Source organism: Protopterus annectens, chromosome 16.part0 (assembly GCF_019279795.1).
Source record: "Protopterus annectens isolate FY-2018-M chromosome 16.part0, PAN1.0, whole genome shotgun sequence".
Classification (NCBI taxonomy): domain Eukaryota; kingdom Metazoa; phylum Chordata; order Ceratodontiformes; family Protopteridae; genus Protopterus; species Protopterus annectens.
In genome coordinates, this window is record NC_056750.1 from 186,703,377 (window position 1) to 186,775,465 (window position 72,089).

Below are 72,089 nucleotides of genomic sequence, written 5' to 3' on the forward strand. Positions count from 1 at the left end.
TATCAACTTTCAATTCATCCTAATTTAACTCCATTCTCCACAACATCGATTTATCCATCCTAAAACACCTGCCCCTCAACAATGCTGTAAGCACTTTCAATAGCATCTTCAAGAGTAGTGCAAACTCCTTAGCTCCCTCTAGGAAGATCAGAGTAAAATCAAATCATGCTCCCTGGCTCTCCAAGGAGACTAGGTCCCTAATGAAACAAAGAGATAGTGCTTGGAAAACCTGGACTAAAACTAAACAACCACCTCTTCTTCAAAAATGCAGGCAGCTGAGGAACCTTGCAAAAAACATACAACTAATGACAAACAGTTATACTATAGCTCTGCTCAGCTTAACAACAAATCCAATCCTCAAAAAATGTGGTCAACTCTTAACAACATCCTCTATCTTAGAAAGCCCTCTAATCCCTCCCCATATCCTAACTTTTCCTCTCAGGAAACAGCTACCCTCCTGAATAAACACTTTATCTCTTCCATCCAAAATCTGGTAACCTCTAAGCCAAACTCTACTTTGACACCCACTCCTCCAAGTCCCACTAGCACAACTTTGTTTTCATTTTAGCCAGTTCCCATTACTTACATCAAATCTCTACTACTGAAACTAAAACCTTGTTCTCCTTCCGCTGACAATCTATCTCCTACATTCTTCAAACTTGCTGCTGACTCAATTGCCTATCCTTTATTTATACTAATTAATCAATCTTTTCTGGAATCAACTATCCCCACCCTTTGGAAATCTTTCTTTACTATCCCTCTTCATAAAGGTAGAAACTCCACTGACCCCTCAAACTACCAACCCATTGCCATTCTGTCCCCCCTCTCCAAGATATTAGAAAAATGTATTCACTCGCAGCTTCTCAATCACCTTGTCATGCACCACTTACTTACCCCTACCCAACATGGATTTTGTCCCTACCACAGCACCACCACTGCTCTCCTCTCCTTCACTCATATCATTGCAGAGGCCCTAGACAACAATAAACTCATTTCCTGTCTCTTCCTAGATCTCTCCAAACCTTCGATACTGTCTCTCATCCTCTACTACTATCCAAATGTGCAAATCTCCACCTATCCCCCTAAACACTTTCCTGGTTTAATAGTTACTTATCTGGCAGGGAACAATCTGTTAAATGGCTCTCATCCTCCTCATCTTTCCTTCCCATCTCCACTGGTGTTCCCCAAGGCTCCATCTTGGGACCCCTTTTGTTTAACATCTTCACCATTGATCTTTACATCTCATGCAAAAAATCCTCCCTTATTCAGTATGCTGACAAATCTACACTTATATCCATCTCAAATAACATTCCTGAACTACACTCCCTGGCCCACCAAGCCCTACTATCCACTGAACAATGGCACTCTCACAACCTACTGATCCTAAATCCCAAAAAGACCAAACTTCTACTTTTCCTTCCTTGTTCTCTTTCTCATCACAAAACCTCCTTTTTATTACATCTTCTAACAATACAACTATCCAACCTGACACCCACACAAAGAGAAGTATGACATACTAATACTGGGCATGCTCACATGCAATCATAGGGACGGTAACAGAACAGCAATTCAACAATAGCAATGCTATAGAAAGTGTTATACCAGAGGATTGTCTCCCTGCATTCCATACAGTAAGACCTGTTTATGGAATTACACACCTGCCATTAAGCTGTATATTATGATGGAAACAATGGCAGTATTAAACACATATCACAAGGATGTTATGGAGTAAAGAGCATAATTATCTTGTGAATAGGTAATGTATATGAGCATGGAATGACCTAAAAAACATTTGTATCATGTACTTTCAGAACACGTGCCCGAACAGATATGAGAGAGATGTAGAGCAATCATGGGCACCACAAACATACTCATGACACTCATGTAAGGAAAAACACCCCCAAAGGACATACAGTACTATCATAGCATATAAGGTGTACTGACGACCAGCCTGCTATGATCATGCCTGAAAAAGCTGGCCTGTGAGTGTGTGTAAGTCACTGTAGTCTGACAGACAGACATTACCAGATTCAATCTCCTGCCTGTTATACAAAGCGCTCTCCAGACACTACATTAACTGTATCTGCCACATTATATAGCAATGGAGGCTGTCACAAATAACTGAATTGAATGTATGTGTCAGCATACGAGGTATGCATATTACATGAACAATCAGATTTAGTCAGCATGCCAGAAATGAGCTACGAGTGTTACTGTCCACAGAACACCGAGCAGTACAATATAATTAATTCTTTAACAAAGAAGCTGTTTTCATCATGCAGGGCACACACTGTCCTAGAAGCAAACACCAGTATATCTCTGCAGGTATGCTATAAATGCCAATACTCGGATGAGCCACATGAGCACTAACAGCATGAAAAGCCTCGGATAAACAGTTCAGTGCCATGCAATCACAACCTGTGATGACATAACATTGTCCAACATAAAAATGGATAACAATAACTAGATACAATGTTGTTTATGTAATGGCAGTAAATTCAAATAATCTTGCCCCCCGTCATGAGCTGAACAGTAAGCAATGAGACTCTACTGACTAATGATATCTGGATGAACCACAGTGGAAGTCTCACAACTACTACGACAATCCACCTATGCTAAATTACTATATCATTTGTATGTGTAGTAAACAATCTCTTCATAGGTTCATAGGATGTTACTAGGCTAAATGGCCCTAGAGCCCTTACAAGCCTAGCCATATTTATCCTGAGGTGCCCCAGTTGTCAGTAGTTAGGTGAGTAAAGTTTGCAAAGGTAAGGGGTCTATGGCAGTTAATACCAACTTCTTCTGTCAAAGATGGACATAGGAACTACCCCAGGAGTGAATTTGTGGTCACCCATCTAGGTTGCATTTGAAGAGAGTCAGGAAGGGGCTCTGCTTCTTGTGAACTGGAAGCTTTTCCAGAGAATTGGTGGTCTCTGGGATATGTACCTATCTCTCTAGCATGACCTGCTCATGTCAAAGGCTAGGATAAGATCCTTGGGGTGAGTAACCCTCATGCAATTTGATTTATGAATGTGCAGCATCTCCATCAGGGCTGGGTCAGCGACTCCCCTGTAAGCCAAGCACAGGCACCCCTTAGCAACCTTGTAGGAGACAGAATACAGTTCATAGTTTCATAGTTTCATGGGTGTCTACTAGGCTAATGACCACAAGGGCCTTTTTAAGCCTAGCCATGCATCCCAAATCTATGACAACCGTTTACAGGTTACCTGTGTCCATTAGAGACATAGGTGCCAAACCAGAGGTAAATTTCTGGTTTCCCATCCAATTGTCCAAGTTGCACTTGAATTGGGTTAGGGATGAACTCTGATTCATATGAATGGGGAGCCTGTTCCATAGATGGGGTCATCTCTGGGATAACTGCAGAGTAATAGGTGCAGATACACCACAACAATCGAAGCCAACCAGTCTCAATGAAAGTAGAATAAACACCTTTATTCAGTGAAGAAAGTAGCAAGCACTTTCACGTCTATGCAGGACGCTTCTTCAGACTTAAATAAAACATAAAAACTTCAAGTCATTTAAATATTCAAACCAATAGCTTCATCAGCCAATAAGAACACATTCTAAGACTTAATTGATTCTGAGATCATTCAAGATCATATACAATTCAATGACACATTAACACATATCAATAATTCCTCAAATCTAAAGAATGCATAAAGAGGTTAAGAAGTTTTGTTAAAAAAAAAAAAAAAAAAAAAAAAAAGGAAGAATTAGTGCGGTCTAGTAGAAAGGGTCTAAGACTAACCCTGTCATTTAGACCGTGACCTGTATCAGCTTGTAATCTAATAATCCATTTACTTTCTTCCTTCTCCATAAAATTACCAATGTTCCCCAACCTCATTGTAGGACAGATGAGTTCCAAAGCTGAAAACTCAAAGGTGTGTGTAGTATCATGTAACAATACATGCTTAGCTAAAGCATTAGTATCATTCTCCCTATTTATGGCATATAGGTGTTCTCTTATTCTTTCCCTTAAAGTCCTGTTGGTCTTACCTACGTAAAATCCATTGCATTTATGGCAGACTGCAATATATACCAGATTACGTGTTCTACAATCTGCATAGTGATCAAATGTAATGATCACACCAGTATCTGGATGTCTAAAACTGTTCTTACTTGAAATAAATGGACATTGGTTACAACTACGACAGGGAAAGGTACCTCTCCTAACGATAGGGTTTTTTTCTTCTGGCCATCTCTCATAACAGAGCATTCTCTTTAAAGATTTAGGATTCCTATAGCTAAACCTAGGGCTAGGACTCACTAATGCCTTGAGTCTGTCATCTATCTGTAAAATACTCCAATTCTTCCTGATCACATTCGTGATGGTTCCGTTCCTATTGGATGCATCATGACCATCCTCTTATAATTATTCACCGACCTCTCTTGTTTAAAACGCTCATCCCTTTTCCTCTTGATATAAGGTAGAGCAATTTCACTACATTCTACATGTTGCAGAGCTGAAAGATCTATTCCCTTATACCCTCTGGAACTCAAATCCTTGTGTAGATCAGCTATTGTAGTTTCGAAAGCCAAATCATCACTCACTAAACGAGAGCAATGTGTGGCTTGATTTTTTACTATATTCTTTTGCACATGAGGTGGGTGGATACTATCATGGTGTAGGAAGGCATTCTTCCTGCATGGTTTCCTATATATATCCATATCAAACATCCCATCATGTTTCTTCAGTGTAACATCTAAAAAGTGAATCTGATCATATGATCTCTCTCCTGACAATCTCAAAAATGTTGTGGTACTATTAATGTAGACAAGAAATTCATCTAAAATTTCAGGGTTTCTACTCCAAATTAGAAAGAGATCATTTACAAACCTTTTATAAAATTTAATATGTTCAGAATATACATCATGTGCCAAAATATACGTAGATTTCCAATAAGCTAGTACCAAATTTGCATATGAATTGGCACAAGATGTACCCATGGCAACCCCCATCGTTTGTAAAAAGTATTTGCTATCATATAAAAAGACATTATTCCCAAGTACTAGCTCCATTAACATAGTGATCTTCATAACTGTATTAGTAGTGAAGCCCTTGTTAAGAAGGAATAATCTTAAGAACTCAATTCCTGTGCTATTAGGTATGCTAGTAAATAAAGACTGAACGCCTAAAGTAACCATAATATCAGTATCTATGTATACATTATCTAATGCACTATTTGCTAAAGATTCTAGGAACTGTTGCGTGTCTTTTAAAATAGATGGAGTGGATTCTACAACTGGCCTCAACTGTTTCTCAATGTAAAATGAAATACTTTCAGTGAGCCACCCCCTCCATGAAACAATAGGTCTAAAGGGTGGGGGGGGGGGTTGCAAAGACTTGTGTACTTTCGGAAGACCTCTAATAACAGGCACTAATGTTTTTCATTATCAATTATATTACACATCAGCATATCATAAAGTTCAGCATGTACATTGCTAATAATTGTATTCAACTCAAACATATGTATTGCTTTATAACTATCTGCTTGAGATAGCATATCATTCATTGTTAACTTGTAATAATCACTATCTAGTACCACAATAGCACCACCCTTGTCTGCTGATCTTATTACAATCACTTCATTGTTTTGTAGTGCCTTTAAAGCTGCTGATTCCATAGCATTCAAATTATAGAATTCTGATTTAAACTCACATTTCTTGTATAATTCATAAAAATCATTAATACAAACTTTCTCAAAACTCTCTATGAGATGATGCAACTCTGGAGTATAAGCTGATGGTTTCTTAAAACTAGAAGCAGGGGCTCTTCTATGTGTAGAGCCATTATTAAAATATAAGTCCAAGGCCAGTCCTCTTGTGAAGCCTTTAAGCTCCACTATTAAATCACAGATATCCATGACCTGTGAAGGAACAAATGATAAGCCCCTATTCAAAACTTTCCTTTCAGTGTTTGTTAAAGAATAACAAGACAAATTAATTACCAGTTCATTGAAGTCGTTTTGGAGGGTTTCTTGTAGCCTTCTGGTGCTTCGCTCGACTGCTTGCGTTGCTTCCCTTTGTACTGAGGGCTCCAGCCCTTCTATTTCACCATCTGGTAAGATAAAGGGAATGACAAACGTGTAGCTTCATGATTAGCATGTCCTATTTCTTTCTCACTTGAAAAAATGGTTTTCTTCCTTACTACTGGACCCATATCAGTTGCTGCAGTCTGCACAATGTCATTCGCGTTAGATTCAGTATATTCCTCCTGTCGTAGAGCCACTGTAGATGATGGAACATCACTAATCTTCTCTTTTACTTGAATGTCAAGCATTTCCCTTCGTGAACTAATCCCCATAGGATCTCGCGCACATGAAACGTTAAAAATGGCAGGAAGATTATTGGTGTGACCCTCCTTCCTATCTTCTGCAATAGCAGTGGTAGTAACTGCGAAATTCGTCTGGGTGGATTCCCTAGGCCAAGAAAAAATGTTCCTTCGTGAGAAATCTAAACAATCTCTCTTGAGTTTCTTTTTCTTCTGAAGCAATAATCTATTAGCCAATGTGCTAAGCGTACTGGATAATTCAGAAAAAAAAGGCTGTTAATTGCTCAGAAGTAAGAGAAGAATTCAAATGCTGTTCTATCAATAGAACCTCTTTGTTAAGTTCTTCCTCAGTCAGGGTGTATTGTCTTATAAGCAGTCTCATATAATTGTTGCTTCTCTCTATATTCAATTTCTGCCAATTTGTAAGTAGCTCAGGATAAGCTGTACCAAAGGTGGGCATCTTCAAAATTTGAAGACCTCTGGGAATAAAATTAAAGGAAAGACAAGCTTCCAAGTGCTGTTTCTGCCACTGCACACTCTTAATTTTTGTCATGGCATCTTCAAATTTCCTCATTAGTTGTAATATAGTACAGTCAAATCTCTGTCCTTTATGAGTAACTGCTGTATTTGCTAACTGTGCATAAGAGAATTTCAATAAAGGATTGTCACAGCACAGGAATTGAGTTCTTAAGATTATTCCTTCTTAACAAGGGCTTCACTACTAGTACAGTTATGAAGATCACTATGTTAATGCAGCTAGTACTTGAGAATAATGTCTTTTTATATGATAGCAAATACTTTTTACAAACGATGGGGGTTGCCATGGGTACATCTTGTACCAATTCATATGCAAATTTGGTACTAGCTTATTGGAAATCTACGTATATTTTGGCACATGATGTAAACTCTGAACATATTAAATTTTATAAAAGATTTGTAAATGACCTCTTTTTAATTTGGAGTGGAAACCCTGAAATTTTAGATGAATTTCTTGTCTACATTAATAGTACCACTACATTTTTGAGATTGTCAGGAGAGAGATCATATGATCAGATTCACTTTTTAGATGTTACACTGAAGAAACATGATTGGTTGCTTGATACGGATATATATAGGAAACCATGCAGGAAGAATGCCTTCCTACACCGTGATAGTATGCACCCACGTCATGTGCAAAAGAATATAGTAAAAAATCAAGCCACACTTTGCTCTCGTTTAGAGAGTGATGATTTGGCTTTTGAAACTACAATAGCTGATCTACACAAGGATTTGAGTTCCAGAGGGTATAAGGGAATAGATCTTTCAGCTCTGCAACATGTAGAACATAGTGATATTGCTCTACCTTATATCAAGAGGAAAAGGGATGAGCATTTTAAACAAGAGAGGTCGATGAATAATTATAAGAGGATGGTCATGAAGTATACCAATAGGAACAGAACCATCACGAATGTGATCAGGAAGAATTGGAGTATTTTACAGATAGATGACAGACACAAGGCATTAGTTGGTCCTAGCCCTAGGATTAGCTATAGGAATCCTAAATCTTTAAAGAGAATGCTCTGTTATGAGAGATGGCCAGAAGAAAAAACCCTATCTGTTAGGAGAGGTACCTTTCCCTGTCGTAGTTGTAATCAATGTCCATTTATTTCAAGTAAGAACAGTTTTAGACATCCCGATACTGGTGTGATCATTAAATTTGATCACTATGCAGATTGTAGAACACGTAATCTGGTATATATTGCAGTCTGCCATAAATGCAATGGATTTTACGTAGGTAAGACCAACAGGACTTTAGGGGAAAGAATAAGAGAACACCTATATGCCATAAATAGGGAGAATGATACTAATGCTTTAGCTAAGCATGTATTGTTACATGATACTACACACACCTTTCAGCTTTCAGCTTTGGAACTCATCTGTCCTGCAATGAGGTTGGGGAACATTGGTAATTTTATGGAGAAGGAAGAAAGTAAATGGATTATTAGACTACAAGCTGATACAGGTCATGGTCTAAATGACAGGGTTAGTCTTAGACCCTTTCTACTAGACCGCACTAATTCTTCCTTTTTTTTTTTTTTTTTTTTTTACCAAAACTTCTTAACCTTTTTATTCATTCTTTAGATTTGAGGAATTATTGATATGTGTTAATGTGTCATTGAATTGTATATGATCTTGAATGATCTCAGAATCAATTAAGACGTAGAATGTGTTCTTATTGGCTGATGAAGCTATTGGTTTGAATATTTAAATGACTTGAAGTTTTTATGTTTTATTTAAGTCTGAATAAGCATCCTGTGTAGACGTGAAAGCGCTCACTACTTTCTTCACTGAATAAAGGTGTTTATTCTACTTTCATTGAGACTGGTTGACTTCGATTGTTGTGCTGTACCTGCACGTATTACTCTGCAGTTGAAACTATTTTGGGTTTTTGCAGGTACATTATCCTTAGAGAACTCTTTTTTTGGATCATCTCTGGGATACATAACTATCTCTCCAGCAGGTTCTATTTATATCACAAGCAAGGTGCAAGTCTTTAGAATGGGTGATTCTGGTGCACTTTGTTTTGTGGATATGCAGGAGGTCCATCAGAGTAGGGTCTGACAGTGCCCTGTATGTCAGGCATAGCTCTCCCTTCAAAAGCCTGTAGGAGACAGAATACAGGGATAGGGCCTTGAGGCAGTATGCATAGGACATATTACTTATGCCCTGTATTCTTTTAGTGAGGAAGCTCTGTGGATATTCCAATTGTTGGATATGCCTGGTTAGGTACCTACCAAAGGGGGCATTATACTCAATGATAGGTCAGATGAATGCAGAATACAGTGTAACAATGCCTTCCTTGGACTTAGATGCCATACCTTTGTTTATAAGTTGTGCAACATAGAATGATTTCCTCACCACTGTAGACACATGATGATCAAAGTCTAGATTACTATCTATGTGTGTCTCTAAGTCCCTGACTACTGGGTCAACTCTAAGGGGTGTGTTATCAATATGATAGCTACCAGGGATGGATGACTTCCCAAAGGATACTATTATGCATTTTTTGGCATTTAGTTTTAGTCCATGGCTCTGACACCATTTGCTTTTTCTGTGTCAGCCTTTTCCTGTAGAACATTTGTGTCAGTGTGAGATTCAATTACAGCTCCTAATTTGCAATCATCTGGAAATTTAGTCAGCCAGAGACCACTGACATTGGCCTTGACTTCTGAAAAGCAAATACCAAAAAGGAGCAATCCAAGGACTGATCCCTGAGGGACTTCACTTGTGACTGGCCTCTTTGTAGAGGTGGACTCCCCAATTCTAACTTCTTGGGTCCTGTATGTGAACCAGTTGGCTGTCCACTGGGTGACATACAGGTTTGTACATAACCTCATGAGTTTGTCAACAATGCCCGAGTGGGGGTATTGTGTCAAATGCCTTGTCCAGATCAAGGTAGGCAGTGTGAACAATTTTGCCCTCAACCATTGCTTTGGTGACCTTCTCAAAGAAGTCCACCAGGTTGGGTAGGCATGATCTCTCCTTGACAAATCCAAACTGGGTTGGGCCCAGTGTCTGGAGGTTTACTATATCTGTATCAATCATCTCCATGATAAGTCTTTCCATGGCTTTACATATAAGACTAATGAGACTTATGAGTCTATAGCTTCCAGGGTCTGTAGATGGCCCAACTTTGTGCAGAGGGATGACTGTTGCCTTTCTCCATTCATGAGGCATGAAGCCTATTTGGAAGCTATAGTTAAATAGTAATTCTAAAGGCCCTGATAGGTCATATTTAATACTATTTAGAAGGCTTCCTGGGATATTGTCTGGGACCATTGATGTAGTGTTCTTGGTTTTAGAAACAGCATTATGGACCTATTCTCTAGTGATAGTAGGGGGAGTTATATTTGATGATATTTCCTGAGGGAAGGTTGAGAGGGAGAGAGGAATAAAGTTGGAACTGAATTTAATAGCCAGGAGGTTTGCTATATCTTCTGGCTCAGTATAGGTTGCTCCATTTACAATGAGCTCGGCATACAATTGTGTATTGCCTTTGAGGTTGCGGACATAGATAAAGAATGCTTTGTGGTTGCTCTTGGCCTCAGAAGCTAAAGTTACCTCAAATTTGGGTTTCATAGACTTTATTTGTCTTCTGAGTGACATGGCTTTCAGTCTTTCCATGTAAGACTTGTTTTGAGTGCCCTGTAATTTCTTGGTAAAAAAACTCTGTGGTCTCTTCAATTGTTGCAGGTGTCTGGTGAGGTATATGCAAAAGGGAGAATTGTACTCAGTTACTGGATTTATGAGGGATGAGTATAATGGATTTATAACATCCTTAGATCTAGATGCAATGCCTTTATTTATAAGGTGTGCCACATAGAAGGATTTCCATACTACTGTGGCTACATGGTGGGCAAAGTTCAGATTGCTGTCAACCTGAGTACCCAGATCACATACCACTGGGTCTACACTTAGGGGGAGTGCTATCTATAATGCAACTGACAGAGATGTCAGCTTTCCTAAGGGAATAATAATGCATCTTTTTGCATTTTGCTTTAATCTGTGGCTTTGGCACAAATTATATGTCTGAATTAACCCTGCAGTATATCAACATCATTGGGGGGCTTAATGATTGTTCCCAATTTGCAATTGTCACCAAACATGGTAAGCCACAGGTCGTCCAAGTTTGCCTGAACTTCTGAGAAATAAATTCCAAACAGTAAGAGGCCCAGCACATAACCCTGTGGTACACCACTACTAACTGGTCTTTTGCTAGAGGTGAAGTCACTTACTTTGACAGTATGTGTCCTGTTGGTGAGCCAGTTGGCTACCCATCTGGTTAAGTAGGGGTTAATTCCCAGTTGGAAGTTTCTCTATAATTCCTGAGTGGGAGATTGTGTCAAATGCCTTGGCTAGGTTAAGATAGGTGGTATACACCATCTTTCCCTCATCCAGGGCCATGGTAACTTTCTCAAAGAAGTCAACCGTGTTTAACGGCATGATCAGCCTTTAACAAATTCAAAATGGGGTGGGTCCAGAGTTTGGAGATTACCTGTCATTTTTAATAAGGTCCATAATGATTCTTTCCATGACCTTACAGATAAGCCTAGTGAAGCTTATGGGCCTATAATTCCTAGGGTTGGTTCATGGTCCCCCTTTGTGCAGAGGGATTACTGTTGTTGTTCTCCATTCTACTGGAACATATCCAGTTCTCCAGCTGTGGTTAAACAAGGCTCCAAGTGGGCCTGCTAGGTCATGTTTTAAGTTGTTTAAAAGGCAACCTGGGATGTTGTCTGGTCCCACTGATACTGTGTTTTGGCCTTGGAGAGCACCAAGATGACCTGCTCTCTTGAGATAATATGCTGATGTATGGTAGCAGGTATACTTTGGTAGATGACTTGAGAGGACAGTGGGGTGACATTTTCTCCACAATGTCAGCTAACAGGTTGTCTGCTACTTATGGGTGATGTCATCCACAGCCAGTTCAGTGTATGGCTGGGTATTGCCTTTTAGATTTTGGACATAGTTAAAGAATGCGTTGTGATTATCCTTAGTTAGGGAGATATTTTTACTTTGTAATTGGCTTTGGAATACTTGACAAGATCTCTAATTTCTTTGGTTAAGCTAGAGAGGGATCTATTCCTCTGCTGAGTCAGTTTCCTCTTGTTCTTGGACATTAGTTTCTTTCTCTTGTTGTATACCCTATTTAAACTGGGGTTCTACCAGTGTGGTTTGTTTTTTCAGCAAGACCTGGTTTTAATCTGGTCAGGTACAGCTGATTCTATACAACTGCTTAAGTGGTTATACAGGGCATTGGTGTACACCTTTGCATAGGAGTCTATGTTATCTGCATTCAAGGGGTCTTTGAAACTTAAAATTCTTAAGCATTTTTTTAGCTTGATGGGGTATCTGGTCTTATAATTACATCAAATGAGACTAATTTACTTTAATATCTTATCAGGGAGGACATCACATGGGGGTGTGCAATGCTGTCACATGATAGTGAGTACTATGTCCGGGACATTTGAGCCTCTTATGGGTGTGCTGACTAGCTGTTCCAGAGCATTTCCATTAACAAAGTCAAAGAACCCTAAGCCAGCATGTTTGTGGTTATGTATGTTTCCCAGTCTATGGTAGGATAATTAAAATCACCCATGAGTAAGGTGTTGGGCTGTAGGACAAGTGACTCCAGAACACTATTCACGAAACACATAACTCTCCTAAACAGTGTGCCACTCAACCAAAGCCCCTAGGGCAAAACAGCATGCCCAGCACACTAGTCATAGGTGACTCGGATCCAGTATCTGTCTGCCTGGGATGACATGACTGACAGACCTCGATGCTTTGCCAGAGAGGGCCTGCATCTGTCACCCCTGGACTTCCAGATACTGGCAAAGGCTCTTGCCACCCCTATAGTGCCTTTTTTAGGCAGTGTTCCAAAGACCAAATTACCACTGTAACAGCTACAAACAAACACAATCTGAGGGTCATGCTGCTCAATGCTAGAAGAATAAATCTCAAAATGCACTTGCTCAAAGCACTCCTTAAAATGGAGAATATCGACATTTGTGCTGTAACAGAGACCTGGTTCAAGGCAGCAGAAAGCATCCCTGCACTACTAGGCTATAATTTATTCCACACCTTTTGGTCCCAGAACTTGGACTGAAGCTTCAAAGATGGTGGTGTTTCCATATTCATAAAAGATGTGCACACCTCCAGTCTGGTAGCCCAACATAATGCATCAGAGATACTTCAGGTGCAGCTAACATTGGGTAAAACAGTGATTCAGGTTGTAGCCTGTCATAGGTCCCCAATCATGTCATTCCACATTCCTAGGCACCCTGGAGAATATTAGGGTCCAACCTAACACACTCATACTGGGCGACTTCAACTACCCCTCTATTAACTAGGAACATTACTCATGTACCAATACACTTGCCCAACATTTCCTGGAATTCATTAATTCCAATGCCCTGGACCAGCTAATTCCTACCCCCACTAGAGGTGGCAACATCCGTGATCTGGTCATTACTAACATGGGTGACTGTTGCTCTACACCAATAGTCAACTCCTCCCTGGTTAGATCTGACCACAAACTAATCACCTTGGAAATCCACATCCCTCCCACCACTCCCCCACAAAGGTAATCACCATGAAAAACTCCAAAGCTAACTTTGGGCTCCTAAGAACAGAGGTGGCTAACTTCATGGCACCCATACAAATGGAGGATAGTTGCATGACTGCCGAATCATACACCAATGCACTGTACGAACACATACACAAATGCATAGATCTCGCCATAGCAAATAGAACCAATATGCTCTCCTCCAAAAAAGGAAGCCAATTTGGTGGCCCCCTGCCATAAACAAACTCTACAACAGAAGGAGGAAACTGATGCAGAATAAGGTGAAGTCCCAAGACTGGAAAAACTCCCTTATCAGCCTCAACAAAAAGTTCAGATCCCTCATCAAATCCTCTAAATCTAGCTATGAAAATAGAATTGCAGCAGATAGTAAAGACAACCACAAGGCCTTCTATAGTTATGTAAAGAACCTCCATGGCAATACCAAGATTTTCTCTGAGCTACTGCACAATGGTACCTCCTATACCAAGCCAATAGATATTGCCAATATACTGGCCATCAGATTCAGTGCCAACTTTACCCATCTCCCCCTCCCCCAAAGGACCAATCACAATACCAACAGATTGCCAGGCACCCAGTATTACTGCTGCACAGGTTAAAACAGCACTGTCCAAGGCCAAGAATACAGGTTCTATGGGACCTGACAATATCCTTGGCTGTGTTCTACATGAACTACAGAGTGAACTGGCACCTCATCTGTATGCCCTGTTCAATCAAAGCCTTACCACAAGATTTGTCCCTACCAAATAGTGCACTGCTATAGTCATCCCTCTCCACAAGAAGAAGTGACTACAGACCCTGGGAACTATTGCCCATTAGCCTGACAAGTCTGGTATGGAAAGTTATGGAAAGCATCATCACGAACCTAATAAACAAGGATATAGGGAATCTCCAAACTCTGGATCCCAAGCAGTTTGGTTTTGTGAAGGGTAGATCATGCCTACTCAACTTGGTTGACTTCTTTAAGTCAGTCCCCAGATCTGTGGATAAAGGCAAGGTATTTCATACAGCCTACCTTGATTTGGCCAAGGCCTTTGATACCATACCGTCTCAGGAATCATAGAAAAACTCACTAAGCTAGCCATCAACGCCTATATCACTAGGTGGGTTGTAAACTGGCTCACAGATAGAACCCACAGTGTGAAAGTAGCTGACTTCAATTCAGACTGCCGACCAGTCATGAGTGGAGTCCCACAGGGATCGGTCCTGGGTCCTGTCCTGTTTGGTATCTACTTCTCAGAAGTCCAGTCCAACATGAAGGGACTCTGGCTGACAAAGTCCGCAGACCATTGCAAGTTGAGAGCCATTATTAACTCTCCAAGTGATGCTGACATCCTATAGAAAGGCCTGACTGATACCAATGACTTGTGTCAGAACTATGGCCTTAAGCTCAATGCCAAAAAATGTGTCATCACCCCCTCTGGGAAAAACCCAGTTACCATGAACTACCACATTGATGCTAGTCCACTAAACACAGAAGGTGTTCATAGGTTCATAGGTTCATATGTTCATACTAGGCTATCTGCCCAAGGGCATTTATAAGCCTAGCCCATAGTTATTTGGCTTTCGCCACCCCTTTAGTTTGAATAAAACTATGCCTATTATTTTGCTGTGCCTCTGTCAAGCAGTGACACTGAAGTAATCCCTGGGATATATCTGCGATCCCCATCCATTGGTCAAGATTCCTCTTGAACAAGGCCAGCGAGGTGCTCTGCCTCACATGTACCGGGATTTTGTTCCACAGCATAGGGAGTCTCTGGGTGATGAATCTGCCCCTCCAGCATGTTCTATTAATAACCGTGTCAAGGTTTAAGTCTCCCGCCCTTGTGGTTCTGAGGGATCTAGATTTTTGAGGTGAAGCATTATTCATCAAATCTGGGTTTGACATGGCCTTATATGTCAGGCACAGGTCACCTCTGAGCTAGCGGTATGAGACTGAATAGAGCTGGAGTTCTTTCAGTCGGGCAGCATAAGACATATTTTTGAGACCCTTTATCCTTTTGGTGAGGGAACTTTGGGGCCTTTCCAGCTGCTGCAGGTGTCGGGTCAGATACATTCCGAATGGGGCATTGTACTCAATCATAGGTCTAATGAGTGATGAGTACAGGGGACGATGACCTCCCTTGATCTAGATGTGAATCCCTTCATGATCAGGTGGGTAAAACGTAGAAGGTTTTCAACATTTACCATGGTTAAAGGAATTCCGTAACTGGGTTCCCAATTCCTGAGTGGGAGATTGTGTCAAATGCCTTGGCTAGGTTAAGATAGGTGGTATACACCATCTTTCCCTCATCCAGGGCCATGGTAACTTTCTCAAAGAAGTCAACCGTGTTTAATGGCATGATCAGACTTTAACAAATTCAAAATGGGGTGGGTCCAGAGTTTGGAGATTACCTGTCATTTTTAATAAGGTCCATAATGATTCTTTCCATGACCTTACGATGGGACTAGTGAATCTTATGGGTCAATAATTCCTAGGGTTGGTTGATGGTCCCTGTTTGAGCAGAGGGATTACTGTTGTTGTTCTCCATTCTGCTGGAACATATCCAGTTCTCCAGCTGTGGTTAAACAAGGCTCCAAGTGGGCCTGCTAGGTCATGTTTTAAGTTGTTTAAAAGGCAACCTGGGATGTTGTCTGGTCCCACTGATACTGTGTTTTGGCCTTGGAGAGCACCAAGATGACCTGCTCTCTTGAGATAATATGCTGATATATGGTAGCAGGTATACTTTGGTAGATGACTTGAGAGGACAGTGGGGTGACATTTTCTCCACAATGCCAGCTAACAGGTTGTCTGCTACTTATGGGTGATGTCATCCACAGCCAGTTCAGTGTATGGCTGGGTATTGCCTTTTCGATTTTGGACATAGTTAAAGAATGCGTTGTGATTATCCTTAGTTAGGGAGATATTTTTACTTTGTAATTGGCTTTGGAATACTTGACAAGATCTCTAATTTCTTTGGTTAAGCTAGAGAGGGATCTATTCCTCTGCTGAGTCAGTTTCCTCTTGTTCTTGGACATTAGTTTCTTTTTCTTGTTGTATACCCTATTTAAACTGGGGTTCTACCAGTGTGGTTTGTTTTTTCAGCAATACCTGTTTTTAATCTGGTCAGGTACAGCTGATTCTATACAACTGCTTAAGTGGTTATACAGGGCATTGGTGTACACCTTTGCATAGGAGTCTATGTTATCTGCATTCAAGGGGTCTTTGAAACTTAAAATTCTTAAGCATTTTTTTAGCTTGATGGGGTATCTGGTCTTATAATTACATCAAATGAGACTAATTTACTTTAATATCTTATCAGGGAGGACATCACATGGGGGTGTGCAATGCTGTCACATGATAGTGAGTACTATGTCTGGGACATTTGAGCCTCTTATGGGTGTGCTGACTAGCTGCTCCAGAGCATTTCCATTAACAAAGTCAAAGAACCCTAAGCCAGCATGTTTGTGGTTATGTATGTTTCCCAGTCTATGGTAGGATAATTAAAATCACCCATGAGTAAGGTGTTGGGCTGTAGGACAAGTGACTCCAGAACACTATTCACGAAACACATAACTCTCCTAAACAGTGTGCCACTCAACCAAAGCCCCTAGGGCAAAACAGCATGCCCAGCACACTAGTCATAGGTGACTCGGATCCAATATCTGTCTGCCTGGGATGACATGACTGACAGACCGCGATGCTTTGCCAGAGGGCCTGCATCTGTCACCCCTGGACTTCCAGATACTGGCAAAGGCTCTTGCCACCCCTATAGTGCCTTTTTTAGGCAGTGTTCCAAAGACCAAATTACCACTGTAACAGCTACAAACAAACACAATCTGAGGGTCATGCTGCTCAATGCTAGAAGAATAAATCTCAAAATGCACTTGCTCAAAGCACTCCTTAAAATGGAGAATATCGACATTTGTGCTGCAACAGAGACCTGGTTCAAGGCAGCAGAAAGCATCCCTGCACTACTAGGCTGTAATTTATTCCACACCTTTTGGTCCCAGAACTTGGACTGAAGCTTCAAAGATGGTGGTGTTTCCATATTCATAAAAGATGTGCACACCTCCAGTCTGGTAGCCCAACATAATGCATCAGAGATACTTCAGGTGCAGCTAACATTGGGTAAAACAGTGATTCAGGTTGTAGCCTGTCATAGGTCCCCAATCATGTCACAAGACACTCATTCCACATTCCTAGGCACCCTGGAGAATATTAAGGTCCAACCTAACACACTCATACTGGGCGACTTCAACTACCCCTCCATTAACTAGGAAAATGACTCATGTACCAATACACTTGCCCAACGTTTCCTGGAATTCATTAATTCCAATGCCCTGGACCAGCTCATTCCTACCCCCACTAGAGGTGGCAACATCCTTGATCTGGTCATTACTAACATGGGTGACTGCTGCTCTGCACCAATAGTCAACTCCTCCCTGGTTAGATCTGACCACAAACTAATCACCTTGGAAATCCACATCCCTCCCACCACTCCCCCACAAAGGTAACCACCATGAAAAACTCCAAAGCTAACTTTGGGCTCCTAAAAACAGAGGTGGCTAACTTCATGTCACCCATACAAATGGAGGATAGTTGCATGACTGCCGAATCATACACCAATGCACTGTGCAAACACATACACAAATGCATAGATCTCGCCATAGCAAATAGAACCAATATGCTCTCCTCCAAAAAAGGAAGCCAATTTGGTGGCCCCCTGTCATAAACAAACTCTACAACAGAAGGAGGAAACTGATGCAGAATAAGGTAAAGTCCCAAGACTGGAAAAACTCCCTTATCAGCCTCAACAAAAAGTTCAGATCCCTCATCAAATCCTCTAAATCTAGCTATGAAAATAGAATTGCAGCAGATAGTAAAGACAACCACAAGGCCTTCTATAGTTATGTAAAGAACCTCCATGGCAATACCAAGATTTTCTCTGATCTACTGCACAATGGTACCTCCTATACCAAGCCAACAGATATTGCCAATATACTGGCCGTCAGATTCAGTGCCAACTTTACCCCTCTCCCCCTCCCCCAAAGGACCAATCACAATACCAACAGATTGCCAGGCACCCAGTATTACTGCTGCACAGGTTAAAACAGCACTGTCCAAGGCCAAGAATACAGGTTCTATGGGACCTGACAATATCCTTGGCTGTGTTCTACATGAACTACAGAGTGAACTGGCACCTCATCTGTATGCCCTGTTCAATCAAAGCCTTACCACAAGATTTGTCCCTACCAAATAGTGCACTGCTATAGTCATCCCTCTCCACAAGAAGAAGTGACTACAGACCCTGGGAACTATAGCCCCATTAGCCTGACAAGTCTGGTATGGAAAGTTATGGAAAGCATCATCATGAACCTAATAAACAAGGATATAGGGAATCTCCAAACTCTAGATCCCAAGCAGTTTGGTTTTGTGAAGGGTAGATCATGCCTACTCAACTTGGTTGACTTCTTTAAGTCAGTCCCCAGATCTGTGGATGAAGGCAAGGTATTTCATACAGCCTACCTTGATTTGGCTAAGGCCTTTGATACCATTCCCTCTCAGGAATCATAGAAAAACTCACTAAGCTAGCCATCAACACCTATATCACTAGGTGGGTTGTAAACTGGCTCACAGATAGAACCCACAGTGTGAAAGTAGCTGACTTCAATTCAGACTGCCGATCAGTCATGAGTGGAGTCCCACAGGGATCGGTCCTGGGTCCTGTCCTGTTTGGTGTCTACTTCTCAGAAGTCCAGTCCAACATGAAGGGACTCTGGCTGACAAAGTTCGCAGACCATTGCAAGTTGAGAGCCATTATTAACTCTCCAAGTGATGTTGACATCCTATAGAAAGGCCTGACTGATACCAACGACTGGTGTCAGAACTATGGCCTTAAGCTCAATGCCAAAAAATGTGTCATCACCCCCTCTGGGAAAAACCCAGTTACCATGAACTACCACATTGATGCTAGTCCACTAAACACAGAAGGTGTTATAAGAGATCTGGGAACACAGGTTGACAGCAACCTCTCTTTTGAACACCACACTGCCACTGAAGTCCTTCTGTGTGGCACATCTCATTACTAAGGGTTTTGTATCCAGGAAGAAAGAGGTCATTGTCTCCCTCTACTCTTCCCTCATTAGGCCAATCATCAAGTACACTGCCCTATTTGGCATGTACCTCACTAGACACCTGCAACAACTGGAGAGGCCACAAAAGTACCTCAGAAAGAGGATCCTAGGCCTTAAACACTTGTCCTATATGGACAGACTAAAAACACTCCAACTATTCTCTGTCTCATATCACCTACTTAGATGTGATCTCTGCTTGACTTACAAAGCCATGTCTGACTCAGCTCTGTTAGAAGTGCTACATCTAAAGAAATCCCAATCCCTCCACACCACATGCTCCAGAGACCTCAACCCCATTACTACAATCAGCAGAACATGAAGGAGGGCAGGTTCATAACCCAGAGACGGCCCATGCTATGGAATAGACTTCCCATACATGTCAAACAGAGCACCTCACTGACCCTCTTCAAGAGAAATCTTGATGAGTGGATGAGAAATAGAAAATTCACCCCGGGGATCACTCCAGTGGCTCTATTCAACAGAGGCACTGGAAACTAAGGGCGGGTAGCATGATGCCAGGGTAATCCTATGGGATAGGCTTGTAAAAGCTCCAGGACCATTTGCCTAGTACACACTTATGAACCTATGAACCTATGTAATAGCTCAAGACAGTCATATTGTTTGACCAGTGTCAAGGTATACTTATCCTTAATAAAGATAGATACACCTCTTCTTTTAGTTCTTTCACACGCAGGTGATTTCCATGCCTTTGAACCATGTCTCACTGACTGCACTGATATAAGCATCTTGCAAAGTGAAGAGTGCTTCCAGGGAGTGCAGTTTCTTGTTTAGACTCCTAGCTTTAAGCATCAGTACCTTGAGTTTATCTAGAGAGGATTTTGTTATGTTGGGAAGTTGGATATTTTGACACTTCCTAAAAAGGCACAATAGAGGTGGATAATGCCTTTGCCAGTATCTAAAATCCTCTATGAGACAGGTGCTGACCATCTCTGGTGAAGCAGTGTGTCCTGTCAACTATGTCTTCCAGGCTGACAGATACTGGATCCTCTTGTATTGTCACCAGAACCTAAGCCAAGTGTTAAAGTCAATCCTTTTCTGCTTGTATTGTGGCATCATCCTTGGAGAAGATAGAATGCTGCTGAAGGCTAGGGCTGCCTGTGACACATAATCTGAGAGCTCATTTATGTTTCTCTTCATATAATCCAGTGAGGTACATCTGAAGTCATTCACCTCCACACAAACTATGAGAGAGTCATACTGGTACTTGTGGTTGAGTGACTTGAGTGCTTGAGTGACTTCATGGATGCTGGCACCTGATAGGAGGCTAACTGTAACCTGCTTTTTATCCAGCCTGGTGAGGGGAACATCCGTGTGTCTCACAATAGAGTCACCTATGACCCACACATTATGTCTTGTGGTGTTACACCTTATGGGTTTATTTGTTGAAACACTGATGTGTGAGTGTGTGTGTGTGTGTGTGTGTGTGTGTGTGTGTGTGTGTGTGTGTGTGTGTGTGTGTGTGTGTGTGTGTGTGTGTGTGTGTTTGTGTGTGTGTGTGTGTGTGTGTGTGTGTGTGTGTGTGTGTGTGTGTGTGTGTGTGTGTGTGTGTGTGTGTGTGTTATTATGTGTTGTGGTTGTTTTTTGCATTGTTATGCGTGTAAGTGGTTTCCGTTTGGAAGGCCTCTGAACTTTTCATAAATTACTAGTGAGTACCTATGCATATATTGCTTATGTGTTCTGTCTTTATTAAGTGTGAAAAGTGTGCGTGTTTTGGCAACCTGCCTGGCATTCAATTTGTCCTTATGTGAGAGTCTTGCCTCCAATTTCATAGTGTAACTATGACTGTCGCATAAAATATTTGTTTCAGGAGGAAATGGTTGTCAGTATATAAGAGACAATTGCTACATTGCCTCAGGATGCCCATGTCTATCAGACTGGCCAGAGAAATAGTGAAAAACTGTCTGTCCATGAAAGCAGGCTTTTACTGTATGTTTTACTGGGGAAGGGACTGGATTAATTTGATAGGACTGGGCTGGTAGTGATGAAATTAGTAGACAGACCTATACTTTGTGTAGGCTAAGGATGATCAATAAGGCAATGCTGCTCAGTGCACAAGTGAGTTGCTCTTAGAGCAGCAGAAAAACTTGGAAGGGTTTCACTGACAGCTGTTTAGGGAAAAACTGAGCTTCTAGGCTTTTGCATCTATAAAAGGGTACTGTTGGCTGCCCCTGCATGAAGAGCAGCACCATGCAAATGCAAGGCTTAAATATGTGCAAAGAGAAACAAGTTTTGAGCTAACTACCAATCAAGAAAGCACATAATAAGCCTTCCACCAGCAATCCCCAACTAAGACAGGTTAGATCAGCACACTTTTGACAGAAGGGTGCCATATAACACCTTATTCATGTAGTTTGGTTTGAGCCCTCATGTAACAAGACTACACAAGCTACCTACAACAGTCCTACATGTAATACAGTGCAATTAACTGCTTAAGGAAGCAGCAGACAATGCAGTTGTTTTAATCTGTTAAGGTAGAGTCACAATATATAAGAGAAGTGAAAAAAAGATACTTAGAGTCCCTTTGTATGTTTCTCTGCTCAGATAAACCAGGTAAAGCACCTATTACCACTAAATAAATAATTCTAGTCCTCTAATGTAAAAGCACAATAAATGAGTGTCTTGAGTAAAATACTGCCACAACAAACTTAAAAGATACAAAATGTTACCACAAACAAACTTGAAGTTACAGATACAGTAGAGTATTTTAAATAGATTATGAAAGTGTGATTATTTACTAAAAGTCTTTTGCTTTGTATAAATGAGCCAAGAGCCACTCAAGTGTGCAAAATTTATAAAGGCACTACAAAGAAGATAAGCTTAATAAGTCCTCCAGCCAATAAAAATATATGCAGAAGTCTCAAGTGTTTCCCCAACCTAAACATACCAGTCTACCTCTGAGTGCACTAGATGGAAAAGCCACTGACCTCCAACAGTAGTGTAAACATACACAACTATATCCAGCAGCAAGCTAGAAAATGAATTTAGAGCAAGTAAATCAGTTGAGCAGACAATGAGAGACAAAATGCACTTTTTCAATATAAGTGCAAGGAAAGGCAAATAATTCAAGATATCAACAGCAATGTAGAAAGGAAGGAGCTTATTAAGCTAAATTTACAGTAGGGGTAAGTAGCTTAACATCACCAGCTTTAAAAACTGATCAGCCAATGGGAGAGAAAGACAAGCAGGAAATCACCAGCAGTGTTTTAATTTATGCAGGCTTAAAAAATGTCAGCAAAATACAAACACCCAGAAATTCACTTTGCATTTAAATATCACTCAAATAATTTAACCAATGAAAAAAAACATATGAAATGAGTTGTCTAGCTAATTTAAATGTCTATCTGTCACAAAAAACAAAAACTCCAGGCCAAGCAGAATTCTTAAAACAGAAAATAAAATGGAGTAGGTAAAACAGAAAGCAGCTTTATCAACTCACAGACATCAAAATATAGGTTTACTTTCTTCACCTGGCAGGTAATCACCAGCAGTGCTTTAGTTTATGCAGGCTTTAATTTTTTTCAGCAAAAGTCAAAGGTCCAGAAATTCACTGTGTATTTAAGTAACACTAAAACAATTTAACCAATGAAAAGCATATGAAATGTGCAGCCTAGCTAATTTAAGTATATATCTCTCACACAGAACAAAAACATCAGGCCAAGTAGGTTTCTTAAAATAAGAAAACAAAATGGAGAATGTAAAACAAAACAAAACAGCTTTGTCAACTCTCAGACAAGAAAATATTGGTTTACTTTCCTCACCAAGCAAGGAATCACTGTCACTGAGATTGTGGAGGTCTATCACAGTGTCAGCAGATACATTGTCACCTTGGTTCATGTTAGTCATGCATAACAGTATAAGGCCCAACAATGCTAACAGGCAATGAGTTTGGACATTGAACACATGAGCATCTGCTAGCAGACAATTCATGGATATTTTCTAGGATGACTGCACTATGGTAGAAATGTCACAACAAGTGTGATATGTGTGGTTGTGTGAATGCATTGCATCATTTTTTTCTGCAAGGGATATATATGTGTGCCTGTGATTGCTGTAGTGCATCAAAAATAGACAGCATGTTGTCTAATTTCCCCATGCCAGAGGATAACAGTTCCTCCATATGTTATATCACAAACATCAAATTCAAAGTCAAAGTGAACTTTATTGTCATTTAGACCCACACTTCAGTGCAGGCTAAATGAAGTTTCATTGTTTAGAGCTGTATGCTCAGATAATGCATATAAATACAAAATATATAATATGAAAGAAAAAACATTTGTAACATTTGACATGACACTAGGACACAATCACATTTTTGTATCTCTAACTATTACTAGCACTTAGTATTGCACAGATATATCTATATATATATATATATATATATATTGCACAGTTGAGACTTGAGCAAAAATACCAGAACATTTTCAGTTGCATGGAATATAACTTGTTTTACGAGTTATTGCATAAAAAGTAAGAAGCTTATAATGAGCTATTGATTGAACTTTAAGAAATGAAATTCCCTTCAGACTATGTGGCCACTGACTAGCTAACCTGTTGGCTTGCATTGCTATTCAAGTTTAGTAGTCTGATAGCCTGAGAAAAGAAGCTCTTTCTGTATCTAGTCATTTTGCAATGTATACTTCTGCAGCGTAATATCAAAGCAACTGTCATAATTTCTCTGAATAAAAACATTGCTATATGGCAAATTGGCATTACATTTAGTAGGAAGAATCAACATCTGTATGTGTATAAAGCCAATATGCATGACAGCAGTGTTAGTGACATATGCAGTCACAATAACAGTGACACAATGTACTTTGAGCAGTAATGGATGGATTTCAAATAACTACCCAATATCACAAGCTAAACATCATTGCTTGAATCGCAAGCTCCACATGACTATGTAGAGGTACAGCTGAGACAGAGCACAGTTAAATGGATGACATCACCACTGTTTATAAGCTGAATGCTTATGTTAAAATATGCTCAAAGTGCACAGTAACACTGAACAGCTACACATCATGCATGTCTTTGCAGAATAGTATAAACAGTATAAGAGTGAAGGACACATTCACAGCCAGAATCAAGCATCCTACATATGTAGTTACACAGTGTATATAGCACACTATCAAAGTCACTCAACACAGAAGAATGCATACTCCAAATGTGACAAACTGTAGGTATGTTAGCAGTATGCAATCATTGTGTGGGCAACATGTCATTTTCCCAGGTGATAGTAGGATTTGTTAGTGTCATAGTGTCACTGTAACTGTATCCCATAATTAGAAGTACACATAAAGGTGGTTTTGAGATGGCCAAGGGTATATGACAGTAATATATTGCACATTATTGAAGCAGTGATGGAACTAAACCACCTACCTATCCACTTGCACTATCTATGCAGCACATTATGACTTGCCAGCACAATGGGAGAATAGTGAATACAATTTAGACATATAGCATCTGTGAATGGATGACATCAACTGTATATTGCCAATGAGATTTATCTGGGAAAATTAGTTTTACAGCCAATCAGAGCTTGTGAAAGTTGCCACCACATATGTGATATATAAAGAATAATGACTCAGTTGTAAGTCACATTTGCAGAAATAAAGTAATGCTGTGGTTGAACATCCTACTTAACAATTTACACATTAATGAGAATTGTGACAGACATGCAGGCACTACAGTAGACATCTGACATTTAAATAGCTTTAGTTCACTTGCAAAACAATGACCTCATCAGTGTGTTGGGCCACGGGTGTAGGCAGACAAAATAATCTTATACTCGTGTGCTCTTATTAATGCCACATAAAAAAAATGCTATTTGAAGAATGGAAACATCCCCCCATAATAAATGTTTGCTTTACTTCTCTTCTAAAAACATTAAATGATGATCTTTCATCCCATGACACTGTTATTTTAAGCATTAATGTACAAATTTGTGGACACTGTTCTGCCTAAAGAAGTAAAGTTTCCTTTACATAATGCATAGAAAATTGTAATCATCGCATTTCAAACAGTATGCATAGCTAAACAACAGCACTGTGTAGCAATAACGTTGTGGATGTGAAAGGTAGCCTAAGGGTATGGTGTAGTCATCTTTGAGTTTAAAAAAATATATCCAGAATATAGGTTTAATGAGTGCATACTTACTTAACAATAAACAACTTCATACACATAGACTCACATACAATACACATTGGGTATTGAACTTCTTATCTTTCTAGTTACACAATCTAGAGAGCACTGTATTACATGTAAAAGCTACAAGAGAAGTCTGACTGTCAGCAGAGAGATTACACTTTTGTCAGAATGACATCATCAGTGTGCATCATGCAGGATGTGTCCATAAAAGTTGTTAGCAGGGAGTTGTATACACATTTAAATACATCCTCTCCAAAGGAAATGGAAATAGCAACAAGCATTATACACACACATACATGTTTTCCATGAGGGGTATTGAATCTACTACCTCTTAAATTTACACAATCTAGAGAGCACTGTAATACTTGCACATTCCATAGAAGAAATCTGACATCTATGGGAAAGATTGCACTTTTGTCAGGATGACCTCATCAGTGTGCATCAGAGAGTGGAGTCAGTCTTGGCTAAGCTATTCAAAGCCTCAGCCTTAAACTGAGACCTGGTATAATCTCCCTACACCAGAGTATGGCTGAAGCACTTCACAAGGAGTGCCACAAATGTGCTGCACTCTTCAACACCACACCTTTGTGCTTTAAATTTAGCACCACCCTCTCCCTTGCCAGCCATGTCAGTAACATCAAGCTTACAAATTATGTCTGAATGGGTGCCTAATTCAGATCTTGTGTGTTACTGGTATTGTGCAAACATGCACAGCCTTGCCAACTGAATTTGCATGATTGTAAGCAGATGTACCCCTTGGCAAACACATTAGCACTACTTACAAAAATGGCAGTAAAGGTGTGAAACATGTCTTTGAGCTGTGTCTTGTGTGATGCTGCACCTGTTATCACAGGTTCCATTGTTCAGCAATGGACTGCTTACAGACATGGCTTTTGAGGATTGCACTTTGGAAGTTGAAAAATGTCTGAATTCTGACATGTCAGTTTGGGGCTTACCTAATGTTAAAATATTATTGTAACAGTTGGGAATCAAACCCATGGGATAAAGAAGGCGAAAACTGCAACTTAATGCGCTAGCCAATATTGCTATAGGAGTCCTAAATTTACTCCATGACAATTTAACATTTAATGATATCTGAATGAATAGCAATACATTTCAGAGATGCCTATATGTGTGCATTTGTAATCCTGTCTTGGAATGCATTCCTTTGTAAAAGTCATTCTTACTGCAAGTAGTTATGGTTCACATGGATGCAGCTGAATGATCAAGACTAGATGGTTAATGTTATATACATACTTCAGGAGATACAAGGTTCTTAAACATATAGTTAGAATATGTGATTAGTCGCAATGATTACAACAAACGTATTATGCCCATTATACATATGCATGATATTTTTATATGAAATATATTTGTTGTTATGTCTAGGAAGGTGAAAATACATTAGGATGTGTATAGATGTGAAACATTAGTCATATATGATAAAAAAGTACATTTTCATTATGCAAGGCTTACTGATACCTTGTTTGCAAGGAATAGGCTTAATATTATCAATTTTATTTATAGTTACAGTCCTATTCAAAATTTCTGAGAAATCTTCTTCTTAACTCATTCCCTCCAGTACAGCTTTTTTGAGTGTGTACCTTTAACTCCGAGTGGGTGTGGCTTGAACCTTTAAAAAATGAAGTTATTACCTTACAGTTCTAACACATATTCATTGACAGAGGTCAAATATCAATACAATTGTGTTTGCCATCATGTATACTTCAAGATACAATCTTCTGATACCTTGTATGTAGTATGGTTTTGGAATTATTAATGGAAATGTGAACAAGCAGTATTTGATGCCTACAGGCATTAGTAGGAGGTAACTGCAGATGTACCTGGAGGTGTCACTCAGATGTAATGAGTTAAATCCTTTTTAAAAAGTATCTTGTAGTTGGGTTTGACTCCTTAACAGGCTGTATTATTTATCACCTTGTGCCATAGAGATAGCTCAATGAAACATTGAATTTTCCTCTCAGTACTGTCCAGAGTGCTGAAGACAACATGTGGCTGAGCTACCTAAGGCTGCCTGAACCAAATGTTTCACTTTTTTCCATAGCTAATGCACCCTACTTGCACACTGCCAAGTAAAGAGCAAATACACCTTAAAATGTAGGTAAATAAAAAAATACATATTATAATAAACTGCAATGTGATCTCAGGATTCAAGCAATGCTTCATGTGTCTTATTTCTCTTGATTCACTTTGGTTACACCTTGTAGGCTAGAATTTGACATCTTTCAAGTGCATTTACTGAAGTAAGAACTCTCTCTGTTGCCGGGGACTGCATAACATTGATAAGCATGTTTGTGCTACCTAAGGCAGCTTAAATAAAATTTTCAATTTATTCCTTAGGCAGTGCAATCTGTTTTCACACTGCCAAGCAGAGAGCAAATGTACCTTATCATGGATTACAAATGAAAATTAAATATTGTGAATTACACCAAGGTGTTCTGTAAACAGGATTCAAACAAGGTTTCATGTACCTTATTTCTGTCAATTCACCTCAGTTACACCTTGTATGACAGCAAAAGTTACCTGCAGGTGTATTTTCTTGAATGATTACTATCTGGAGTGCTGCAACTGTGCAAAACCATGAAGTGTTTTTGAGTAAACAAAGGCAGCCTAAAATGATTTTTCACTTTTTTCTCAATTATTGAAATGTGCATGATAAGAGAGGAAATGGAAAAGACATTAAATGGGTAATATATGCTAGGGAAATTACAGATAATGAATTAAATGCAGTGCATGGGTATATGTAGCAATGCCTACTGCAAGAAGTGCATTCAAGGGAACAATTATTTGTCACATCTCACAACATCAGACATGTACTTTGTGGAGCACATTATCGGAATTGTAGTAAATGACATATTCGGTTAAAGAGGACAGAATAATGATTGCATGTTAGAAATAGTGACAACAGCTGAATTTTAAACAAGACAATGGTATCACAAAATGTGATAAAATGTATATTCAGACAATCCTCTGTAGAAGTATCAAGTGAGTAGATTTGAATCTTGCAAAAGATATACTTCATTAATAAGCTCACTGTACTTACACCTTGTGCCACACAAACGTGAATTTCCAAATGTATTTTCTTTCCAGAGTACTATCCAGAGTGCTGATTTCTGTGCAATGCCACCTGTCTTGTTTGTGCTACCAATGGCAGAATAAAATAGATTTTTTACCTTTTTCCTTAAGTTGTTAAATTTATTTTCACACTGCCAAGTGGTGTGCAGATGATACAAGAAAAAAAAAATATATATATATATATATATATATATATATATATATATATATATATATATATATATATATATATAAAGCATTGCAAATAATTAAATTCACATGTTGGACCAAATGTGTTATGTTACAATACAATGCAAAGCTCATTTCACTGCACTTCACAGATTTGCCACATACAAAAACATATATTACTAAGGTGATAGAGGGTTTAGATGTGATAATAATGTTACATTGTATGAAGTCACATTGAAAGTGCAACAGAATCAAGTTATAAATGTTGTCCTTTCATGTTTGACTGCAAAGGTCTGCATGATTGGGATACTGCAAACAGCATAGGCATGCACTCACATGATATTAAATGAAGACTATAATCACTGCTAGTATATCCCTTTCTTTCTCTCTGGTATGCCCTTTGATTATCTGTCCTTTTGTAATAACAACTCTACCTCCATTTTCATACCATCTGTCATCTTTAACAATGGTTATAGTACTTCATTTAATTTGAACAACCTTTACTACTGATGCCCAGTAACTGGAGTCATGTAAGTGATCATTTGAATGCTAGGACTGTCATTTCCCCTCATCAGTCAATGTAATTGCAGCCATTTCTAGGTCTCTTCTCCCTGACACACGCTTAGTAGGTGTATAGCAAAGAGGGGAGTATGTGAAGGCTGATTGCTCCTTTAGTCAGGGTAGTCAAATACACCCACAAGCCATTAACAGTAAGCACTACTCAATGTTGGTCCTTGCATTGCTAGGGTATGTGCATGTAATTGTGTAGGTCCTTATACCATGTTTTCATTCTTTACACTTAATGCTGTTTTAGGTATACACATATGATAATGATTTGACACCACATTTGCCTAATCACAGTGCTCATAGGGCTGACTCCACACTATATATTAAGGTAATGATGTAGCTAATGTCCTTATATTCTACTGGGGAGAGTGGCTAGTGGCTTGAAACAGAGCTCGATACAGCTAGTAAACTACGACTTTGAAAAATTTACCTTTTTTCTACAATGCTGTATTGTCAAGGTATGTTTTTATTTCTTTAGTAGTGCTTTTATTTAACATTAAATGATGAAGTGCATTGACCGCTGAAAAGCATTTTATAGTTTTAGCTTTATTTACTTCTCTCCCTTCCTTTTGCCATAGCCATGTCTGCATTAATACAGTTATGCTATAAAATACTACATGACCAATTTATTATTTTATTTTGTATGTCATGTTTTCACAATTATTGTAGATTTTGTATTGTAAGTATACAGTAAGGTGTTTTTTGTGTTAGCAAGGAAAGAAAAAGTGTGTTGCTTTTGTATTTCTACTAAATTTAACTCCACAGCAGTAGATATGGCAGTTGTAACATGTTGGTGTTATTTTTTCTAATGCTGCATTTATCTTATTAATGCAGCAAAGTTTTACAAATTTTACATGTGTGTTATATCCAGTGCAGGCGTGTTATAAGATCTGTATCGATATTTGATTTTTAAGTATACTTTTTTTGTTGGGGGGTTGGGAATGGGGGATTAATGGGGATAGATAGGGTATGGGGTATGGGGGGATTAGATAGGGCTTGTTGGTGGGGTTGAGTAGAGAGGAATTAGAGTTGATTGTCAGAGTTGCTGGGGGGTGTTTGGGTGGATTGGGGGGCTGGGGGCCTAAATGTGTGTGCGTGTGTGTGTGTGTGTGTGTGTGTGTGTGTGTGTCTGTGTGTGTGTGTGTGTGTGTGTGTATAGCCATGAGTGAGCACTCAACATGCAGAAATTTGTAGTGTGCATATTGGTTGCATACAGTCACACTGAAATGATCAGATGGTCATTCTGTATGTTCATTATATATGGAATTATGTGTGTCTGTTTTCTGCTTCTTCTCATACATGGATATGACACCCAAGAAGACAATATACCCCATAAGCCACCTTATGGTGATGCTGAAAATGAAGTAATTATCCAGGCCTTACATCACCATGGAGCTTTTCTATTAGGGAGAGGTAGAGCTGACCAATCTGACCAAGACAGGGCAGCAGGTTGTTGATGACCTTAAAGCAGGCAGAAGCCTTGGGAGATCCTACTCCCAGGTAAGACACTAGGTAAATGACATGATAACCTCTGCCACTGCAGATACACTGCAATTGCCTGAGAAGAGGTGGCTATGGGGAGGGGTGGTCCTATTACTGAGCCACCAATAACTGAAACTGAGGAGTTCCTGCCCACTCTCAGAGATCAAGACAGCTAATCAGAGGGCTTCACCTGAATTATTGATGCTGGTGCAGATGCAGACAACAGACCCACAGTGCCACAAGATGACCTTCCATGTATACAAGAAGCAAAAAGTGCCACTGTTATATCTTTATATGCATATATCTCAGATGCTTATGTTGATATATGCATATAGTAACCACAATCACTAATCAAAGACAATAAACTGCAACAACATTCTTACGGTTGAAAGAACACTATGAACACAAATATAATCGATGAGCGCTTTTGTTTGTTTGAACTGCTATAGCGGACCTTCATCAGATAAAATGATGTATCCTGGTTCACCTTTTATATATAAAATGAACCAGTCACTACACTTTATTAATAAAACACTCACTTCAATTTAAAGGCACAGTGAATAAACATGCATAATACAAATATATGTATTTAATACCATTTACTTAAATCTTGTTATAAAATATTATATTCAAAACATATAACAGTAACAATAACACAAAGCACTGGTGACAAATATAAAAACTAAATAAAAGTATGTTAAAACTTTGGGCCGGATTTACGAAGGCTTGCATGGAGTGTAAGAACAGTGTAAGACTGCAGACAGGCAATATGTCTGCCGAGCGATTCAGCAATAGCCAGTAGGGGCATGCATGAGAGCTTCTAAACCTACTCTTGCACGGACGGTGGTATGCAAATTACCTAATTTGCTGCTGAAAGCTATGCAAATGAGGTAAAGTTGCAATCCAGGAACCACTAACCTGTCCGTGCAAGAGTAGTGTTATCTGCAAAAATGTACTCCGTTGGTAACGGAGTACTGTTCTGCAAATAGCTAAACGGAGCAATGACAGCTCCAAATAAAGGATGCATCCAGTTGAGGAAGCATGCCAATGGCCAAATATAAGGCCATTGGCATTTATATGTGTTGCAAAATAATAAAAAATAATAATTTTTCCCCCGATCTCCAATGTTTAAGCATAGTGCAGCGCCGCGCAAACGTGCGGCGCTCTAAAAACCAGAAAAAAAATTAAAGTGAAAAATAGGCATTTTATTACAAATATCCATCTGCCGTGCAAGTGAATGGCAGGCTGAAGACAACATGGCTACTGAGTAGTGGTTGCTAAGTGGGGAAGCTCAGTGTGAGAGATGTAACCAAGCATTAGTAGGCAATCCTATGCAAATGAGTATAAGGATAGTGAATCCCAATTTTCCCTGCCATGTGAACCATGTCCCTAGAGTGTAAGAGTAGGATTAGGGGAGTAACAGAGTAGAAGATAGGTGGCATCATGACGGGGATATGTATCAAAGACTGTAATCTTAATGGAGCAGAGTGGCATGTGTTTGCTGTGAGTTACTGAGGACTGGAAGAGGCGTGTCTCTAGTTGTCTGAACTGAAACCCAGAAACCGAATGCGTATGCTGTGGCTACCATCAAAGTTTCTTGCAAAGATGCTTACACTGTGTGAGCACGTGTGCACACCTGTAAACCCGTCTAAGCCTGTGTGTGCCTGTGTAAGCCTGTGTAAGACTGTCTAAGCCTGTGTGTGCATATGTGCGCCCGCGTAAGCCTGCGTAAGACTGTCTAAGCCTGTATGCGCAGATGTGCACCCGCCTAAGCCTGTGTAAGCCTGTGTAAGGCTGTGTGCGCACATGTGTGCTTGTATGCACATGTTTGTGCTTGTTTACATGGTGCTGCCCTCTGTGGAAACAGAAAGGGAAAAGGAAGGAAAAGTAGTAGTAGGGAGTTAACCAAGGAGAACTAGCAGAGCTGCCAGGTGAAATCAATCAGAATCAGCCAATTACACAGGCAGTACACTGGCCCAACCCAGCCCAGCACTTAAAACACTGCAAACAACATTCCCCCATGTTTTACTCAGAAACACTGCAACACTGCAGTATACAAAGAGAAGTGAAAACTTAAAAAGCTTAACTGAGACAAAAAATGTTAGGGGCTGCCATTGCTATTATAAGGCAACATGTGCAAGATGCTGAGGGTGGTGCCATTGTGAATGTTGCTGAGCAACTCACAGTGAGGAGACAGAGAAGAGTGTACAGACACAGGGTAACCTACCAGGGGCTACATGAGCTGGAGATAGTGGAGTGCTATAGAGTGGACAGAGAGCTCCTGCAGCAAATTGTTGAGCTGTGCAGGCCACATCTCACACACAGAACCAAAAGAGGGGAACCCATCCCAGTGGAAACCAAGGTATGTGTTGGCCTAAGAATACTAGCAACAGGTACCTTCCAGAGACCAACTGGTGATATGATGGGGATTTCACAGGCATCAGCATCCAGGGTACTGCACCAGTTCCTGAATGCCATGTCAGCACATGTCAGTGATCATGTATACTTCCCCAATTTCCGTGAGGTATTGGCCAGCAATATGCATCTCTTCCAGCGAATAGCAGAATACCCTGAGGTAGTGGGTGCAATTGATTGCACGCACATACACATAAAATCACCAGCCGGTGAGAGGGGTAGGGCCTTCATCAACCGCAAGGACTTCCACTCCATCAACTGCCAGATCATGTGCGATGCCCAGGGCATAAATCTGAATGTGTGTGTTGGCTGCCCTGGAAGCTACCATGACTCCCATATCTGGCATCTGACGCAGCTGTACCAGACATTTGCCAATGGGGGCATCCCTGATGGTCACCTAGTGGGGGATGCTGGATACGCACTGGAGCCGTGGCTGATAACACCCATCAGAAATGCACACACACCTGTTTAAGAACTCCATAATGAGGCACACGCACAAACACGAAATGTAATCGAGCGTGTCTTTGGGATGCTCAAGTCACAGTTCCGGTGCCTGGACACATCTGGTGGAGCCTTGCAGTACTCACCAACTACATGTACCCAAATTGTCATGGTATGTGCCATGCTACACAATATGATCCTGCGAAAACAGCTGCAGCAGGAACAGCATGGGGCAGGGTCAAACAACCCCCCACCATTGCCAAGGCCTGCACAGGCACAGCGTGACTCGGAGGAGGAACAACCTGAGCCTGCCCCAATAGGCAAAAGGAGGTGTGCCCAGTATGCCTTGGCCTTGGCAAAGAGGCAATGCATAGCACATACACTGGCTCAGTAGGAACACTGGAAATTATACCTCTCTCTGACTCGCACATAAAATAAAAGGGATGCCTAACTTGACACTACCTGTTTCCAAACATGTATAGGAAGTGTAGTATGTGCATCCAACATAGGCAGCCCTGCAGCACCACCAGAGGCATGATTGCCATGTTCTAAGCAATATAAAGCAGTGCTAAGCAGCATTTACCAATATTTAGTATATGTAAACAAAATTGGATGTGCCAACTAGCGCAATGTTGGGCAACGTTGAGCAATGTTGGGCAAGGTCGGGCAAAGTCGTGCAAAGTTAAGCAAAGACAGGTAAACATGCTCATATCAGCTTTACTGTCCCTTAAGCAGTCTGTTCTCCCCAGCATGAAAGTAAAAAGCAGTGACAGGGCTCAAACCCAGGATACTGTGCACTATAGTCACAGTACTGAACCACTAACCCATGATAGCATTTCAGTAGCACAGACACAGCAGGACAATTGTACAGTAATGCAAACACAAAGAAATGCTGTAACATGCCCCTAAAGATGCATATGGGTAACCTCTCCCACAGGCTTTTGCAGACAGAGAACATCAGGCCAGGCGGTGTGATGTGGGTTGTGTAGGCTATGAAGTTGCAATCTAATATATGTGGCATTGGACGCTAAGAAGTGTAGTACAGTAGTATGCCTCAAGCCAGTACGATAGGCAAAAGTACACACTGAAATGGTGTACTGTACATAGCAGTGCAGGCATAGCACATGTGTATAAGTGTCAGGTGAACCCCTCATCATATGTACACCCACAGTAACAATCAAGTGTGCCCCTGGGTAGAAATGTACAAAGAATAGCTCTCCCCGCGTATGTAGAAATGTTGATAAGTCTATGCAAAGTGTCTCATGGAAGCCCTGCAGACACAGCATGATCCCTGTTGATCTATGACACAAAGGTGAGGCCTGCTGTAAAAATACAACTTGATTTTCCATACACATATAGTATAAATGTCTATACTGGGTGTGCTCACACACTTCAGCAAATGTAGTGGATTTCATTCAGCATCACACTAAAAGGTCATACTGGGCATGCTCACACACTTACAAAACGAAGCAAATGTCAGGCAACAACATACTGAAAGGTCATACTGGGCAGGCTCACACACTTATGACAAATATGGAGGTGATAATAAGGGATCTATGGACAAAGGTGGATAGATATCTCTACTTCCAGAAACACATTCACGAAGTTGTCAGAAAATCATGCTATGTGTTCACACAAACTGCCAAGGTCTGTGCATGTAGGTCAAAGGAGTTTCCCAGTACTCATCAGTCATCAGACCCATCAGAGAGTACCACAACACACTTGCGATGAATCTGACTAGGCACGTTCAGCAGCCAGAAAGACCACTGAACTACCCTAACAAGAGGATTACTGGCCTCAAACAGTTGCCCCATGCAACAAGACTGAATGTAACCCAATCTGTACTCTGTTGCATACTGTCTACTCAGGAGATCTCTGCCCAACAGACAGGTCCATGTCATGGCTACACTCAGATCTGTTCTGAGTTACAGCTCAATGGCACTAAATATACAGACCCAACTGATATTGCCAACATCCTGGCAGATAGGATCAGTGTTTACTGTACCCCCCTCTCAGCCATGAAAGAGCACATCTCTATAATGGAAGACTGCAAAGTTGCGGTCATCACAGCTGCACAGGTAAAAAACACTGTCCAAAGCCAGTATCACAGCAGCCATGGGACCAGATAACTTCACAGGCTGTGTTCCACACAAACCACAGAACGAAAAGGCACCACACTGACGTACCATGTGCAGCCATAGCCTCACCTCATGCTTTGTGCCTGTTGAATGGTGCACAGTGATGGTTACCCCACTACACAAGGGTGGAGACACCACGGACCCCAGGAACTAGTGCCCCATTAGCCTGACGAGCCCGTTCTTCAAGGCTATGGAATGTATCATCATACAACATATAAAAAATTACATTTGTAATCCCCAAACCCTGGACCACAACCATGTTGGGTTTGTAAAATGCAGATCATGTCACATAAACCTGATAGATAACATTGAAGCAGTCAACAGAACCGTTGACAAGGGTAAGGTGGTTCACACAGCCTGTGTTGATCCTGCCACGGCTTACAACACCACCACACACTCTGGAAATATAGGTAAACCCACTAAACTAGGTATAAATTGCTATGTCACAAGATGTGCTGCCAACAGGCTTATTGACAGAACACACACTGTGAAAGTAGCAGACTCCAAGTATGACTTTGGACCTGTGATGAGTGCAGTACCACAAGGTCCATTCCCGTGTCTTGCCCTGTTTAGTATCTACTTCCCTGAAGTAAACATTAACATGGAAGGTCTGTGGCTACTGAAGTTTCCAGAGGACTGCAAACTAGGAGCCATAATTGTAAACACTAAAGATGTGGATATCCTACAAAAGGGCCTCACTGAGACAGACAGATGGCTGTTGTCAAAGCCATGGACTCCAGCTCAATGCCAAAAGGTGCATTGTCATCCCCTTTGTTAAAAACTCCATAGCCAAGAACGACAACATAGGCGGTAGTATACTTAACACTGAAAGTGTGACAAGAGACCTTGGGTCACAGGTGGACACTGGACACAATGGTGATAATCACATCCCCACAGTAGTCAGGAAACCCTGCTATGTGGCACACCTCATTGCAAAATGTGTCTAATGCAGAATAGAAGAGGACATTGCTCCCCACTACTCATCACTCACTAGAACTATAATAGAGTACAATGCCACTTTTGCTATGTACCTCACAAGCCAACTACAACAACTGGAAAGCCTGCAGCAATACCTCACAAAGAGCATTAGTGACCTGAAATACATGCCATACACAGACCATCTCAAAATGCTCCATCAGTACTCCCTTGCATATCGCCTACTGAGATGTGTTCACTGCCTAACATACAAAGCTATGTCAAACGCAGATCTGTTAGACATGTTCCACATAAAACACTCACAATCCCTCTGACCTTCGGATTCAAAACCACAAGTGAAATACAAAAGGAAGGGGTGTACACATTTACCACATGGATGCCCACACCTTCAGGTTAGTGGCACAGCATGAGGCCTTGGAGACCATGCAAGTGCAACTAAGATTGGGCAAAGCTGCTCATCAGATTGTAGCCTGCTACAGATCACCTACCTTGTCACAGGAACCTCACTCAGTATTCCTGAGAACAGTGGAAAATATCAAGGTCCTATCAAACACCATTATATGAGGTGATTACAACTACTCAGACATTGAGTGGGAGAATTACTTGTGTACAATGTCCTTTGTCCAATGTTTCCTAGAGTTTAAAAGCTCTAACACCCTGGAACAGCTGGTCACCATGGCCACTAGAGGTGACACCACACTGGACATGATCATCACCAACATGGGGTACCAGTGTTCCACAACAGAGATAAAACCCTTGCTGGTAATATCAGATCATAAAGTACTCACACTGGACATCCACATCCCGCCCCCACACCCAGTCAATGAAACCACCGTGAAGACATTTTCAAAAGCAAACTGCACACGTCCCAAGACAAAAGTGGAAAGTTCCAAAGACCTCTTGCTATAGCAGAATGGTATACGATCTGCCAAATCAGTTACAAGTGCATCCTATGAGCATCTACAGGGATGCATGGATCGAGACATCACAAATAAAACTAAGATGCACTCCTCCAAAAATAAGAAAACAACCTGGTGGTCATTGCCCATAAATAAACTAGACAACAAAAGGAGGAAACTAACACCCAATAGAGCCAACTTCACTAATGGAAAGGCATCACTGATAATTATTAGGAAGATGCAATGATCGCTCATAAAATAATTCAAGGACACTGTCAAAAGACAAATTGCCAAGGACTGTAAGAATAACAACCACAAAGCCTGCGGTAGCTATACCAGACATGTAGGTGTTGACTTCCAAATATGCTGTCAGCTACTGACAAATGGCAAGGAATACACTGAACCAACTTTCATTGGCCACATCCTGGGGGACAAGTTCAGTGTAAACTTCCCCCCATCACACCCAAAAGGGCCTGCATCCATCACAGAAGGATTGCAGAGCCCAGATATCATGGACATGCAGGTAAAGACAGCCCTCTCCAAAGTCAAGAACACAGCATCAATGGGACTGGATGGTGTCCCAGGCTGCATCTTACACTAGGCCCAAAAGGAACTACACCCTCACCTACATTCTCTGCCCAGACTCAATCGTACCACAAGGTATGTACACAAAGAATGGCATACACTAACAGTAATCCAGCTCCACAAAGGGGGTGCCACAACAAAACCTGGAAACCATTGCCCTATATGTCTACTCAGCCTGGTCTACAAAGCTATTGAGCAAATTGTCATGGAACCCATGAACAGAGAAATTGGGGACCTCCAGACACTGGACTCTACACAACCTCACCTTGTTAAAGGCAGATCCTGCCTGCTAAACATAGCTGTATTACTTCAAACAGTCACCAAGGACATAGATGGAGGTGAAAGTAGTCCACACAGCCCACCTGGACCTCACTAAGGACTTTTCACACCATTCCCCACTCTGTCATCATGGACACGCTTACCAGCCTGAACATCAACAGTTATGTCACAGGATGTGTGGCCTAGTGGCTCTCAGATCAAGCACACATGTTCAGAGTAGCGGATGCCATGTCCGACTCTAAGACAGTCACAAATGGCATCCCACAGATCTTGGTCCTGGGATCCAACCTGTTCAGTAGACACTTCTCAGAGGTACAGGCAAGCATGGGAGGAGTATGGCTGAACAGGTTTGCAGATGACTGCTAACTGTGGTCTATAATCGACTCTATGGCTGACACACACATCCTCCAGAAGGGGCTTACAGAGACAGATACCTGGTGTCAAAACAATGCCCCAACAAGAATTCCAAAGAATACATAGTCATCCCCTTTGGCTAAAACAAATTGCAAACAAATTACCACATAGGTGGTACTCCAGTATGTATGGAGAAAGTTATGAAGGCCCTGGGGACACAGTTACATAGTGAACTCTCCTTTGATGATCACATGGCCAAAGTGTTTAGACATTGCTTCTATGTAGCCCACCCAATGTCACCTAATGTAACCCACCTTGTCTAGTCTGATGATGTCACCATCCTACAAATATACCTGTGGAAAAGTGAGCTCACAGTAATGTGTATAGCGCGTCATGTAAATGCATACTCGTGTAGTAACATAAAGCAGTTAGGTAGGGGTTTGATTCCTGCACTTGACAAGTGTGTGTGTGTGTGTGTGTGTGTGTGTGTGTGTGTGCGTGACACTGTTGGTCAATGGGTTGTGGGTTTTGCGTTTACTACTGTATGACATATCAGTATGACACCAGTATGTGCATTGCACATGTGAGGTAGCTGTGTGGCAAATACATATACGTACATGTGACCTCAATTATTGCATGTGTGGGAACCCTGCTTTCTCCAAGAACACATCTGTCATCTTTTCAAGAGTGTGCTGCTGCTTTCCAGACCTCAGTTCACATCTGTATGCTTGTGACAATGCCAGCCACTGCAGTGATCCCTGGTCTAGGTCAACTGTGTCACACACACTCATTACAGTTTCTATAGAATTGTGTGAATGAGGGTTTATGGCCGAGGTAGATGTCAGACCTGTTCAAACGCAGCAGGGTCTATCAACGATGGCTATTCACTATAGGTGTACAACAACCTTTGTGGATATGCATGCAGACCCCTTATTGCATATGTGATCCACCAAGGGATTTAAACATACCTTTGGAAATGTGATTATCAAAAAAGAGATGACGTACCACTTGGTTGCATGTACACATCGGTACCTGTTCTTCATGTCGGTGGCTACTAACTATGTGGTACTGTGGGGATACTATGTTCCGTAAAGGTGGATGACTATGCTTTGGTTGGCTTATAGATTTACAGCATGGGTTTGACAACAGGGATCTGTCTGTGTGATACCCTTGTGGAGGATGTGTGTGTCATCTGGAGAATGCATTATAAGCCACAGTATGCATTACCACATGTGGACGGACATATCCCTACTGTGATTGTTTGTACCTAAGAGAGTTAGATGCCAAACAGTAATGGGTGCAGATGAATACCACTGGTTACTGGCATAGTATAGTACCTGAAGTGTCCAAATGTTACTGTGTGTCCTACATCTGTGTGTCAGTTGTCAAGACATCATCTAACAATTGGTTATGGTCAGGCTGTTGAAGTTGTGTATACTACTAGAATGCAAAACAATTAAAGATAGTAACAGTATCACCCACAGCACAGTGTCAAACCATGTCATACACACATGCGTAGTAAAGTTCTGAAATGTGTGTAGTACAATGCATACTGGCCACCAATCGAGACTATGGAGTGTTACTGTGTAATACAGGGCATGTCACCCTGCCGATGTGTCCACTATGCACGTACATACAGACAGTGCACCTCCACCATGTTCACAAATCTACACCTGCAAATCTGTGCCACACACATCCCACACATACTGTCCACTCTCTAACACATGCTGCCAATACTACACACATCGGACAAGTGGCACCTGGGTGGACAATACACTGCTGTAACTAACACTGGTGTAAACATTACTACATTGACAATCATAGCTTACATGCATCATGCCAGCTCAGCTACACCTTCAAGCATATCATTACACTCTACTGCTGACAACATGCTAACATTGCTATACTGCTATAAAGTCACCCTCTGCATCAGCACCATGGTAGCCTGTTCCTGCATCAATGTCACAGATGACAGAAGGTGGCACAGGATTCATCCTATGCACAGCGTGTGTTGTTGTTTTGCCAGAGGTCTACAGTGAGCCATACAATCGACATGTATGTGTGTGTGTGTGTGTGTGTGTGTGTGTGTGTGTGTGTGTGTGTGTGTGTGTGTGTGTGTGTGGGTGTTTGTGTGTGTGTGAGGGCCAAAAGTACTGCTATGGGCCAATGTTGATGCAATGTGTGTGTGTATGTGGTAGCCCTAGGTGTCTTGTTTATGTGTATGTGTGTGTGTGTGTGTGTGTGTGTGTGTGTGTGTGTGTGTGTGTGTGTGTGTGTCTGCATGTACACAGTTCCACCATGTGGCTGCCATATACGGGTATTTGTGGGACAGCCACAGACTGTGCCTGCCAGGCTTTACAGATGGCCGTCTCTGGCCATGGAAACGGTACCTGTACCTGGCAGCGGTGCTACTGACACTATCAGGTACTAAGCCTGACTGGGTACTATCCTCAGAGTTAGATGGATGTACACTGGACCCAGGTCCCTGCTGGGACTGTCCAGAGCCATGTGCACATGGTCTTCTAGGATGGTCTATGGACAGCCCACCCCCAACATTGCTGGGGCTGGTACTGGCACTACGGGAGCGGCTGTGACTTGAGGGACTTCCGTGGCAACTGCCAGCTGCTGATGTTGCTGGCATACGTCGACGTCTCACCCGTTCCGCACTGTCCTTACACATGGACATGACATTGTGGAGGACATCTAATGTCTCACCCCAACGTCTATCCATGACCTCAGTGTAACTACGGATGGCACCTGCGAGGTCATGGATACTGTCATTTAAAGTGGTGTTATGTGCCCTCTGTGCCCTTAGTCCCTGTCTGGTGTACCGTTCCATACGTACCTGTGCCTCCATGACAGCCTGGAACATGCATGAGGTTGTAAGACCTGTGGCACATCTGCCAGTGGCATGATGGCTAGCAGTGCTCCAACGAGAACCCCTGGACATCTGCCTATATGGTACCCTTCCAGACATCTGGGTATGGCTGCTGTGTTGGGATGCATGTGCCATAGATACCACACTGTCTTGGCCAATGCCAGCTGTACACTGTCCCTCAGCTAAGGGCATTGGTGATGGATTTATTGGCAGTACAACTGTGTGCATGGATGGGGTGGACACTTGTGTACTGTCGATTGTTGGCTCAATGACAGACCCTGGCAAACATGCCTGTGCCTCACCACACCTATGATCCTTATCACTATCATGCTGAGTGACATCAGTTTCCCTGCTGCAGTGAACCAGCCCAAAATCAGCACCTGTGAGAGGGAGACAGGAAACACACTTTACGACTTGTACATGATGTCTGCACACATCCACACATGCACACATGCACACATGAACACATGCATGCATGAACACATGCACACATGCACACATGCACACATGAACACATGCACACATGCACACATGCACACATGAACACATGCACACATGAACACATGAATGCATGCACACAAATACACTCCTCACTACAACAGACACACACACACACACACACACACACACACACACACACACACACACCACCAGCAATCCAAAACATACTCAATAGCGTGTGATGGTGGGGTACAGTATCACAAGCTAAACATTTATAACAAATGTGACAGCATGCAGGACGTGTGTTGCTCAACAGCATGCAGTGTGAGTGTGGACAGCCCTTGCTAATAATAGTATACATGGCTTTGATGCATGTGTATTTTGTTCAGTGATTCGGCTCACCCTGGAATGCAATGTGTACATGGACACAACATTGCTGTGCAAGTATTAACAGCTCTGCAATGTCCTGTGCACCATCACTCACAGGTATACATACCATGGCTGGATGTGTATCAGTGTGTCACATAGATATCCATTTCTGATTAGAGCATCTGTGTCTTTAGCAGATAATTGTGGACACAGGTTTAGTACATGCATGCTATGTATACACACAGGATGAGTGTTGCATGTATACCTGATGGAATACCATTGCTCAACATAGCCATTGTACAGTGGTTATGGCGAGTGAAGGACATATTGTGGACATGCCAGTTCCAGCCATGACATAGTATGCTACCACACAACTGCAACATTAAACAGCACACATACACAATGTGTGTCATGTGACCTATACACTCAATAGTATTACAAGACATGTGTGTCACTTTGTACAAATGGTGATTGCTATGCATATTGTGTATTGGTGCATATGTTTGCACACACACAACATTGAGGTGCATAGCAATTAATGATATGTGTAGTACTGTGGCCACTGTAACTGGATTTGGTGTAGTACCATGTGACATTATCATGCAGCATCATGTGGTCACTCAAGGCTACTAATGTGTGCCAGACCGGCACATAGCATGCTGTACCTGAACTGCAGTACCATGGCTACATTCACCATTTCACGGCCAGTTGTTACATGGGTTTGTAAGGTGCCCAATAAGGGGCATTGCCTAACATGAATGTGTTATGTGTTGAAGAGTGTCGCACAGCCACATGAGAGGACTCTACCCCTCAGTTATATTATGTGTGCTGTGTGGATGACATTTGGGATACTGAAGTGTGACCTTACAGCGTGTGTCTGAATATGCCATGTGTAGCATGTTAACGGGTACTGCGTATGACACAGTTGTGTGTGTTGTGTGCATGTGTATCGACTCTGCCTATCCAACATCCACTACAGTGTTGCCACAATTGTATGGGATGCTCTGTGTATTGAATGTGTTTGAGTCAGCTACTCATGTTACTGAGATGTGCATAGTCTCACAGCAAACATGCACAGCATGCATTATGCGCTGGTGTGTGACGTGTACATAGCCTACACCTCACCTATGACATGCACATTTAATTAGCAATATTAAATGTAGAACACACTCACCAGCATTGGACTGCTGCCTTGCTGTCACACCACAGGGACCTACAAGGATATGAGACAATTTGTCAGTGGCAACGACTGTGGCATTGTTACTGTGTGTTTGCAATCTTACAGCAGTACGACTGTTGACAGTCACAGGCCTGCATATTATATTCTGAATTATTTTTATTGCACAACACTAGGCACCACATCTTGTAACTACACACTACACATCTCACATAAGCATGATCTACCAATAGAGGTAACAGTAGTGTACAGCTATGTCATGTTACCTGCATGCTCCATGTCAACTTGCTGGGTGACTCCGGTCTCTATGATGATGCATGTTAGTTGTTGTTGCTGTTGCTGGCCAAGAGCCACCTGGCTCAGGAGCAGCTCCTCCACTCTGGTGAGGGGGGATGGATGGCTACCCCACCACCTGTGGCAAGCTGTTGTCTATGGATATCAGACGCATGCTGCCGGACATGTCTAATTAAATCACTGCAGTGATGGCGTACCTGCTCATATGTCCGGTTATGCATGCCTATCTCATTTACCCTACGGACAAGATCTTGCCACAGTGCAGTCCGCTCATGCTGGTCCTGGCTGGTTCTTGAGAACAGCATGGCGTAATGCTGAACCATGGTGTCTGTTATAACTTCATCCTCTGCTGGGCTGTATGAGGGATTACGATGGTGGGCCATGACCCTGGAAGACAATGAAACAATATGTGTGAGCAAGTCAAGTGGCACACTTAATATTCTAAAGTACAGATATCATTTAACTGCCATATATAGCAACCTATTGGCTGTCAAAGGATACACACTTTCAATACCACATATCACTGCTCAACCCACAACTGCCTGACAGTGCCTGGCACACTCTATATATCAAACCATGTTTTGCATAGCAACAAAGATAAACCTGTATGTAAGACTATACAACAGTACATGGCACACTGTATGTGACACAATGCACCACCTAGCCATAGGTGGTATATATCAAGCTAACGTATAACGTAACATGTAATCCATTGCAATGATTGTAAAGTCCAGGCACAGTATTACCAGTATACCACACTAGTCATTGATGGCAAACCCCTGCCTAACATATGTGCTCATTCATCAATATAGGTGGCATACCGCTGTACTACACTATACATGTTGCTAGATATGCACCTATATCCTGTAACACAGATATGACCAAGGCCATGGTACAGGCATACACACACACACACACACACATCAGACATACATACCAGACACAAAGATATGGCAACACACATGACCTTTACCTGTGTACCATATAGTACTGTGTGTCAGTCGTTACAAGACCTTATGCCTATGTCATCTGGAGGACTATGGGGAACAAACAAAACAGTGGTTTCAGGACATGTGTACATACACCATACTGTGCTGTTTAGGCATACAGCTTCAGGTAGTACTACAGTTCATTCAGGGGTTGGATTCACCAGCAGTGACACTCAATAAGCATACATGTACTGCTGTAGCCTACAATGGGACACCGCAGTCGACACCAACAGACTACGTCAGACCATCTGGCATACTGCTTTTTGTGCCTAGCAATAGCATGCACATCTTTTTCTGGGATCACAGCTAGGACACTAAATACCATAACAGAAACAGTTTCCCACTTAGCTATCACACATATATAGAACTCTGACACATTCACCAACACATTCACCATCACACTCAGTCAACCTCACAAAGCAATTATTGCAACAAGTGCATGTGGTTGTGTATCGGTTCATAGGTAGGTTATAGGCTATTGGCCCTAGGACCTATAGATGTCTAGCCATATGTTACCCTGGCCTTTGACACTCAGGTAATTTCATTTCAAGTGGCCCTGTCAAGCAGAGCCACAGAGGTGATTCCCAGGGTGTATTTCCTATCTCACATACAATCATCAGGTTTATATATGAAGACTGCTAATTAGGACCTTTGTTTGCTATTGATAGGTGATTTGTTCCAGAGTATGGGATGTCTCTGAGATAGGGATCTATCCCTCCAGCATGTGCTGTTTATTGAGGTGACGTGGTTTAGGTCCCTAGAGCATGCAGCTCATAGAGACTGTGAACTGATTACGTGGAGCATGTCCAACAGCTCTGGGTTTCACATAGCTTTGCATGTTAGGCAGAGGTCACCTCTGGGTAGACAGTATGCAACACAGTCTAGCTGTAGTTTTGTGGTACAGTCTGCATAGGGTATCTGTTTGAGGACGGTATTACTCTTTGTGAGGTATGTCTGTGTCCTTTCCAATTGCTGTAGATGTCTTCTGAGGTACATACCACATGGGGCATTGTACTCTATAATGGCTTTTATGCGTGTGGAGTAGAGGGGAACACTGACCTATACTTCCCTGGATGACACACCTTTTGTGATTACGTGTGCCACGTAGACAGATTACATGACTAGTGTGGCACTGTGACAATCAAAGGGGAGACTACTGTCCACCTGTGTCCCATGGTCTCTTATCACACCTTCAGTGTTAAGTAGACTACCACCTATGTGGTAGTTAATGGGTACTGAGTTTTTGCAAGAAGGGATGCCAATGCAGTGTCAACATTGAGCTTGAGTCCATGGCTTTGTCACCAGGCATCTGTTGCAGTAAATATGACCATGTCTCTCTCTCTCTCTCTACATATATATATATATATATATATATATATATATATATATGTATATATACACACATACATATAAACATCCATTGGTGTACATATTGATATACATATAGGCACCTTTCATGGTGGGAATATTGAGTATGGGAAGGTTGTGAGGTATACAGTTATGTCATAATATTGCACAGTGTTGTGCGGAATGCATTGAAGGTGTTCTCAGCCCATGTAGCTTTAGCAGGCCTCACTCGCTGCAACACTGCAAACCCGACGAATCATACCCACAGCATTAAACCACCACATGTCATATACCAGCACTGTATGCTGTCTGGTTTGCCACACACTACATTCTATATAGAAATATGCATATAACAACCTTCAACGACATATATATATCCACCTTTCACAAACAGTTGCAGTATGTCCCTTGCTATATGCACATGTACAGATGCTAATATATCTGACACAGACAGATCTCTCCGTATGTGTGTGCCATGCACACACAAGGACCACATTGTTGTAAGTCCATGTACCTCATGGCTGACCTGTTGGGCCTTGCTGCAACATGAACAGGTGTCACATGTGAGCACACAGTAATATTAGAGGGTGTATATATAGCTGCAAATGCTAAATTACCATACTAGCCTGGTACAGCTGTTGCCAATGCTAAGCTACACGTTGATATGACTATCATGCATTTGTTATTCTGTCACATCCATGGTTATATAGCTGTATGTGTTACTCCCCCAAACAGACATTGTCCACACTACTGTACAGAACACAGATAACATGGTTCAGATCTTTGACATTTAATGCTGAGCTACATATATCACAGTTATGTCCCACTGCACACAGCTACACACTGATTTGTCCATGGCAGTAGTTATGCAGGGCATCTGTGCATAGATACATACTGCTGCCACATATTGATGTTTCAAAGTATGTAGAGTGGTCTTCAAATACATCTACTACATGCCAGTAAATACATATCTGTTACATACCTTTCCTTTGTATGAGTTCATAGTTTTCAGTTAGCAGTATCTTTGGCTTAATGTAATTATTTTTTTTTATGTTTTATTTTTTTTTTATTATTTTATTATTTTTTTTCCACTGGTGTGGGTGGGGGGGGTGAGTCTCTCTCTCTCTCTCTCTCTCTCTGTCTCTGTCTCTGTGTGTGTCTCTCTCTCTCACCGTCTGCAATGGGATGATTGCATGTGTGTCCAGCAGGTACAGCCTGCTTTTATAGGTATCTGCACATGTGCATGTGATGGCCTCTGCACCAATTGGTGGCCACCATTTGGTAATTGCATGCAGCCTGCTGTGTGGTAATTGCAGTACTCACTGTCATAGCAACCCAATGCTATAAATTGCTATGTCAGGTAGGCGTATCCCTTTCAGCTTTCCAGAGTGGGGCCCATGCTTGTTTGCTGTGGACACTGTTGTGTAAGTCAGAAGGTTGGTATAGTTCTTATATCTGAAGCTAGGGGTGTAGCCAGTGATATAATTGTTGTACTCAGACCTGAATATTGCCACTTCCACTACACAGTTGTCAGTATAGAATTGTACTCACCCCTACATATGCTTACACAAGATACATGTGAGTATGTTGTATCTTTTCTACTTCTACAATTTACTGCCATACAAAAGTAGTTATTGAAATGTATTCATTTGGCACATGAACTGTTTGTGAACTGCTATACTGTGAATATTTATTCACTCACTTTTGAACAGTTTGTGCTTTTTTAGTGTTGACATTAGCACAGGCTGCTCAAGAAAACTGTACAAATTTCTGTACTGAGTATGCCTACCTACATCCTTGGTAGACCCTGAATACACAGGTTTATTGTACATTTGGGTAAGGGTGCGGTAGGACAGAGAGCATTATGTATTAATGTGTGAACTTTATCTTGATGAACTTAAATGGTTGCTGTGTACCTGTTAGTTTACCAAGGCAAGTAGTCTGCCTGCATAGCTCCCAACTGTGGACCTATCCAGATGGTAGCCAGAGGTTAGCCTGCTATTCTTTGTACACCACACCAGTCTTTTCAGCACTGGAACAATGGCATTGTCACAGTTGGTTGCTACCAGTACATGGCTACATCCCTTGGTATTTCACTGTTGCACTCCTACATAAGGGTATGCTTCTGGAACTCCTTCAAAGCTATTTGCACAGTGTGTAACAGCAGAATAGCTGATATGCCTGTGTGTTTCTGCCTCTGCCAGGCCTCTCAAACACTCAGGTATATATTTGAACAGACTCAGGGTAAAGTAGGTCGAAGTGAGGTACACCTTTACAATATTAGAAACATTAGGTTAAGACTTTGAGAGAACCAGAGCATATGGATTAATACACATTTCCTGAAGTATAAGTGGTGTCTAGCTCTTACTTTTTGTCATTATTCATTAAGTGTAATTCACCACCTTTCTGCCTAACTTCAGTAGCTTTCAGTGGAATTCAGAGGAACACAGCTAAAACCTGTCTCAGAATCAGGGACATGCCTGAAAATTAGTCACAGCTGGTAAGTATGGCCTCTGCCCTAATCAGATATGCTAGTGTTTGTCCTGCTATAATACTGTGTGGGGGTGTTGTAAAGTGCTGCTGTAACATTATTTCCTGCTAGAATGGCTGGTTCTCTTTTCACAGTCATGTAATGCAATTCCACAAGAACTGCTGGTAAAGATCCAAAGAACAGGATTTGTGTTATGGCATTCCTATTTGTCCTTTATATTCACTCATTGTGATGCATGATATATTGATTTCTGCACAAATTTGTTGTATGTTTACCATGGCTCAGTGGTACTTCATGCAGTCTTGTTTGTACAAGGTCCGGGGTCAAGACTGACAGAGGTATTTTATTTTGCTGCTGAGCAGAACAAGGGCCCTGACAGAGTGACTAAGGCACTTTTAAGCAGTTGTAAGTGGGTTTGCGTGGTTTTGTGTGATGCTTAGCTAAGCACACACAAGCGCACACACTCAAGCATAACCCACTAACTACTGCTTAAAAGTGCTTACTCCCGCTAACCCCCGTGCTCATTTCTTTGAAAGAAAAGAAAATGGGGAGATAGGAAAGTGGTGAAAAAAGGGGCACAAGGATGGAAAGACAGTAAGGAAAACAGCTCGGGATGTGCAGGACGGGTGTAGGGAAGGTCCATAGCTGCCCATTTCTTTAACAGCAACAGCTGTGCATATACTGGTAATTTGAAGGGAAATTTGAAACCTTCCACACCTGAGAGAGGGTTGAGGACAACAAAGTATGTTGTACTGCCAATTAAATTTCAGTTTATGTGTCCAGTGGACATGTGTGTGAAAGGGGCAGCTATGTATGGGGCATAATTTGTTGCGGGAGCAGATTGCCCTTTTTTTTTTTTTCAGGTGAGAGTGGAATGTGAGGTAGGGGAAGTCGGTATATTTTGGGAGGTAGGTTGGGGAGGTAAACAGACAAGACAAACAAGACACATACAGGGGTGGAGTATGACACATGGGGAGGGTGAACACCATTGACGGGAAAGGGTGTTTGGAAATCGCAAGCCCATAAGCCCACAGATAGCAAAAGTGGAACTGAGATCTCCACCCATGGGCAGTCACCACTGCACCTTCACAGCCCGGAGGGTGGCTGTGCTGGGGGCTGAGTAGGAGGGGCAGGCTCACCCATGAGTCGCACCACTCTTGCCTCAAGCTGGCATAGAGGATCAGCGACTGAACGCTCGATCTCCCTACACACCACAACCTGGACCGTTCGGAGGATGATAGGTGGCCCTGCTCCGGCCATGCTTGCATGGGGGAGACGAGCCCCATCCCCTGCAGCACTTCCACCCAAAGGTGGCACAGGACCAATGGAGGAGGAGGTCCCGGGCTGGGCACCGGAACTGCTGGTGCCATGTGCCATCGCCAGCTGAGGTGGGACAGGTGGGTCCGCTGGGTCCGGCCTTCCCATACGTTCTATGTTTACGAGGAATAATGACAATATGGGTTAGTAATAGCCAACAGCATTCAAATTTAGTTGTAACAGCATACAGTAGTATTCCCATTAACCCAACACACCAGAGTTCCAACAGTTGAAGAGCAAGCATAACACATGCATATATAGAGCAACAGTGGACATTCCAACAGCATGCAGGATTGATTGGTGGCAACAGGCCACCAAGATTGTGGTATGTGAACAGGGCACATGCATCAAAGTAAATGCATGTATTTATAAACCAATAGGACATGTGTCCCAACAAATGTTATGAGATTACACATACCCACTGTGGTGTGGAATTGCATTGTTTATGCACATACAGTAGGGTGTAAAAAGATACCTCCATTAATAACTTATATATACTTATAGTTTACACTACATTCCTATTGACTGCAATTAAATATCCCCTACATGTATTATTATACTAGGCAATGTCCGTTAAATTGTGAAATGGGTTTTGCTAGTTCTTGATATACCTGACCTGAATCTGACATACAAACTGTCCTGGATGCAGATGTTACTGCTACATATTTATATTTTTCTTTTATTGTATCTACATATCTGGATGTGTTCAGGTGACATTATCAGGTCTGTGTTAACAGACCCCTACATTTCTAGCAGCATACTGACATTTCTGGGGAACACAATAACAATCTACTCATGTGCCAGATTAACCTGTACATGCCGGCCATTAACCGACAGTTGAGGACTGTATACATGCTTAGCAGCTACTGGCACTCCCTTCATCCGCTTTATATGGGCCTACCCATGTGTGGATTGACTGCACTTAATACAACAGTACTATTTCTATAATGCAAGGGTACAACAACATATCGGAGAAAGTGACACGGACACACTCCAGGAATTATACCATTATTAATTACATTACATACTTTTCTAGTGGCTCTCTCATTTATTTGTTATATCACTGCATGCAGATGTCTTTTATTCAAGACATTTTATACCTTTATTAATGGGTTACAACACCTTTTCATGCTGTCTCACTTATTTTATATAACAGTACATGCAGAGAAGTTATTCCACACTTTTTATACCTTTATTAATGGGTTACAACACTCTTTTTCAGGCTCTCTCACTTCTTTTATATGACCAAACATGCAGAATAATTACTAACCTGCCTGGTGGCGCAGCCTTAGCAGCCTATCTGCATAGGCTTGCTGATTCGCAGCATGGACACCTGCAGCTGTGAAGTAAATGAAGGGATATTGAGACATACCTATCCATAATATAGACTAACATAGCAATTCTTACATACTTCATTCCATGGCTACATACTCAGTAGTGGGGCATTTTCCATTCCATGGGCCTCCTGTATCCACTGGTTCAGTCGGTCCTCCTTGCATCTCTTCAGGTCTGCGTAGTGGTGTCTGACCTGCTCACCAGTCCGTGGGATGCCTGTGGCACTGGTGAGATCATGTGCTAAATGGTTCCAGGCTTCCGCTTTGTACTCAGTGCCCTGAAACTGGCCCTGCAGGAGTCTTGCATCATGATGATGGACGAGGAGCCAAACCATAAATTTTGACTCCTCAATGCCCCACTGTTGCACTCTAAAATGAGAGCCCTCTCCAACACCGGTCATACTGTCTGCAGATGGGAGCTACAACCAGTTATGGCAATTATTCCCACCTATGGAGCTTAAATATGCCTCATTTCCCACACTTATTTGTGATTGGCCGGTTTTGAAAAATCTCAGCTAAGAGCAAACCTGCTTAGCAATGGGTAAACTTCCATTGATATATATATATATGAGTGTGTTGGAAATGCATCCATATTTAAAGCAGTCATGGCTTAGTGGTTTAGTACTGTGATTATGGTGCACAGTATCCCGGGTTCGAGGCCTGTCATTGCTTTTTATTTTACTACTGGCCAGACCGGATATGAGGTGTGACTGCATTTAGCCAACTTTGCTTAGCTTTGCCCAATGTTGCTTGATGTTGCTCTACGCTGCCCGACGTTGCCCAATGTTGCGCTAGTTAGCGCGGTCCGCAGCTCCACGCAAACATGTTGTGTTTGCGCTAGTTGGCGTGATGCGCAGCTCCACGCAAAACTATTGCGCTAGTTAAAGCACTGCTAAGCTATGAGCAATTATACTTCACTGTGCTTAATACTAGTGGACTTTGCTTAGCAGTGCTTCACATTGCTTAAGATATGTTACTTATGCATTTATCAGTATGCATGACCATTCCACCTTCTTATATATATATGTAAAATATCGTTCACTACCACATAGGCCATTTCAATGCATTGTACTGGGATTTAAAAGGTAAATGTCAGGAGTTCTTTTTATGCACACATTTCCTACAGAAAATAGGGAGGGGAGTGGCGGGACTTGAACCGGGAATGCCTCCTCTTTGTTCAAGGGCTGTACCACTACGCTATTGCTATTTGGCTTCATTTGCATATCAGTAGTTTATTATCCTCATCAATGTCTACACTGCTAACTGCAGCTAAGCAATGGGCAAACCCGCACATACACGCGCAAATACGGGCAGCTATATCAGGAATAATAAAAAAAAGGCAAGCTTTAGATTTTTAACTTGTACAGTGATTTTGAATGTGGGGGAGTGTAGTGTTGGGTATGTAGACATTTGAGCGGACTCGCTCATTTCAGTTAACATTTGCAGTTTAGGCACTTGCAGGGGCATGGATATTTGGACTGCTCAGCAGTCTGACACGCCCCCTGCACTCGTGCATGCTCCGTGTTAGCCTTAGAGTTGAGTCAGTGCACCCTCATGAATATGCATGATGGGCTGACATCATACTCTTAGACTGCAGTTTCCGTGTAAGACTTAATTAGTCTTACACGGAGGATTAGTGAATCTCGGCCTTTGATTTCATCATTTATCTACTATTAATACTAATAAACCTTTAATACCACCTGCCAAAAGGTCTCACTGTATTCTAAAAATGCAGACTAGTTCCCTCCTCTATCATTCCTAGCAAAATTTTCCAACACCCAAAATACAAACCTTTTAAAATTACTATATTTCATTGTGTGTCTATACAAGGCATTGGAAGTATCTTTCTTTCTAATGGCATATACATGCTGATATATCCTTTAACTAATCTGGTTCTCAGTCTTACCTATGTAAAAGGCAGTGCAGGATACACAAAAAGCCATATACGCAACTCACTTTATATTGAAATTAAAATTACCTAACACTGAGACAGCTTTATTATACTGCCCGAAAAAAATATTGTTGGTCTCATACATATATCTGCATTCCCTACAAGCACCGCATTTAGAGATTCTCTCCCTATAGCTATTGGAACTATCTAAATTTTGACTTTTTCAAAAATGTTCTTTATGTTGTTTCCCCTCCTGAACACTATTCTGGGCACTTGGCCCAACTTATCTGTCAACTCAAATGCACCAAACACTCCACTCCAATTCTTTTCAATAATACGTCTAACATCAGAAGAAAACTGAGCAAAAGCTAGTATAAAATTATATTATTATAACTCCTAACTTGACTCTTATTAACATTAAAAGAGTCAACTAGGTGCCTTATTAATGGAGCATACATGAGTAATTTATCCTTCAAAACCAAGGTTTCTATATCTTCTAATACTACTGGTGGATATTTTCTTTACTTGAACATATTTTTCAGAATCATAAATTCTTTATGTAAACATATGTCCTCAGAAATAAGCCTCAAAATTCTCACCATCTGGCCTTTCACTAAATTCTTCTTCTGCTGGTATGAGTGGTTACTTTCAAAATTTATAAAGCTGTTTGAATGTGTGGGTTTTCTATGCATAGAAATTGTATAACTTTGGAATTCGTTATTTTTATATAGATGAATATCCAAATAATTATGACTATCAATATCAATTCCATGAGTAAATGACAGAAAAGTAGTGGTAGAATTAATATAGTCTATAAATTCTGGAATTTTTCGGATGTCATTGTCCCCCATAATTAAAATATCATCCAGAAATCTATAGTATCAACTTCAATGTTAACGACCTCACTTATATAAATGGATTAGTTGTGGGAGGGGTTATGTTCTGATGAAGTCCTATTGTAATGTTGTGGGTGAAAGAGGTTAACATTTCATTTTATTTGTATTAAAAAGAGTTTAGTTTTATTGGGGTTCACACTCTAATTGTGACTTCTTGCCATGTTGCATGTTTCACTGGTTATTTAGTTTATTTTATATATGCTTGTGCCTTAATTTGGTTATTAAGTAGTCAGTCTGGCTTAACTTGATTTCTGTTAAACTGAATATAAGAGGCTTGGAACAGGCATTGACAAAGCAAAACTAAAATACAAGGCTGGTGAGTATAAGGAAGACGGATGACAAATGCAATTGGAAAAGGAATACAAAAATCAAAGTGTAAAAACAAACAATGAAAGAGATTAATCAAGAGAAAAGCTGCATAGAAATTTGCACTTTACAGATTATAGTTGAGAAATGAAAGTGGCATAAGATGTTTTATTGGACAAATGACATTACATCACAAAAATTCATTGCATACAAGTTACAGGACTGAGTGTTAAAAATGACAATATCAGCATGGAAGAGTAGTAATGGCACAGTAGCCACAGACCCGGTGTGTAAAAAGTATGCATTAGCAAAGCATTATGGGGAACAATGTAGGGTAGATGTGGTTAGGATGGAGGAATTGAAAAATATGATTAGTCCTCTATGTCCCTTTAATTTTTCAACAAGAAAAGCTGAAAACTCAATGAGAGAAGCAGTGAAGAAGGAGATAATAGCAATAATTCAGTTGTTAACTCGGGGCAAAATACCTGGTTTGGCAGGGGTTCACAGCAATATTTTTCAATGAGTATAAGCAGGAATTGGTAGCTCATTAATGAAATGTTACTTAGAATGCGAAAGGAGAGGCTGCTTTCTGGGGGACAGCAATGTAGCCAATATCATTGTTACAATCTGATGTAAGGATAAAAGCTAATGTTTATCAAATAGAAAATTAAGCATTTTACCAAGTCTGGTATCACAACAGCAGCAAAGGTTTATCTAACACAGACAAGGTAGTTCAGACCTTGTTAGAATATGGATGAATGTATAGAAGTCATATACCTTAAATGATTTAAATGCAGCTGTAGTGTTAATAGAGTTCAAAAATACTTTTTTTACTTGATTAAGTTTGTTGATTAAATGGTTTGATATGGTATTTATTGAAAGCAATGAACTTTCATCCAAAATTTATACCACTATGTCAACTACTATACAGAAGTTTCAGTAACGGTTTCTACTAATTGAGAATACTCACATACAATAGCCCTGACTCACAATTTTTACCCATGTCAAGACATCCAAAGAGGGAAATAAAAGAAAAGACGGTAGTACTATTTTCATATTCAGTGTTAAGCATGACATATGAGGCTTCTGTGTTAGGAGAAATGAATGCTAGACCGCTTTATTAAAGTTTGAGGGATAAGATCTAGGACTAGAGAAACAGAAAATCCGCCCCCCTTTCTTTTACAAAGGTGCAAATAATTAAAATGTATATATTCTGCGCTGTTATTTTTTGTTAAAATATATTGCACATTTCTATAAATCAGGCTACTTGAATACATTCCCAATGTTGGCATTTGATTTATTGTGAGATAGAAGACATCTAAGCATACAGATGAGGAAGCTAAGTATATCATCAAAATATGGGGTTGGTCCCCCAGAATTCAAAAAGTATCATGAAGCAGTTGCTAAGTGTCAAAATTTCAGAAGAAGATTAAACTCCAGACCACTGTGTCTGTTGTTGTAAAATATTATATTGAAAGAAGTATGAAGTCATAGTATGGAATCAAAAGACACCAAGGTGTGGGACCTGGATGCTAGGAGAAGTAGGTCAAAACTACGGTATGAAACTAGAAGCAAACTGAAATGGAAGGTATTGGAAACAGATTTATGACACTTCAAATGTCCAAATAAAAAGGTGCACTGTTTATTTATTTATTTATTTATGTATTTATTTATTTATCTATTTATCTATTTATTTATTTATTTATGTATGCATGTATGTATGTAAGTATGTATTTATTTATTTGTTGTGTAGATGGAATGTGGTTTATAATGGACAAGTGGGACTTTAAAATTAATATGATGCTGAGTTATAATGAACTAAATTCTGATAATCAAAACAATGGGTTCTAATGGTGGCAATACCCATAGATGAGGAACCACTACAGGTTTGTAAAATACAAGATAAGGTTTAAATTGATCAGCTACATTATTAGGGTCTATATCATATATTCGAAATTCCAAAATATCGAACACCATATGTTCGAATTTGGAATTTTTAATATTGATAACATAGAAAGCTCAGAATAGCAATTTTTTTCCCAGGGGAAAAACATTGCTGTTCCAAGAAACATACACATAACACAAGCACACCAAAATAAATAAACCACACACATACAGTTAAAAAAACCCAACCTCACACTAAACCATACATACATTACTAACTATCCACTTAACTTAACCCGCACCCTAGCCCTAAAGTCCGAAACTATCGCACACATACCCTACGAAACTATACACAAACAAAGCAATTAATTTTATAGAATATATAGGCCTGTATAGAACATGAATTTTTCTTGAAAAGAATATCAGTAATAGGATGAGACACTAAATTGCATACTACGATATCTCTATAGCATACAAGTCTCTACCTAATATTGCTGCTCCTAACAGAGCAGTAATCATATTCATTTCATCTTACATCTTTATTCTGTTTTATTATATTTACTACTACCTGTCTATATATTATATAACACTTTGTACTGCTGGTTATCATGTACAAATTTTTGATTTATATACATATATTTATATTACATTTTTATATGTCACATTTTTAGTATTTCTGTATTAACTTATTTTTCCATATTCCAATATTTATGTTCAACAACAATTCTTTTTAGATGAGTATATACAGATATATTATTTAATGTAATGAAATATTATTGTGGTTTAATTGTGAGTATAAAAAACAAGAAGGTGGATTGGTCTATAGACTTTGTAAAGACGTGGATAGTATATTGAGATTATTTAGTTACTATAAGTATGTATGAAATGTACACCATATGCAACATTGGTTATTTGTATAATATATTTTTTAAGGTAATTCTTACATTTGTTTGAGATGAAATTTTACCATTCATGGTAGTTCTTTTACTAAATAATATCAGGAAATGAAAAACAAAATGCAAATTTTATGTGCTAAGCAAGTGTTTTTACTATGAATGTATGTCAATTGTATATATATATACCAGCACATCTTGGTTTGTTTTGTTTTGATCTAGGCAGATGTGCTGTAGCTGTAAGGAATATATCTTTTACCTTTAAGGTGTATCCTGACTTTAAGATCCTAATTGATTCATTTAGGATCAATTAACCAATTAAAGGATATGGTTGAATGATATATAAGTCAGCAGTATTTTAGAGTGTTTTAAACTTGTCTGAAGAAGCGTGCACTTGGCAGCACGCGAAAGCGCTCACATCCTGGATTTCTTTATATGAATTAAAGTTTTTGCATCAATCGTGGTGTTGGTCTACTTCTTCCTTACTACTATTATTTATGTATGTATGTATGTATGTAAGTATGTATTTATTTATTTGTTGTGTAGATGGAATGTGGTTTATAATGGACAAGTGGGACTTTAAAATTAATATGATGCTGAGTTATAATGAACTAAATTCTGATAATCAAAACAATGGGTTCTAATGGTGGCAATACCCATAGATGAGGAACCACTACAGGTTTGTAAAATACAAGATAAGGTTTAAATTGATCAGCTACATTATTAGGGTCTATATCATATATTCGAAATTCCAAAATATCGAACACCATATGTTCGAATTTGGAATTTTTAATATTGATAACATAGAAAGCTCAGAATAGCAATTTTTTTCCCAGGGAAAAAAAAATTGCTGTTCCAAGAAACATACACATAACACAAGCACACCAAAATAAATAAACCACACACATACAGTTAACAAAACCCAACCTCACACTAAACCATACATACATTACTAACTATCCACTTAACTTAACCCGCACCCTAGCCCTAAAGTCCGAAACTATCGCACACATACCCTACGAAACTATACACAAACAAAGCAATTAATACACACACATACAGTTAACAAAACCCAACCCTACACTACACCATACATACATTACTAACTATCCACTTACCTTAACCTGCACCCTAACTCTAAGGTCTGTAACTATCGCACCACAGTGGAGGAAATAGTGAAGCCATGGAACGGCCCACCGAAATCTTGCCCTAGGTAAGATTTCGATGTTCCGGGGCTTCACTATTTTCATCGTTCGATGTTGTGGGTTCGATGTTTTAACGTTCGACGTTTTACTTCTTTGAAGTTTTGATATAGACCCCATTATTATATGAATATGTGGTCATTCAATTAGGAGGGTCACAGAGGTTTGCTGAAGGTAAGACTTTTCGATAAGGAAATGAACATTACTCAGGATAAGTATTTCTACATGATATCAGCAAATTAGAATAAGGTGCTGCAAACATCCAGACAACAACGTGGCATAGGATAATGATCCTACCTTCGCCCAAGATATCTCCAGATATACTGTAATTCACAATGTTTAAATTAATTCAAATGTGGTGGCATTTCCCACCTAAGGCTATTTAAACAGGGATAGTCCATCATATCTATGTGTTGGCACAGTCTGATTACAGAGGCAGATTTATAGGCTTATGATGTGTAGTTACACTTCCCCTAGGTATATGTGAGAGTTAGAAATAAAGCCATACACTAGCTGACCAGAAGTCAGTTACCAAATAGGGTGGACTCTAGAGTTTGGATATCAGGAATACCTCCACTCCCATCCCCACTTACACAATTTCTAACAGATGGGATACACTGACTTGAATAACAGTGAAGTGTCTGCCACTGTTAAGTTTTGCATACAGAATATGAAAAGTTGCCCAGGGACTGTGATACACCTAGTTTATACAGTCCTTCTCCAGGAGTATAAAATAGATGTCAACAGGAGGTGATCAGCAAGATGGATGGAACACTAGAAATTCTTTCTTACAGCAGTGCAAGTACCATTTTTTTTACAAAAAGGATTAAAGTAAGGTGTATAGGTTCATTGCCCAAATTAAGGAAGGGATCACTCACTCTCACCAACTGTCTGGTATAGGTTTGGGAGGAGTTCTTCATGGTTAGACTTATTGGTGCTGTATTGGCCACTGGGCATTGGAATGGAGTTAGGGTCAGCCACAAATTGCTAGTCATGAAAATGTCTATAAATCAGTTGGTTTGATACATCACTAGCATGTGTGTATTTTAGAATGAATAGCTAAAATAGATATGTGTTTAGAATGTTATTACTAATGCCAAAAGATATTTGATTGTACTTTCAAAGGCAGTTATTACTTCTGTTTGAGTTTATCAGAAAGTTATACATGGCAATGATGTATTGAGTATTGGAGGGGTTATACTATTTGATGGTGGAATGTGTTTCAGTTGTTTTTAGGATGTTTTTGTCATTTTGTTTTTGTTAAAACATACAGGATATATAAGACATTGCCATTTTGTAAGAATTTGCTTTAAATATTCAGTAAAGGCATACTGTGCAAATTTGAAACAATTTGTAGCTGTGAGCTTCACTGTGCAAATTTGAGACAATTTGTAGCTGTGAACTTCAGTGGAGTGGTTTTCAATGATATACCTCTCCAGATGTTGAAAATGGGATTATGGCCATTGAATAAGCTATTCATTTCTCTCTCCACTTGAGTATATAAAAAAAGCAAAGTTAGGACTAGAATAAACAAAATACTTATCCCATATTCAGTCTTTGGGCTTTCCTTTTCTGAAGTATAAAATACCTTACAGATAATTACAAACTCCTCCTTCTACCACAAAAATAGCAGGTGAGATTCTCCTCCATGTTTGCACCCAAACCTTTCACTTCTCCATTATATCTGTTAGAAAAACTAAATCTGTCTGGCCTTTAGTGCCAAATTTAGCAAGCTACATTCTACACTTCTTAGGATGGCAGCTGAAAAATTGTTAAGATGCTTACCCACATATTCAGTCTGTTTATCACTTCAGGTTTAGTCCCTCCTGCATTCAAATATTCCATTATGCATTATCTACAAATATTTCTTCTCCCACACACCTCATGAATTGCAGACCAATTTCAAATCTGTGTCTGTTTGCAAAGTTATTTGAAACTCTGCTGTATAAACAAGTATCTAAACACATAAATAACTATGGCTTGCTTTGTGACCAACAGCATGAATTTTGTAATTCATTCAGAACATTATCAGCTGTACTTACAACTGTTGATTCTATCTCTCACAATATAAATGAATGACTTTGTGACTTCCCTACTCTGAACCAGTAATCAAGGAGCCTCTATCCTCACCACTGACACTGGAGAGGGGCATTCACTTTGAATAAAAATGGATACACTCAATATTTTCAGTTGCAGACCTCTCTCCATCAAGAATAATTTCCCTTAAAAGCACACAGGAAACACACTCAGCCCAAGGTCTGGAATTCTCTGTTTCCCTTGAAACATGTGCTTTGTGTTCCTGCTCCAATTAACTGACACACCCAGTCTTTGATATGTAATTTTCACAGACACACTCCTTGGAAAGGCTAGCACAGATTACCTGCTCTACAAACATTGCCCAGACTATAAGGTAATTTCACTGCTACCAGTCAGTTACTATAAGGTTCTTAAAAGGGTACCCAATTATACTGAGTGAAGTTAATATTAATACAAATGGTAATGTTGACCAAACAACAAGGCTTTCAGGAGTGTCCAGAGTTATCACCAAATAAATATATGCAAATACTCTCAAAACTTTATTTTTTTTTACTAAAAGGACCAGCCACACCGAGAAGTTTAAATATATGTAATAATAAATAATAAAAGAACATGAAAATACTAAATATCTATTTACAGTTAACACCAGAGTTTCAGTCACAGGGACTATTGAAAATAACACAGATGGAAAGTTTCACACAATTATAGAAAGGCAGTATTTAGTTAGTCTCACTATCTATCCCTGATTGACTAAAATCATTAGTGCTCCTACTTACTGAATAGAGCAAGACAAGATGGGTGAGTGGTTCTTGTTGTCAGATCCAAGACAGAATACAGAATGCTACTGAGACTTCAGTCTCTTCTAATATTAAAACATTATTTCTGAACAGAATGACATCACATACATCTGGTCATCTGAATCTACTTCATGCACTGTCCCCCACACTAGAAGATACCAGGGTTTAGCACATGTGTGCTACAATACACATAGATATAGCTTTGCTCAGATGTGGTGCGGCTGCTGAAAGTCATAAAACCACAAAACCATTTCATTCTTCCTACAGGAGCTACTGACTATTCTGTAGCACAGACATTGTGTCTCTGGCTCCATTCAAAACTGTGGGATAACATCTTTATGGCTTAACCCATAAAGTAAGTTAATTTCAAGAATATTTTGTAAAGTCAGGTGGATTAAGATTAACCTCTTCACTTCTAGTATATGCTGTTACAATGTATGCATTTAAACAGTTACAATAATGCATGTACATCAGTTTTCCTTCCAGCAGAGCACACTGTTGATGCATGTTAACACAAGCAAACTTCACAAATACATTTTTGGCACAATCATCTGTGAAAATCAGTTTGATATACAAATGATATGTATTTACAAAATTCTAGCTAACTGTGCTGGCACATGCACAAATCCATGGACCCACTTTTCTTGGCATGCCTGGCAGTACCAGTATACAGGCTTATTGAAGTGTTCATTGATATGACTAGGGCATTTGAGACAGTTAATCACAACCATCTCCTCAACTAACTTGGCAAACTTAATTTTGGAAACAACATAATTCTGTGGTTCCAAAATTACCTAACACACAGAACAGATATATGCTAATAATTCCTTCTCAGATAGTTATTCTCAGTGCTAGCATCCCACAAAGTTCAGTGGTATATTCCCTATTATTCTTACATTTTATCAATGATCTCTCTCACTTTGGACCTCCCCTCTCTGAATCTTGCAATGTATACTGATGATATATTACTTCTGGACTCTGTCAAAACATATGATACCTTTCAGCCAAAACTACAAACTAACTTTTTGGAACTCTGCACATAGTTATCTACCAAAATATTATTAGTTACCCCAAGAAAGTTAATGTCATGGTGCTCTCCACACCTCAGAAAATAACTTCTCTACAATGTCTTCTGCATAATGACAATAACAGCAATGTCATCCTTCACGTCACAGAACAAAAGTATCTTGGTCTCACTCTTGATCTTTCCCTAATCTTTACGACACATACAGACAAAATCAATTATAAACTGCAGTATAAGCTAAAAGAGTGTTACAGAATTTCACATCTCTTATGTCCAGCTGCATGTGCATCCATCACAACAGTGTGGCTTTCCACAACGTCTGTACTTAGCCTACAATATCCAGAAGGTGCAGTTTGTTGATAACAAAATATATGGAACTGTTCTCTTAGCAGATCCACAAAAACATCATTACAATGCATTAAAAGACTTTAATTGACTACTTCTGATAAATAGAGCTAGACCCCTACTAAGTATTTTGCATTTCAAAATATTAAAGCTAGGATATTGCCCCCCATTAAAGGTAAACTACTTCTTATAGAACAAAGTTGTTCCATAAGAAACAGTAAAGAGGAAAAACTTAAACTAACTTGGCCATGGTTCAAGGCTACTAGAGGAAAAACAGCTTTCTGCAAACTGAACCCTGTCACTTGGAATTAAGCTTGTAATAAAGTTGAAAATCAGTTCAACTTGGTGGATTTTAAAAAAATTAAAAGAACACCTCCAGAATGATGTCATCTGTACCTCCTTTCATGATACCGGTTAAATTAGCCAGTCAACACACTATTACTTTATATTGGTATACGCCAACTGTATGCCTTATACTTTCTGCCAAATGAAATGAAAAGAGGTCTATAGATTTGAAAATATTGTAAGATGCATGTAGTTTCAGCTTTCACTTTGTTAAGAATAGTATATAGCACATTTCTGTTATGTACTTGTTTTATAACCTTATCATCAAAGTGTGCTTCCATTTTGGCTTGAATAGGCCATGGTGGTGCTGCGGTTAGCATTGTCACCTCACAGCAAGAGGTTCTCTAGTTCGATTCTCAGCTGGAGCACCTTCTGTGTGATGTCTGCTTGTGCTCTCCGCTGTTGAGTGAATTTAAAAGACATGCAGGTAGGTGCATGGGTGTGCATTCTTTGAAGGTTGGGTTCCGGGCTGGCAACTTGACACTGTAAAAATTCAGTACCAGTCACTAGCGGACCAGAATTCCGCTGTGCCGACCCTTAACCAGGAAAAGCCAAAAGGCAGTTTTTTATTCCTCTTGCACATATTTCCTGTACTACTGTACATTTAATGTTTTTTACTGCATTCAGATTCCAGGCCATGACTGAAAATTGTGGAGAGATTAGATCATCTGCCTGGAAACAAATAGTACATTAAAAATAAATAAATAATAAATACATAAATGCCATCTTGCTCTGACGGTAAATTTTCCTAGCAAAGTTTAACCATGTTCCTCATTTTTGCTTAAGCTTTGCTAATTTGCTATCTGTAAATCAAAATATAGATGAACATTTAGTAATGTACCGAGCTGATGGTACACTGGTATTTATGATATGGAAGAGATGATAAGTATCTGTACATTTCGTTTTGAATGCCATAAAGTATGGGATATTTGAAAAATAATGCACACAGGCAAATGAAAATATAGAATATACATCCAAAAATATCATCTCATTACAGGTGTAGCAGAGAACAAGTATAGGGAAAGCATATTGTAGGAAAGGCAGGATAGCACTTTACCATGGCTACCATTGTTGTTGTTATAGAATGTTGATCTTGCCAGCAACAGATTTCTTTAACTGCATATGATGTATATTAAATTCGAAGGGGGTTGATGCTACCTTGTTAGACCTCTGAAAAAAACCCAGTAAGCACCATTTATTCCCAAATTAAAGCTTTTTAAAAATATCCCCACTGTATATGCACTCCAAATAACAGAAATATAAAAGCAAAGCATTTGCCATGGTACCACATAAAAAGTTAGGAAACAAAATAGACAGACTTAGACTGGATGGTATGTAAAAAGAATAAGACAAATGGTGCATAAACATAGGACAAAGGGGATTATAATAAATGGAGGGAAATAGGAGGAAGAAATGGTAATCTGTGAGGAAGCAATGAGGGAAGGCCAGACCTGGATCATTTAACTGCCTTATAGCTTATGTTTAAGAATATTTGGAAGAAAACAATATTTTCTACTATTAAATATGTCATGCAGCTTTGTTAGAAAAGATTCTATAAAATGAAGAAACTGAAATTCAGTGGAAAATGCAGAACTTTGAATATGAGAAGCAGACACTCAATAAATAGTAACACAGAGGAAGGGATTTTAACAGCAGAAAAACAGGCAAGGAGCTTGACATAGTCATGCTGGTAAGTACGCAGGCCATAATAAAGCAGATGAAATCCTGGGATACCCAGTAAGTTGCCTCTCTAGTTTAAAATCAGATATCATTACCATTTCTTCATCAGCTGATAAGGTCCCATCTGGAGTAATCTATTTATCAATTTCATGCGTAAGAGAGAGAGGCACTTTAAATTATTATAGTAGAAATGTGTGCATTCTTTATTGCAAGCTGCTGAACGACAAAAAGGGGTTAACATCTATATGCCAGAGGAAAGTAGACACAAAAAGGTATGACAAAAAACTTAAAGTATTTCAAGATAATCAATAGAATGCAGATGAGTATCATATTTCACAAAAAATGAATGCACAAGTCTGAGTCCTGACTACCTGAAATTATTAAGAAGGATTATAAAGTATTTTAAATTCAATTCATCTGATGCCAAACTTGTATCTGACTGGAAGAACATGCTCAAATATTTTAAAGGTCAAAGTTTTGCATAATAACTTCTAGTCATAAAAAATGGTCTTACTATCACACTTCTAATCACAGTATATCATCTTTTTTTCTAACCATTGTCGAATACTTTTTATAAATACAACTTGTGAGGGTTTGATTATTAATTTTAAATTTGCTAAGACAGACACCTTTTCACATAGATGAGCTTTAAGTTTTACATGTGTGTTTCTCTTGTTAAAACTATATAAAGAATGCTTCATGGTTGTTCCATACTTCCTGTATAAAAATGATTTAACCTTCAATACACACACACACACACACACACACACACACACACACACACACATATATATATATATATATATATATATATATATAGATAAAGGCGTCTATATCACGTCATCAAAAGTTTACTTAATCGAATCAATAAAGGTCAAACTTTATTGATCGATTAAGTAAAACATCAAATAACGTTAAAAAAAAAACAAATAAAAAAAAAACTAAATGGCGTAGGCAGAGGGACAAACCCCCCTGCACCCACTATGTGGGGTGCTGCACCCCCCCTACCTAAATATACCAACTCCGAGACCACACTACATTGAGGTAAATGGAAATCTCCCCTTACAGAGATTTCCATTTACTTGCACAATGTTCTTCACTTTCGATATTGTCGTGCCGACAATATCAGACTTGATATTGTCAGCTTACGACAATGTGAATTAGACCCAGATAAAAACAGATATAAAGAAGAAGAAGAAGGACTGTGAAACTACAGCTTCTCTCTCGGTGTGGAAGTGTGAATGGATATGATCAAATCTGCAAGCCTTTTCTTCAGCAAAACAGACATCTCAGCAATGTTTAGAGGGGTTAGGGACTTAAATCATTAAATATCTCAGCCGTCCAAGAATGATGACCATACTCACACACATCTGCAACACATGACAAAAAGGAATACTCTGACTGATTGTCATCTCTTGGGAGAATAAATGGACTAATAGGATAACTGGAGAGGAATCTTAGAAACTAAGCAAAAATAAAGTAAAACAGGACAACAATCAGACACAAGATGAGCATGCAATGGTGACAGCTCAAGGGAGATAATAGGAAGTACTTCTTTTCAGGAAGGATGGTAAATGACTGGAACGGAGATTCTAAAATGCCGCCGAATCAAAAGCTACAAAATGTTTGTCACTAAATTCCTTAAAGTTTAACAAGGTAAATGTCTAATTTCAGGAATGTAAGACACAGGATATATATGTGTATATAAAATATCTATCTAACTATGTTTCTCTCTCTCTCTCTCTCTATATATATATATATATATATATATATATATATATATATATATATTTGGGCCTATTTTAAAATGCTGAAATGCACTATATCAGTCTTTCAATATAGTGAACAGGAACATCGAATGGCTTAAACCTTCAAAATATAAACGAAAACAGTGTTTTTACAAGATGACGAGCCCCCCTCCCCCACACTACCACACACCCTACTGCTTATAGATACTAACCCTGAGATCACATAACAGTGGGGGAAAAGGAAAAACTCCTTACCCCACTGTTACCCTTCTCACATCAAGCAGCATAAAGTCATCCCCTGAATAAAATTTCTACATACACAAGCACAGACACACACACATGCATGTATTCACACAAATACATACACTGACATAGATACAAAGATATTTAAACATGCTTACACACTGCCTATTTTTAGTGGATTCTACATACATTGCCCAAATAAGTTGGAGGGAATGCAGAATTCATTAAAAATTAGCAATCTCTCTAATGATCAAATGAGCAGCACCATATAGATAGATAGATAGATAGATAGATAGATAGATAGACAGACAGATAGATAGGGTTTAGTTCAGCTGACAATGCTGAGAGGCCATCCTGAAATTTGCAGGACAAGTGACTCACTAAAAATTCTGTGAGATTTTCTGTCACTGAATTCCTTAAAGTTTAGCAAGGTAAAACAAAATGTGCCTCATAGATGGCCTCTCACTACCCTCCAAAATGCTTGTCCCCAAAAATAAATTAAGAATGAAAGAGAAAAACTTACAATGTCATCTTAGCATACTAATTTTAATTGTACATTTTATGTGACAAGGCCCAATGACGGGTTCCATTTTCATGTGCAGCTTAAGACAAGACTCCTTGTGGAGCTGTGGGTCTGTTCTTCAGTGGATATCTACTGGCACTTCATAACTGCTAATTATAAGACCACTGTTGAGCAAGGATGAACAAGAAAATTCCAAGAACTGAAGACTCATAAAATGTGGATGAAGTGAATTATGTGGCTGTTGCACTTTGCCTATACTTGATTGCTTTTCTCTATGGCAATATTAACTCCTGTTTGAATGAATATTCTTAAAATACATGTTAAGTCTATTGATTTAAGGATAGTTTATTGAGGAGGCAGGTTTCTATGGACTAGAAAGTTACTCATCCATTAAAGCAAATGCTGCACTGTTCTGTCTGTCCTCTGCTGGACATTTTATTGATATGCATACAAACACGATTTATTTTTACATGAAACCAGTTATGTGCATCACATATTCTCATAGGTGTACCTTGCTAACTTTAATTTTAGTAAATAGTGATTTGTGCCACCAGAGTTGTAACAAGGGTGAAACAAATGCTGAGTTTTCCCAGATGCCAACGGAAACAGTTTCAGAATTTGTAAGCTCTCTAACTGATAAACTGTCCACTTTTTAGGCAGATGAACTATCTTTATAAACACAGATCAGATAAACAGTTTACAAACTGTCTGTAAGCAATCTCAGTTTTGATCACTTAATAACAGTGTGTGAAGTGTTTGATAGTTTACAAGTTGTCATAGCAATCACCTATACACAGCAAGGGCCATCAAACAGGTGTGGGCTTCCTAGACCACCCAATTCTGTTGATACTCATCTGCTGCCACTCCCAAGCCCCAACATGATATTGTATATTGATAGTAATACCATGTTTTTGCGGGTTCCTATTACCTGATCGAACATTTAGGTTAGCGAATACCTAAACATCGATCTGGTAATAGCAAAAGCAAAAAACTGTGAAAGGCCGATTTAACACAGGGAAATAATTCCCTTGCCCATTATGCGGATTTTGCCCCTTTCCCCACTATAGAGCGATCTCGAAGTTAGTATATTTAGTTGGGGAGCGGGAAGTGTGGTGGTTGAAGCCCCCCTACTTCATTTTGGTTTGATTTTTTTTAATTTTTTTTGTGGCTGAGAGAATTCATTCCCTACGTTAAATTGGCCATTCGCTGTTTTAATTTTTCGATATTACCAGATCGACATTTAAGTATTCACTAACCTAAATGTTGAATCAGGTAATATAGATGCTGTTTTTGCTATTAAACACTGACCTCCAGATCTGTCAGGTCACCCCCCCACCACACACACACACACACACACACACACACACACACACACACACACACACACACACACATATGCCACTTTCATGCCTCACTGCTACCTGAGTGTGAACTTCTCTATTAGATGCATGCTCTCTGTTGAAGGAGCATTCCTACACTTACAGCATAATGGGTTTAACTGCAGACATGCAGTCTGTATGGGAACAACTGGGTCCTTCACAACAAAATAATGTTACTTGCATAAAGCGTAGGAAGGAAATTGGTCATATTATGCATGTTCTTTTATATTTTTGCTAGTCTACTGTGCAACCAGTATTTCAGGTAATTCTGCAGCTCCACCATGGAGAAGTCTAAAACAGTACCTCTAATTACACCATCCAAGAGATCAAAGAAATGGTCATTATCCCCTCAGGTAAATAAATAAATGTCCCCCTTTTTTGAGATCCACATAGTATAATCTGTCTGAGCAATGGTTCTTGGATATGTGAAGCTGTACTCTAAGGTCAGTGTGGAAGAAGAATCTAAACATTCTCTGAAGGTGGCCACAACCAACTTATAAAATGAACAAAAACCTCACCAAACAAACAACTGTAACCTTTGAAAACAAAATAAGGAGACACTGTAAGTCAAATACGCAAAGGTATGGCTCCAGATTAGATATTTGTAAGCAGGTAAAATTATAGTTAAGCAAGGAAACAGGCATATATATCCAAAGAGAAGGATCCAGAAAACTCCTTTTCAACTCAGCTTTAATTACACAAGCGCTTTCGCATATAGCTTCATCAGGTTTATTAAACCAACTAATTAAAACACCTTTATATATATAGATTCAAAACCATGTGACAAAAGTCAGGTAAAAATTTTTTTAAAGTGAAAGATACATAGAATTATTATACTTATATAAAAATATATATAAAGGCTCTTCAAGTCTACTAAAAAACATAATAACAAAAAATATATAGTACAAAAAAACATAAAATATCAAACACATGAACTCATTTCTTGTGTAGAGGTCTTCTTTGAAGAATTGGTTTAATAGATACATGGTCATTCAGACCATGCCCATGGTTAGCTCTTAATCTAACAATCCAGTTAGCCTCAAGTTTTTCTGTTCTATGTCTAATATTACCTTGCCTCACATTCTCATAAGTTATACTTTATTAAATTTGGTGCTACATAATAATATTTTTGTATATAATCAAAAAATATATTGGCAAAAGAATGGAGTTGCCATGGGGAGCTCTTGTTCAAATAGTTACGCGAATGCAGTGATGAGTACATGGGAGATACAATATCTAATACATGGTCCATTTAAAAATTATGTCTCTTTTTATAAAAGATTTGTGGACGATCTTGTCTTGGTATTGAATGGTACAGAACTACAATTAATGCAATTTGTGGATTACATAAATGCATCATCTGATTTCTTAAAAATTTACATTGAATTTTTCTGCTGTTGGTATAAATTGTTTGGATGTATTTATCAGTAAAGATGTTAATGGTTGTCTAAATAGTAAGTTGTATAGAAAAGAGTGTCAAGCTAATCAATTACTAAATAGACAAAGTATGCATCCAAATTTTGTGTTCAGGAATGTAGCCAGGAATCAGTTTTTCAGGGCCTCCAGGCTTAATATTAAGGACGAAGATTATCAATATTACAAATCAATAACTGAAATGGAGTTGGTTGCAAGGAGATATGAACGTGGAATGGTGAAAAGGAATTCAGAAGCAGTAGAATCAATGAGAAATACTACAGCAAAACCTTATTTCTTAGGGAATTATAATAGAATGAAAAGATCCACTAATAACAAACTTAGATTGTCCCTACATTATACTAGGGATGTAAGTACTTACACAGAAATTATTAACAATCATTGGGATATTTTAATGACTGATGAACATATAAAGGCTTTGGTAGGTACAAAACCACAATTTTCTTTTAAAAATAAGAAGTCACTTAGAAATAGATTATGTAATAATTCCTACAAGAAGAGCTCAACAATTGAACCAGGTACCCACCCTTGTGGTAATTGTAATTATTGTAGGTATATTCTATGGATACTGTTTTCAAACATCCAGACACTAGTGAAGTTTTTCAGATTACCACCATTGCTACCTGCAATACTTTACATGTTGTATATCTTGCTGTATGCGTACTATGTAATAAATACTATGTGGGTAAAACTGATCGTGCCCTGAAAGAAAGAATCAGGGAACATTTATACCACATTAAGAGAAGGAATTTTGCAAATGCACTTGCGAAACATGTAGGTAGTACTGATGAACAGCATGTCTTTAAATTTTTAGTGTTGGGTATAACTTATGAGAATGTGAGGCGAGGTAATATTAAACATAGAACAGAAGAACTTGAGGCTAACTGGATTGTTAGATTAAGAGCTAACCATGGGCATGGACTGAATGACCATGTACCTATTAAACCAATTCTTCAAAGAAGACCTCTACGCAAGAAATGAGTTCATGTGTTTGATATTTTATGTTGTTTTGTACTATATATTTTTTGTTATTATGTTTTTTACTAGACTTGAAGAGCCTTTATATATATGTTTATATATTTTTATATAAGTATAATAATTCTATGTATCTTTCACTTTAAACATTTTTTTACCTGACTTTTGTCACATGGTTTTGAATCTATGTATATAAAGGTGTTTTAATTAGTTGGTTCAATACACCTGATGAAGCTATATGTTAAAGCGCTTGTGTAATTAAAGCTGAGCTGAAAAGGGGTTTTCTGGAGCCTTCTTTTTGGATATATATGACTGTTTCCTTGCTTAACTATAATTTTACCTGCTTACAAATATCAAATCTGGAGACATAGCTTTGCGTATTTGACTTACAACTTATAAAATGGATGGCTAGGGAGACCGAAGTAGGAATATTTGCATCTTGAGAAGTAGAGAGAGATCCTAGCTCAGACCAGTGTTCATTATGCCTAGTAAATGATTGTGGTGGGTTATTTGATGAAGGCCAAAGTATTTACCTGAATAAACAAAGGATAGACTTGTACAAGGACAGTGATCAAATGATGGACAGTCCTTATTATTGACTTTATGTAATGGATTATTTTATTTTATTTTATTTAAGTTTGATGACTGGGGAAGTCCACTGGGCCATAAAGAGCCCGTTTTTACTAGAGGCCCGAGGAGAAAAGCTCCAAATATTGCAAGTTACATATTACATGTTACAAAAGAATAACAAAGATTTGTACAGAACAATTAAAACATTTACAGAAAT